General features: G+C 35.0%; 1 protein-coding gene across 1 annotated transcript; it reads right to left on the minus strand.

The window, feature by feature from the left end:
- Positions 1-20,372: 20,372 nt before the first annotated feature.
- On the minus strand, positions 20,373-35,045 carry LOC114266431 (homeobox protein knotted-1-like LET6). The gene is made up of 4 exons (XM_028207322.2): positions 34,048-35,045; positions 33,124-33,367; positions 21,259-21,503; positions 20,373-20,749 (listed from the first exon to the last, which is right to left on the minus strand). Exons 1-4 carry the CDS (start codon positions 34,468-34,470, stop codon positions 20,546-20,548), a joined length of 1,116 nt encoding a protein of 371 aa, XP_028063123.2. The 5' UTR covers positions 34,471-35,045; the 3' UTR covers positions 20,373-20,545.
- Between the last annotated feature and the right edge of the window lie 37,044 nt (positions 35,046-72,089).

Consider the following 72,089-nt stretch of genomic DNA (forward strand, 5'->3'; position numbering starts at 1 on the left):
TTCACCCACAGGCATTCAGGCAGTTTATATCACATAAGCACATAGACTCATGGTAAGCATGCTATTCATGGCAGTCACTCACACGCATGCAAGGATGCTAAAGCATAAAACTCACCGAGTACTCCAAGCCAAAGAAAGAAGCTAATTAGAAATCCATGCATGGTCCTAACTATACAGCAATGCCTAATGCAACACATGCAAAAATGCAACTATAGCAGGCTCGGCTATTCTAAACATGGCATATGAAATGCTACAGCTAACATGTATTCAATTTGGAATTGAAAATACAATGCAGTTAGTATGATGCGCCGACCCCGGTGCATGCGAAACAGATGAATGATGCAAACATGCTGTCATACTGTATGCTAATTGAAACATGCCCTAATCTAACCATCATAAGCGGATAAATAAAAGGGAAGAAAGACATGGGGTTGGAAGACATACAACACACACACACACGCTTATTACAGTTATGCCCTCGCGCAGAGGGTCCGAATAAATAGTACAGTCCAAATGATACAGTCCCAAATAATACAGTCCAAATAATACAAACTCTTAATTAATTTACAAATTAACTAAGAAAGCTATAAACTGGCATGCAAGCCAGGGACTGCCTTGACTCTTCTTTAGAGGATGGATGATGCATGTCTGGACTGCCTTGCGCGGAAATCCACTAGGATGCCCCAATTAGCCTCTGTTTTGCAATTATCCTTGGAAAGCGCGCCAAGCTCCGAAAGGTTGCTAATTCTTGATTTGCTGCAACAGAGAGCAGGAAAGGGGCATAGCAATGTATTTTCACAAATGTATGTATGTCTCGATCCTCGTGCCTCCAATCACGCATATCGATGCATGATGGCCGAGGAGTCGAATTGTGCAACTCAATATAGAATGAATGCACATGAAAACAACAAGACCTAACTCCATCATGGATAATCCGGAGTGTCGGTAACTGGGGAATTGAGACACGTTCCGTCACTCGGAGTACGAAACGTACCTCGTTTCCCGTGCTCAGGCTAACTCCTATCCCAAGCACAATGCAATATGCATGACATGCATGAATGCAACTAATATACAACCTAGCATGCACAATGCTATGAGATGGCATACACAATGCACGATGTAGCAAGGCATACACAATGCTCTAACATACAACCTAGCATACGCAATGCTATGAAATGAAATGACATACGCAATGCAATATGGACTTACACCAACATGAGTGGACCTCAGCCACACTCACATAGGAGGCCATCAGATGAAAACAAGACAACTCGAAATGCGTGCACGCGTGCACGCAAACCGAGGACCGACCCTCAGGCACCGAAATGCCACTCTAATGAGACATGGCAAAGACATGGAATGTGATATGCAAACATGCAAAAATCAGTAGCAAAATGAGGGGCAAAACAGCCCTGAAACAAGGCGAAATGACACCCGATGCATGGAATTTCTCTCGAAATGCAAAACTAGGTACATGAAATGACTTACAGCTATACAAAGCATGCATAATTGGTACATGGAATGAAAATACAGAAGCAAGGCAGCCCCAAAATAAGCATTTTTACAGTTCAAAGTATGGCCAAACAGTAAGCACAAGTGGGACTAAATTATCATACAAAAATGGCTCCGCAAGGGAGGCAATGAAGCAAGTGGTAGATGAAAAGCCCAAACAGAAAAAGACTCTTCTACAACACTGAAGAGGGACCAAAAATATGACTACTTGCAGTTTATGGCAACCCCCAAAACAATATACAAGTATGCTCAAAATGCCATGCAAGGTAGGGCCCAAAAGAGGTCAAAACACAAAGTATACAAAAAAATTCATCAAACAGCCAAAGACCCTTAATGAAACATGACAAGGGGGTCAAAATATGGCCACTTTCAGTTCGGACCAAGGTCCAAAAACAGAAGAAAAATAGGCTAAAAAAAAACATGCAAAATGAGGCAAAAACATGGATTTCAAAGCAAGTAGCACATGGGGTATCTAAACAGTGATGAGCCCTTCTTCAATGTTGAATAAGGGCTCAAAATAAGCTTACTTACAGTTTATGACATGCCCCAAAACAGATTACACATAGGCCAAAAATAACATGCAAGATTAGGGCCTAAAGGAGAGATAAAGAAGGAAGTGAAAGATGGGGACCTCTAATGACAAAATTCCCTTAATGAATCATGAAATAGAGCTCAAATAAAGGGTACTTTCAGTTTTGGTCGGAGCTCAAAACAGCAAGCAAAATAGCTAGAAAAATGTTGCAAAATTAAGCTCAAAAAGAGGGAATTGACATTTACCCTTGAAGACCAACCCTTGGTTGCTTCTTGGCTTGAGAAGTGATGCCTCCTAGCTGCTGGAAAGCTCCCCAAGCTGCTGGAAATGGAGTAGTGGTGGTGATGCTAGGTAGTGATGAAGGAATGGTGCAAGGAACTTGGATGCTTGAGCTTGAAAGAGAGAGATGGAGGGAGATGTGTATACAAGGCTTAAGGCCAATTTTTTTCAACCTCCAAGACAGAGCTGGAGGCTCTGTTATATAGACAAAAATAGGGGAGAAATGGAGGGAAAAAGTGGAGGGAAAACAAGCCAAGTTTCCCCCCAAAAGTTGTCCCCCCGGATACAGATTTTTGGGGGGAAAAAAGTATACAGCTGTAATGTACTCACCCTGAGGAGCAAGGCTGGCCAGGTTTTGGAGCTGCAGGTGGCCGGCCGGCCACCCCCCATGGCCGGCCGGCCAGGGGTCAGAAGGGCCAAGGTGAATTAATGGCCGGCCACTACAAATTGGTGTCCTCCCAGATGCCCTAAACACAGCCCTATGGTCAAAAATTGGCAACAGTGAACCAGGAGAGAGAACAAGCCATTTTTCAAAGGGGTTCAAAAGGTTCAGGTGGAATTACTGGCCGGCCACCAACTTTTGGTGTCCCCCCATGTGTGTACAACACAAATATGGGGGTTAGGATTGAAGAAAGTGACCCTAGGGTGGTCAACATTGGCTTGGAAGTGAGAAAAACGGGCGTCGGAGGGCGCCGGAGGAATATAACTGGTTGCTGAAACAATTGCTGGCCTCCCACCCTTCTACGGCCTTCCTGGTGATGAAACAAAGGTACCTGCCAAAAATGAACGAAAACCGATGCAAAACGAATGTTTGGGGGCCAGAACGCGCAGTTCGGGGCCCCGAAAACTGCCTGTTAAGCACCGAAAGTGGCATTCGACCATGAAGTGGATCTCTCAGACCTCAGTGTCCCTCAAAAGAGAGTAAATAAGATGCATGCCAAAAATCAGAGCAATCGGAGATAGTTAGGCGGTCCCGAACCGAGCCACATGGCCTGACGGCTTTGAAAAATCGGGAACCAGGCTCCGAAATGGGCAAAATGGCCTACAGCCACAAAATGTAGCCCACGGCCACTGAGAGATGGTCTACGGGACCTCTCCTTCCCTTTAGGAAAAGAAACAGAGAAAAACAAGCCTGGTTCGCAAACTGAGGCAAAGCGCAAAAGAGCTCGGAAGTCTGGAGGCAAAGCTCGCAGCCGAGACTTTGAAACTTCTGGACGAGCACAATATGCGGTATCACCGAGTGCTCAACTGGTGACGTCTGAGTCTCAAGGTCGGTCAAAAATGGGGTGTCTACAGCTACCTTTAACTAATTTACCAAATAAGGTATATCCCCGTATTGTACGATTATTTTATGTTCACTTGACAGCTGGTGACCAACAAAATGAACCGTTCAATCTGACCTCCTATGTGAAAGGGAAAACAATCACACTCATTCTCCGTGCTTTTGCACAAATTATTGGAGTTCAAACAGGAGATTTACAATGCTATTTTCAAAATGAGTCTGCCTTAGAACGAATGTTTGGTGATGTCACTCAGATCTAGACCACAATTTGTGACAACAAATTCAGCGGCACTAATTTACTAGCCAGACATTTAAAACCCCACCTTCGTATTCTTCATCAATGGATAGTTGAAAATGTCACTCCCAAAAAAGGCCATTATGATAGTGTTTCATGTTTTAATGTTTATTTGTTATACTGTTTTGAAACTGGACAGAAATAAAATTTATGCTTCGTATTACTCAAAGAAATGATGATTGCAAAACTCGATACTCTGTCTGGTCGGTCACTACCTTATGGAGCTTTGTTAACCACAATTTTCAAAGCGCATGATGTCAACCTTGAAGGGGAACAATATGTCAGAATCACTTCACCAATTTCTGAGTACATACTGACCCGAGGTGGTGGTGCTGACATTTTGATGAGCTCTATTAATATTGAAAATGAACCAATACCCGATGAGGAAGAACCCAATGACAATGCCATGCCACCAAATGAACAACCCCATTACTGGACTAATTATTTGGCTGTGGAACAAGAACGGTACAATCAGCACGTACAATGGGAACAACAAATGGCTAATCAGCTCAATACATTGGGTACTCGGTTCGATGAATTTGCCGCTGCTCAAAACTCACTAATTCAACAATTTAGCGAGTTTCATATAGACTCAGGGAGACATGATGAAGTGACAAGGAACCGCATTGATCAGATTGACCATCGAGTCACTCAGCTGTACCATCACTATTACCCTCCACCGCCAACACCACCTGATAATGATGCTTAACTTGTTCAAAAATCAGTTTAAATAGTGAAACAGATGTAGTGGCTACATGTTTTTTTTTTTAATTTTTTTTTGGTTATTTATTTTCTTATTTTGTTGTACTTCTTTTATTTTGTTACTTTGTTGTAAACTTTTGTATTCATGTCATGAATAACAAGTGGTTTTTTTTTAATCATTTTAAAACAAGTTACAATGTTCTGACAATATTTACGAAAAGATTTCGCAAACGGAAAAATTATGGGCGTAGAAAAATGAATATATGTGAACAAAATAAATGTCTAACAAATCATTCATTTCAATGAAATGAATAAAAATTAAACAAATAAAAAATAATTTGTCTGTATCAATTAATACAAAAAATGAAATTAATGTTGTAAAATGAAATAAAACAAGTTTCAAGTAAATAATAAACCTTTTTTTTTTAAAGTAAAAGGGAAAAAAAAAGTTAATATGAACAAAATTTTTAAAAAATAAGGTGTAAAAAGAAAAAAAAATTAAATTGAAAAACCGAATTAATAACAAAACTTTCAAATTGTTTACTATTTAACAAAAAGTCAAAACCACGAATATGTCGTGTACAAATATTTTTTCACAAAATTGAAAATAATAAATTGTAATTATTTTATTAATTTCAGTCATTATGAAACCTTTATTACATTACTTCACCCACCACCCAGGACCCACCACCACCCACCTACCACCCACCACCACCCACCTCCTACCACCCACCACCACTCACCATCCACCTACCACCACCACCCACCACCCACCACCACTCGCCACCACCCACCACCTACCACCCACCACCACTCACCACCACCCACCTCCTACCACCCACCACCACCTACCACCCACCACCACCCACCACCACTCACCACCACCCACCTGCCACCCACCACCACCTACCACCCACCACCACTCACCACCACCCACCTCCTACCACCTACCACCACCAACGACCCACCACATTACATAATGACTGAAAGTGATAAAATAATTACACATTTAAAACCAGTACTCAGTACGATATTGAGTTGCCTTGTTGACATTCCGTTTCTATCCGTGGCCAACATGATTTTGCCACATAACAGTAGCAATTGCACCGAACGTTCGATTGATACGTTAACCCATGTCACAACGTAGTCAGCTTGGTTTCCAACAAGCTCGTCTGCTTCTGCTTCTGCGGCCATTTCATTATCAGCTTCCATAAATAATGGGTCCATAGCTGCATGCAAACGGATCCAATTGTGCACTACACAACATGCAATCACGAGAGGCCCTTGTCTTGTAGACTTGTAATTTGGCATGGACCGCAATATTGGGAAGCGCTTCTTCAGAACACCAAATGTTCTTTCTATGACATTGCGTAATGACAAATGTCGATGGTTAAACAATTCCTTTGGTCCTGAATAATGAAAGCCACGAAACTCTTGCAAGTGATATCGTTGAGACCGAAATGGGGCAAGAAATCCAGGCATGTTTGTGAAACCAGCATCAACTAAATAGTACTTACCTACATGTAAATAATGAATATACAGTTCTGTCAATTAATATGTGCACAAAAAAAAAAAAGTGCACCATATGTTATTTGCGGACAGTTACCATTGGGTGGGTGTGGGAACTGTAGATCAGCTCGTGTAATAGAGTCAATCAAAATAGCGTTGTCATGAGCGCTACCTTCCCATCAGGAATTAATAAATGTGAACAACATATCGAAGTCGCAAGCTGCGAGTACGTTTTGCGATACCGTTGATTTCCGACCGCGGAATGTATTTTGTCTTGAAGCGGGGACCCATGCATCGACCAACATGCCATCAATAGCACCGACACAATCCTAATTGACAGATATTTATATGACATTAAAAGCAAAACAAACTTCGATATTACTTTTATAATTAAAAAGGAAATAATATTTATTTCACATACGTTATTGATATGTACAACTTACAGGATAGTCATATTGTTCATACCTTGAACCACGGAAAAAACCTCCTGTCATTTAAAAATTTTGCCGGTGTGTCGTCTTGGTTACGTGGCCTGATAACCGTTGATGCAAGCTTGCACAATGTCCGCATAATAATTTTTATATGCCAACAAATTGTTTCCGTGGAGTACTGAAATCTATCTGCCAATAGTCGATGACGATCATTTTGTGCAAAAGTGTATAAAAAAATTCCAAGCGATTCCTCGACACTTATATGCATATGCTCAATATCGATAAAGCCATTGTGGAGTAAAGTGTCTTTCAATAAAATGAATGTTTGTGCATCCATTCGCATAATGTTCATCATTGTTTCTGGATGGCCAGTTAATAGGCCGAAGATGTAATCATCACCTTTGAATGGACACGTTCGCTGCGGTCGGCGAATACTTGAGGCGTTGATTTGGTCATGCATGCAAGCAATCATCAAAAAATCCATAAAATCATAAGTAACCTCATCCTCGTCTGATGAGATCTCCATTGAATTATTTTCTCTGTCGGATGACATATGGTTTTGTCTACATCACAGTAAAACCATAATTATAAAATATGTCATTAATGCTATAACACATACCATTAATGGTGAAATAGAATTAAAAAGGAAGTATATGAATAGTCGGCCGTAGTTATTTTTCAGTGTACACTAAAATTCATAGAAGGACAAAATTTATTTAATACGTGCTCATATTGTCATAACACAACATAATAGATAAGAAACATAAATTACTTAAAAGTTCAAAAAAAAAAAAAAAAACATACGAAGATAGGAAAGGGAAGAGGATATCATGGAAGGAAAAAGAAAAAAAAAACCAAGTAAGGAATAATGAAATCATTTTTTAGTTCAGACAGGGAGATTTGATAACGCAATCAATGAAGAGCTTCTGACTTCACTGCAAAGCGAGGATCATGGGTAGGCGTAAATGGGTAGGAGTGCGCATAAAAAACCTTCGCCATTCCTTATTCTTGAACAGTGTCAGTGCCTTAATGTACTGCACTGGTGGTATGTCCCCAAGCTCTAGTAATGCATCTTAACATGCATCAAGAGAGTAATCATCACCACCTGCACTTACAGCCTCTGTCTCATTTTCTCGTGCACGTGAATGTCTTGTATTTGCTTGTACATAGGATGTGAAAACTGTGCACACATCATCAAACCCACTTGACCGTGACTTTTTAGAACGACCACTGTCAGTCTGGCTGGTTGTAGGGCCCCTCTTGTGACTTTTGCCCTTTGTTGGATCCATGTACTCATCCCCAAATAAGTCAACAGGAATTGCCTCAGCAGCGTTACTCCCACCAGCATTACTCCCACCAACATCAGGGTTCCAAAATTTATTTAACATGTCATCTTCTTCTTCTAAGTCAAGGGCTCCTTGTGTGGATGCACGAGATAAGGCCCCTATGGCACAACAATTTTCAACAATTTCTGTCATTTCTTGAAAATATTCAAATCCTTTTGTCCTAAACTTCTTCACATTTCTGTTGGTCTACAACAAATACAAATAAAGAATTAAGCACTGTATGTATCATGAAATCTTTAAATTAAAATTATTTAATAGTACAGATTAATGAACAACCTTATCCCAAAATTCATCAGGTGCAACAACAGTGCCTACAATTGGATCCCATCCCAGACCAGTCTGTGCCTGGAGCCGCTTAAATGTCTGATAATCAGCTTTCAATCGCTGATATTTTTGGCGCACCTGTGTTGCTGTATACCGAAATCCATGCAGATTGTGCAACTGATTTACATAATGATTCCAATGCCTAATTGTCCACGAAGTAGTACGGCCAGTTGTTTGATTTTTTCTAACCTCATCTCTCAACATATTTATTAATTTTGTTTCACTTCTGGCCGTCCACATTTTTGTTTCTTGGTTGTCATCAGAATTATTTTCATCCATCTATAAACATACAAATGAAATTTAAACTAGTCTGGGGTAGATATACAAGACAAACAGATCATAGCAGAGCAAAATGATTTCAAAGAGAACACAGATAAAAAAAAAACAGATGATATTATTTAAAGGAAAAAAATAGTGTAACAGATTACTTCAATTTAAATAGCAGAAATATAACCACAACTAATAAAAAAAAATCAGGTAAAAAAATCAGGTAACATTATCTTTGAATGGTAGGAGAAAACCAATAAAAAAGATGTAAGGAAAATGGGACGGGTAGAAAATAAAGTAGGAAAAAAACCAGTAAATAAACCAGTGAATGCAGTTGAAAAAGGGATGGGTAGGTCGACCGGCCGGATGACCCCGGGGACGACCAGCCGGGTGTCCAGGTACACCGACTCAAGTTGTTCACAAGTTCTTTTCTTGCAGAAGGTTCAAACAGCTCACAATTGAAAACAACAACCGATCTGAAATGAGAAATAGGCGTCCACAAATTATGAGAAACCATTTGGGAACTGATTTTAACTTCTCAAAAATTATTTATATATAACAGATTCAGATCGATTTAGCAGCTTACTACTATTTTTCTTCGCAAAAGGTGAAACAGTTCAGGAAAATAGAAAACATCTTAAAATAAAAAAAATAGTCCCTTACACTTCTTAGAAAATATTTGAGAACTGATTTCGACTCGTATAAAATCATTTGCAGTTGAAGGATATATTTACCAGATTAGTAGGAATTGAATAATTATCGCCAGTGATGGAATGTGTATACTGACTTAATGTAGCACTGTTTCTTCGTCGGATTCGACAATAAATTTCATAAATTTGACCTAAAAGAAAAATAAAATAAAATTATGGATGAATTTTTCAAATCATTTTCGTATAACAAAATATGTAAATAAATTTGTGAGTTCTTTTACGTCGCAGTCGTCATTGTTTCGTTGCCCGTAATAAGAATCTTCCACAACGCACAAATCGTAAGGAACTCGATTTGTGAAAGATGATACCAGTATAGAGCGGGTTGGGTGGATTCATTATTTATAAAATCAGTCTTCTCTGTGAAGCCCACCCGTGATGAATCTGAAGTACCCGTGATGAATCTGAAGTACTGATATTTGATAGAGAAGCCTACCCGTGATCAATATAAAGGACTGATGTTTGATACAGAGATGAGCTTCATGTGAATATTTCGGAGACGATGGAATATTTCAGAGACGATGGAGACGACATAGAAGGACATGGAAGAATGCACAAGCGTTGAAAGTAGAGATACAACCTGCCAAACAGGTTTTCATACTATAATTTGAATTCACACGCGGAAATGCATTTTGAGTGTTCTATCCAAACGTGAAGCGCGAGTTTACATGTTGAAAACTAATTTGAAAATACAACCAAACAGACCCTAAGTTTCTTAAGAGTAAAATCTGGCTCTAACTCCCAAACCAGGAATCCGATTCGAGTCCCTTCTTCTCCCATAAGTCTCTCGTGCCTAGGCGGTCGTGTGTGCCAATTTTCATGCTACTCTGACGCCGTTTGGTGATTTTTGAGCGTTAATACCTCGAATTCTAAGTTTCTTAAGAAACTAGTTTGCCTAGAGTGAAATCCGCCCCTAACTCTGAAATTGGGAACTCGATTCAAGTCCCGTCTTCTCCCACAAGTCTCTCATGCCTAGGCAGTCGTGTGTGCCAAGTTTCGTGCTACTTCAACGCCGTTTGGTGATTTTGGACCGTTAACACCTTGAATTCTAATTTTTTTAAGAAACTAGTTTGTCTAGAGTGAAATCCGGCTCTAACTCCCAAACCAGGAATCCGATTCGAGTCCCATTTTCTCCCACAAATCCCTTGTGCCAAATTTCTGCTACTCCGACGCCGTTTGGTGATTTTGGGGCATTAACACCTCAAATTCTAAGTTTCTTAAGAAACTAGTTTGTTTCTTAAGAGTGAAATCTGGCTCTAACTCCCAAATCGGGAATCCAATTCGAGTCCCTTCTTCTCCCACAAGTCTCTCATGCCTAGGCGGTCGTGTGTGCCAAGTTTCGTGCTACTCTAATGTTGTTTGGTGATTTTAGAGCGTTAATACCTCGAATTCTAAGTTTCTTAAGAGACTAGTTTGCCTAGAATGAAATCCGGCCCTAACTCTTAAATCGAGAACCCGATTCGAGTCTTGTCTTCTCCCACAAGTCTCTCGTGCCTAGGCGGTCATGTGTGCCAAGTTTCGTGCTAATCCGATGTCATTTGGTGATTTTGGGACTTCAACACCTCGAATTCTAAGTTTCTTTAAGGAACTATATTGCCTAGTCCAAAATCCGGCTCTAACTCCCAAACTAGGAACCCGATTCGAGTCCCGTCTTCTCCACAAGTCTCTCGTGCCTAAACGGTCGTGTGTGCCAAGTTTCGCGCTAATCCGACACCGTTTGGTGATTTTGAGGTGTCAACACCTCGAATTCTAAGTCTCTTAAGGAACTAGTTTGCCTAAATTGAAATCCGGCTCTAACTCCAAAACTGAGAAGCCGATTGGAGTCCCGTCTTCTCTCAAAAGTCTCTCATGTCTAAACGGTCATGTGTGCCAAGTTTCGTGCAAATCCCACACCGTTTGGTGATTTTGAGGCATCAACACATTGAATTCTAAGTTTCTTAAGGAACTAGTTTGCCTAGACCAAAATCCAACTCTAACTCCATAATCGGGAACTCGATTGGAGTCTCGTCATCTCCCACAAGTCTCTCATGCCTAAACGGTCGTGTGTGGCGTGCTAATCCAACGCCGTTTGGTGATTTTGGAGCGTCAACATCTAGAATTCTAAGTTTCTTGAATGCAATGACGTCTTAATTAAGATCAAGAGACGTTACAATCTCCAATGCAATTATGAATCTTAAATTTTAAATCCTTGAACTATTTCATATATAGCATATATAAGAAAATCTAGTAGAGACCCGCCTTCATGTATTGAGATAGGTCTTTTCTCCTTATAAACAACTTCATAATGTTTGTTCTGGATTCATAAAAATTATAACAGCAACACAATGTGCCAAGTGTTTCCAAAACATCTCTTACGCGCAAGATAAAGTCGTATTATGACCAGTCATGAAAAGTCATTCATTTTCAACGGCGTGCTATAACATGTCGTTAAAAACTTTTAATGGCACATCTTATACGTCATGTTTAATTTTTCTATGACAAAGAAGGTGGGTAAAGCATGTTTAACTTTTAATGGCGCATTTGTGTATGGGTAAAGCAGGTCAATCCAACTTTTGATGTATTTGTGAGTTACCGTAACAAAAATGTAAAGAGCACAGAAGTATATTATATAAAAAAAAATAGTGGTTGATGCATAATGATTAATCTTTTATACCTTGCTTCCTTCGGAGGATACAAAATGACAAAGAATGGAATATAAGTGAAAATAGATTTTTGTACTCGAATAACTAACCCATGCAAATTTATATAAAGATAAGTCTTATTACTGTTATGCAGCAAATGATGACAGTGGATTAATTTATACTTCTAAAAAAGATGTGTTTATTATGAGTATATTAAATACTTTTCAACATGTAGAAAACTGAAAATCTCGAAGTTTTTTTTTTTCCCCTTTTAATGATGTTATGTAATAAAAGATACTACAATAAGGAGCATATAGAAAAAGGAATGCAGAAAATAAATTTTGCTTCGTTTACTTACCTGTTCTCTGTGGCAACAGCATCCACCGACTTCGACCCAATTCCATAAAATTTTAGTGTTCCCAAAAACAAAAATACTCATTAGTGGATGTTTGTTTCAAAAAGAAAATTAAGCATATGCTAATAACATGTAAATTCTAATGGGTCTTTCTAATCAATTCTAGCTCCTTTTATATCTCAACAATTTCCTAATAGTCACCACCACCTAGAACTGATGGCTATACTACACCTTCTGAAAGCAGCCTTAGATTTCTTTTGTTTAAGCTTGGTAAGGTTCATTATTTGTTACTAGACCAAGAGTATAAATTTCTATTCCAAATTTTATAGCTTAATTTGGTGGTTGGCAGTTAGAATGCCTCTTTTTTCATGGTTGAGACACTAACAGATTTTATACTTTCTATTTTCAGAGGCATATTAGCAAACAGGTGGTGTGCATAATTTACACATAAATTAAATTAAAGAAAAAGAACTTGGAAATGAACAAATTGAATCAAAATCAAAATCACATAGGAGATAGACGACTTTGACCGACCCTAGCCTTAAAAAAATCACTTGTTAGGGTTTCAAAAATTAGAGTAAGAGGGAAAGGGACAAAGTGAGAGCAACAAACAAGTGAGAGAGAGAGAACTTAACAGATAGTCATAGTCATCGGTGGTAGTCGCACTCGCGGTGGTGGGCTTTGTCTTTGTGTTTAGAGTCTTCGTTCTCAGCGGGCTTGAAGGATGGAGGCTTGAATGCAGGGGGCTTCGGAGGGAGGTTTCCCATTTTTCTCTAAATATCGTCCCATTGAGTCGAAGCTCCTTCTACGTCCTTGTACACGAAGTGATAGTTCGCCATTTTTGAATCTCCGATAAACTCTCTCACACTCTCTCACTCTCCCTCTCCCTCTCCCTCCCTTCCTCCTTATAGTATCGTATTTTGGGGATTTTTTTCTTAGAGATTGGGGATTTGAGATCATGAGAAACAAAGGGGGGAAAGAAAATGGGGAATTAGAAAGAGCGGGAAAACGAAAAAAAAAAGAAAAGAAAAGAAGATGAGAGTTAGGATAATTTTTTTATTTTTTGTTAAAATAAATTTATTTTTTTTGTAGATAATGAATTTTTTTTCTTTTTTTTTTTAGTTACTAAGGTTGAAAATTTATTTTTTTTATTTTTATTTTAATGATGGTTATTAAAAATCAAGAACTAATTTTTTGTGATAGAGGAAAGGGAACGGCAATAGTGGTGAAGGTGGTAGATAAGAGGTGGTGGTGGTGGTGGCGGTGGCGAAAGAGATTAGTGGTGAAGTTGTGGTAGTGGTAGAGGAGATGGAGTGGCGGTGGTGGAGGAGAGGTAATGGTAGTAGTAGTAACAATAGTGGTAGTTGTGGTGGTGGTAGTAGAGTAGTGGTGATGGTGGTAGTAATGGTAGTCATAGAGGTAGAGTGACAATAATAGTAATGGTGGTGGTAGTGGAATGGCATTTGCAGTAGCGGTGAAGGCGGTAAAGGAGACGGGTGGTGAGAGAGAGAGAGAAATGAGTGAGAAACAGATAGAGAAGAGAGAGAGACAGTGATGAGCGAAAGAAAGACAAAGTGGTCACTAAAAGTGTATTTTCTTGTAGTGGATCGATAAATCGAGAGAAAGCTCGGTAAATAGAGAAGAGGGGAGTGAGAGAGTGAGTGAAAGTGAGAGTGAGCAAGGCAAACACAGTGGGAGAGAGGGAGAGAGAGAGAGAGAGAGAGAGAGAGAGAGAGAGAAAAAACAAGATATGAGCAAGAGATAGAGAAAGAGAGTGAAAAGAGATGAACGAGAGAGATACATAGAAAAAGAAAAGAGATTAGTGAAAGAAACAGAGAGAGATACAGAGAAAAGAGATAAGTGAGAGAGACAAAGAGAAGCAAGATGAGAGAAAAATAGAGAGAAAAGAGATGAGCGAGAGAGACAGAGAGAGAAGAGAGACAGAGAGATGAGAGATGAGCGAGAGACACACAAAGAGAGACAAACAGACAGACAGACAGATAGACAGAGAGAGAAGAGAGATGAGTAAGAGAGAGAAAGAGAAGAAACAGAGACATGAATATGAAAAAATGGATGAAAAGAGACATGTTATATCAAAAGAGTACGATAACATCGTTTTTTTTAATTTTTTTTACGACAGAAAAATACCGTTTCATTTATTCAAACCATTTTATGACTGTATATAGGGATGGACTTGTGGAGAGACCATGAGGGCCATGGCCCCTCCGCCTGTCTGGAGAGTGCCACTGCTATGACTAGTTGTTTGAAAGTTGAATACAATTTTCTTAAATGTGGCCTATCTGCTTTGAATGGATATGGTTCCATCCTTTTTTGATTGCCCACGTCATTCTATTTACAAGGAAACAATTATGTATTTGAATTTTTTATCTATTTGTTTCTTACAAGATTCATAATATAATTTATACTGAGCATATTTTTAGGTTGTATTTGGTTTATAAATTTGAAAAGAAAAAGAGAAAATTTGTGTACAATGTAAGTGAAATATAATTATATTTCATTTATTTATCTATTTTTTTTATTTCTCTTTCCAAATCAATGAACTAAACATAAGGATATAAAAAGAGAAATGTTATTCCACACTATGTGGATGCATGTGTAAATTATTACATGAAAAATTAGATAACTCACATTACACATACGAAAAAGAGAAATACTCAAATAAGTGCATGTTGTGCATTATGATTTGGAATAACCAAAAGGAAGAGTACTAGTCTCATTTAAATGACAAATTTTTCAACGGCTTGACATCTCACAAATAAATTTGAGTCATTCTTTTCATGACATTGCCTATTATGACCATGAATATTATTGTTATACAAAAAATGTAGAACAAAATAGATGATGATTTTTTTAACAAATTGTATTCTTTTGTTCAAATAGAAACTTATTTTGTTTTTTACGTATTAATTTAGTATTAAATATTAATTTATTTTTCATTCTTTAATTGAAATAGAATTGTTTATATCAATTGATATAAAATTTAAATAAAAAAAAATATTCTGGTTCTCCCCCCCCCCGAAAAAGAAATCCTGGTTCCAACCCTGACTGTATATATATGAAGCCATCTCAAAGCCACAATATTTTTTTTTTTGCAATGGTACCTATCACAGTCGCAAAAAACTCATTTTTTTTTTGTGACGACAACTAGTGCCGTCACAAAAACTCTATTTTTTCACGACAATAATCTCTGCCATCGCAAAAACTCTTTTTTTCGCGACAACAATCTCTACCGTCGCAAATACTCTCTTTTTTTGCGACCGCAATTTCTGCTGTTGCAAATACTCTATTTTCCGCGACAGCAAATTATGCCGTCGCAAAAACTCATCTTTTTAGCGACAAGAAATTGTGCCGTCGCAAAAACTCACCTTTTTCGCGCCAACAAGTTATGCTGTAGCAAAAAGTCACTTATTGAGACGGCAAGTGTGCCGTCGCAAATACTTCTTTCTTTTAAACCCACTTTTCTGATAGTGTTAATTAATTATTGTGAGAAAAGAAAGGGACATAGAATCAATAAAACCATCCACAACTTTGTGAGAGTTCTGTGATTGAAACCCCTAAGGCCCCGTTTGTTTGGAGTTATAGGAAGGGGATTGGGACTACTAATACTTTGGTATTACCAATACCTTGTTTGTTTTGAGAGATGGCCTTAGGACTACTAATACCTTAGTATTACTAATACCCTTAGAAGGGGGATTCATAGTGAGAAGATAGAGATGGTATTAGAAAACAACAATGATTCATCCCCCCTTTTCTCCCACCCCCTTTGACCCCCTCTTTCTCTCATTAGTTACATTTTCTTTTTCTTTTTCTTTTTTTTCCTGCTCCTCCAATCACCACCCGCCACGTGGCAAAGGGGGGGTGAGGGGGTGACCCCCAAAAGGGGATTAGAATTTTTTTTTTTTTATATATTGGGAATTTTTTTTAAATATTAATATTTAATTTTTATATTTTTTTTATTTGTTTTATTATTTTATATAAAAATAATTTAACAATTTCTCACTATTAATCCTCTCACTATCAATCTCCTCACTATCAATCTCCTTACTATCAATCTCCTCCATTCTATCTCTAAAAACAACCAGGACCTAAAGAACTTACTCTAATAAAAAATAAAAAATAAAAAATAAAAAATTTTGCTTGGGTTGGGTTGGGGTTTTAACTTTTTGTTACTTTTTGGTAGGAAAAGTAATTCTTAGTTAGGGAAAGCAAAACCCCAAAAAGTTATCCACCCCAATTAAGGGTATAGGATTCTCCTCAATATCTTCTTTCAATAATTAAGATTATTATAAAAATAATTGTGTTTTGAAACGAAGTTGTGTACCAGACATCTAGCACATTCAGAACACCGTGAGAAAATTTTACAATTGGCACTACAATTTATAAGAATTTTAGGATTTTTTTATTTTTTTATTTTTTAAGAAGTGAAAATTCTATTATAAAAAGTATTTAGGGTTGCAAAAATAGTCGTTAAAAGATCATTTTGAAAAATCAAAAAAAGATATTTTAGTGACAAAATTTTAAAAATGCCGCTAATAAATGTACCAAACAAAATAATTTGATTCCAAAAAAGTTTATATTTTTAGATAAAAATTTGGATGTGAAAAAGGATAATAATTTATCAATAAATGTCTACTTTCGTTATTAAAAATATAATAATAACATTTTTGATAATAAAATATTTCATTTCTTAAGAGTTATTTTATTCTTAAATATTCGTTTTTAAAATTTTAATTTATTGTAATGTGGTATCCCAATGACCAAAGTTAAGTGTCATGGGTCTCAAAAAAAAAAAAGGATTTGGAGCATCTCTAAAAAAACCCATATATATATATATATATAAAGCCCAAAATTGATAATGCAAAAAATGCAGAGAAAAGAAAAGGCCCATAAATAGACAGGTGGGCCTTCATTAGTCTCATTAAAATGTAGCCACTATGCACTTTGGTTTAGTTCAATAAGGATGAGGCCCAATGGCCTTGAGCCCACTAAAATGGGAGAAAAGATTCGTCCACGTCTTTTCTACAATCGAAAATGATGTAGGAGTGGTATATGTGGGAAAAACTAAAAAATAAGATTAATGTTAGGATTCTCAAATGTTTTATTAATATTTTTATTAAATATTTTATATTAATATGAAGAGTCTCATATTTATATGAGATATTTTGTAAAAATATTGATAAAATATTTGAAATCTTTAATATTTTTCAAAAAAATAAATAGTCATGTAAAATTCTCATAAATAATTTTACAAAAGTATCTCTTTGTATACTCTTACCGGTAAGAGTCTATTCACTTACTCTATAATGCTAAACTCTTATCGGTAAGAAGGAGTACTTTTGTGAGAATTTTTGTGGATTTGGATAATTTTCCAAAAATAAAATTAGAATTAGAATTAGAATTTGACTGTTATAATAAAAATAAATTTTAAAATTTTAATTTGTTTTCAATTTAAATGATTAATCTATTTCTTTTAAATAACATTGAAAAAAAATAATATTTTAATTATTAAATTCAATGAAAAAAAATATTTTACACATTTGATTTTGGATAAATTACATTTGTCCATTTATGTTTGGTCACTTTCTTACTTTGGTCCTTAAAATTTATTTTTTCCCACTTCGACCCTTTATGTTTTAAGTTTTTCTCAGTTTATTCCTAAAAAAATTTCAATAAATTACAAATACACTCCTTGAGATTTGATTAAAATACGAATCACCCCCTTTGATTTTGAAAATTACATTCCACCCCCTGAGGTTTCTAATTTCATAACAAATCGCCACTTTTATTAATAAATCATTAAATCAATTAACAATTTTTAATGATGTTAAAAATATATTTCAATTAATAAATTAGGTAATTTTATTATTGTATAAGAGAGTAATTATGAATTTTATTTTTTTAGTTAATTCTGTTAAATAAAAAATTCTAATAAGTGGATATTTGTAATTTTTCAAATCACATGGAACAATCTGTATTTTAAGTAAATCTCATGGGATGTATTTATAATTTACCCAAAATTTTTTGTAAAAAATTAGACAAAAAATAAAATATTAATAGTCACGTGATATAAAAGTATTTTATTATATACAACTCACATATCTAATATAAACTTAAACTTGAACGTAATAATATATTTTTTGTGTTATATGACAGTTATTATGACATTTTCTATTTAATTTTGAACAGAAATTAACTTTAAAAGTAAACTAGGAAAAACTTGAAATATAAAAGAACCAAAATGAGAAAAAATAAATTCTAAGGGCAAAAGTAAGAAAGTGGTCAAATATAAAGGAGGACTTATATGTAGATTCTAATATGTGAATTTATAGTCCAATAGATCATATGATAACTCATGGTATTTTCATATCTCCTAAAAAACATCACTAATTGTTAATTTTCAACGTCAATTAAAAAATTGTTATAAAACTGTCACTAATTATAAGTTTTAGCGACAGTTTGCAAAATTCATCAAAAAAAATCACTAATTATAAAGTTTAGGGACAATTTATAAAATCTATAATAAAAAGTCACTAATTGTCAATTTTTAACATATAAAAAATCATCACAAAAAATTATTTTTAATGACGATTTTATTAAGACTTATTTTCAATAAGACTTTATGAAAATTAAATCTAACTATTAAGACCTATTGATAATTTATCCAAATATGAAAAGGGTAAAGTGCAATTTACCTTTTATTTAACCCATTTGATTCTTTAAACATTACAAAGTATGTGATTCATAATACATATTTTGTAATAAAAGTTCGGAAGATATAGTGTAACCCCACTGCCACACTTTTTTCATTGGAAAATGTTTGGTAGCTCAAATTTTTGTGGCTCAAATGGCTCAAATCTATCAAAATGACGTCGTTTTACACTCAAAATCTGTCAAAACGACGTCGTTTTGACAGATTTGAGCCATTTGAGCCACAAAAATTTGAGCTACCTAGCATTGTCGTTTTTCATTTATTGCCCGCCCATGTGATAGTTTAAGATATATCATATCAATGGTTCTTTAATTTGATTGAAATTTTATATTATTCTTTTGTAATTTTAATTTAAATAATTTAATTTTATATTTTTAATTTTGTTTCAATATAACCCCTTCATCAAGTGTCGTTAACATTTTAAAAAAAGATCATGTATAAATCTAGAAAAACCAAAGTGAAATTAATTAAAAAAAATAAAAACTACAACAATTACTGGAGTCCTTATTTGAAATTTTACTTTGATCCTTCTACTTCCATTCAAACTTTTAACAATAAGTAACAAATTAACCACATTGTAATAAAATTAAAAATATAAAGTTCAAATTAAAATTACAAAAATTAAAATAACATTTCACTTAAATTATAAGAACTATGTGTATCATTTACCTAAATTTGTATAGAACACTCAAACCACTTGTGAATCTCTTTTCCACAAAATCAAAAACTAAAAGCTTCAGATAAAAAAAAGGTTGAAAATTAAATAGTAATAGTCATTTTCAATTGCTCGACCAACAAAACTAAAATCAATTAAACCAAGAACAACTTATGTATAGGTCATAATAAATATATTTATTATCTAATAAATTCTATAATAATTAATAATATTTTTCATCTAATACTATTAAAAAAATCACTAATTATTAATTTTCAACGACAGCCTAAAAATTATCACATAAATATAACTAAACTTTAAATTTTGACGACAAATTAAAAAATCATCATAAAGAAACGTTATTAATTTTTAATTTTTAACGATAATTTAAAACTTCAGTACAAAAAAATTACTAATCGTAAATTGCGACGATAATTTATAAACGTCGGGAAAAAAAAAAACAAAACAAAACAAAAAAACAAAAAACTAAATTGTCAATTTATGCACGCATAGGAAAATTTGTCCTCTCAACATTAATAGATACAAACGACAATTTTTTTAAAAAAAAAAAATAAGTCCTTAAAAACAGACGTGCAATCAATTTTACTTTGGGCAAGTAGTATACAAAAATAATTATTTCAAAAGAACCAAAATATATCCAGCAAATACATGACTCCTGAAAAGAGAGTTCAAGAATTGGCACTAAAGAAATCATTATATTACCAACAAATTAGTTTTTGAAATTGAAATACTTTTCTACTACAAAAATGAACGGCAAGAAAATTCAGAACCAGATTTACCTCAAAAACAATAACAAAAAACCCATACAAAAAAGGGAAATTTAGCATTTAATGGTCTCAGATTCATATTTAGATTGCATCTACATTGATACTACTATTACACAACATAACTTGACATCATTCAATGTTGAATGACAATGGTTTGATCAAGAATTCAGTTGAATTCAACAATATATATAGCCACCGTCATCAGAGTCTTCAGAGGAGCGTAGGCGAGATATCCATGGGAAAGGGATTACCGAGAACATTGTCCATGTAATAGTGGGGATGTGTAGCGTCCATGACAACAAACTGCATGTCTTCCGAAGGCTTCCAGTGCCGTTTCCTTTGGTTGATGAACCAGTTGTTTATTTGCTTTTGATCAAGGCCGGTAGATTCAGCAAGTGCCAGCTTCTGCGATTCCTGTTGACACATTAAGTTACATATACTTGCCATTAGTTTCACGCAACTAAGACCATAATTCTATTTGAAATTAGTAATGATAGGAAAAGCTAGTTCTCAAATGGAATTTCGGGCACACTTGCAAGGTAACAAAACTACCGTAATACGCTTATTACAATTTGTGCATGGTGAAGTGTACAGTACTAATCAGACTCTACAAGCCCAACCAAAAATACTCAAAGCTGAGATTTAAATCACAGTAAGGGCAACCAAGAACATTTAGACTATAGCAGCACCACTTCAAGAAATATTTAAGTCTTATCACTAGAAGTTCAATTGAGAGGCTCAACTATTCAGCTAAGCATTTGGTGTTTAACCCAAGTCAATTGAGGGACAAATAGTCGATGAAGCGTAAATGCAAAATTGAGAGGCTCAATTATCAACTAAAGCATTAATGTGTATCTGACTTTAGTAAATTATAAAATAGTAATTTTGCTAATGGGCATTGAAGGTGAAGGCTGGAGAGATACCGATGGGTATGGCCACTTGTAATGTCTACTCCACCAGTCTAGCAATTGTTGCCGGGCCTCTTTAGGCAACTTCCCTTTCTTTCTCTTCTTCATGAACTCCTGCTTCAGACTGCCTAAATACCCGCTGTACCTCCGCAAAAGCTGACCTTTCAATTCCCTGTCTTCTGCTTGAGGATCGATGAAATTGTTATTCCCATCAGCCTCTTCTTCAGACGATCCATTTCTGTCCAAACTGTCTCCACAAGCTGAAGACAAAGTGAGTAGGTTAGCACTTTCAACATGTAGACAAGTTTGCAAGTTACAAGTTTCTATTATCAGAAACATGCTCATGTTGATATTGGCCATTGCACATTATCATATATTTCTTCAGTATTAGCCAAGAAAGATCCACAAAATTCCCTAACCAAGCCTTACTGTAATTTTTAAGCTACCAATGCAACAACTCAGATATTCACATCTCCCAACTTGTAGTCAAGAGATGTTTATACAAGAGCACAAGCATGATCTTCAACAATCCATTTCTTTTATTCCTATGATCTCCTCTCTTTCCCTTTCTCTTTTTATTTACAAAAGGAGGTGAATATAAACTTTAATTTCAACAAACTGATCTCTTGACACTTAAAAGGCACAATATCATAATCTCATTCCTTGATAGCAGAGTTTATCTACCTTTTACAAGGATCACGTGCAGCACAAACCTCAGGTATTAAGTTAAAGAGAGAATAAGAGTGACAACATGACTGTCTAAATATTGCTTGATTATTGCTTCTAGACATGCACAAAAAAAAAAAAAAAGTTTTATTTAACTTGCAATAAAGGTAGAGTACCACAAATTCTTTTTTGAAAATAAATTTATATAAATGTATCATGAAAGATTTACTCCAAGCAACTGAACATACATGCAAACTTATGTGGATCAAAATAGATTTGTATGCATTTTATGTACACCAGAGCTACAGACAAGAAAAGGCCATCAACATGCTTAGAACATCATGGAAATGGGATGTACAGGCCGATAAGCCTAAAGAGAACGCTGATTCACCACAAAATCATCTGAAATTCAAGAACAAGGCGAAAGACTTTCGTGGGAGGTAATTGCCAACACGGGTCCTAAATCAGACTGCGTGGACTGAGCAGGACTAGTGGTGGACAATTCATAGTCAAAGGGTTGAATGTATCATTGAAAGGATTCAACCTCCTATTTAGATAACAATCGACCTATCTAATTATTTGAAGGTTATTAATAGTGAAACCTTCACCAACCACAAGAGGAAATAATAGTGTAACAGTGACACCATCCTACATGGCATCACTAGCCAATAAAAACCACAAAGTCCATTAGATGGGTAAAGTTTGTCTCCCACTAAACCAACCAAATTATTGTCCATACCGCAAAGTAAGATTACTCATTGGATAGTGATACCACCACGTGGTATCACTGTTGCACCCAATATTTACTCCCAGGATAGGGAATACTTGTCCCACAAGCCTGTTCCTAAGTTGAGTCATACTCCTACCAAAAGGGGGTACTTAGTCAACACTATACATACCAACACCCTTAAGGGATCAAGTACATAATCATACACACTCAAGCCATCATTCAACTACTATTCTCTCCCAACTCATCTCTAACCTAAGCATCGGAGAACCCTCTACCTGAACACCCCGTTCAGGCAGCGCTAACGGTTCTCCATTTTGCAAAAGTAGATCTACACTACTGGATTTGTACTCATCTCCTCCACACATCCATCAACCAATGTGGACCAAAATTTCCACCACACCTCTTTCACAACACCAGCCACAGATCACTTCCAGTTAGTTCTCGCACACACTGATCTCCAAGGAATGTGTATCAACATGCAATTAAGAGTGGAAATAGCAAAAGACCTAGCAACCTGGTTAAAGGGTTGGGACTCATTATCTAAGATTATAGTATTATGCTCGAAGTTCTGTGTAGCTAATATCAATTTAGTCAAATGCATTTTTTAACATTCATTCCCTTCACAGGAGAAATTGTCAGTGTACCAAAAATATCCTTATTCTGATCGTAAATGGATTTGTAGAGGGTATGTTCCAAGAAAACAATGGCATGACAACAATTCGTTCTTTGTTTGAACTTCAAGCAGAATTGCAATGATCCACGTAGTAGGCCAGCAAATAATCTAGTGATTTTATCCAATACATCTAGATGCAGTCTTCACCTTATGATCAAATGATTTAACCTACAAACATAACTTAAGACCGAAATAATTAACCAAACATAACTTAAGATCGAAATGATTTAACCTTGGCTGGATTCCAGAAATAAAAAAACAATTTAGTGATCTTATCAGTGTTGAAAATGAAACCTCAATTCACAAACCAAGAGTTACCGGAATGATGAAGAATGATGAAGAAGCATGAAGAAGGAATGAGAAGCTCTATGGAAGCCCTCCATTGTTGACTGTCCAAAGCTTCACCATGAAGCAAAGAAGAAAAACGTGCAAATTGAGTTGGTTGCAGTTCACCACCATCAGGTATTCACACCTAAGGATTTGCCTATAAATAGATTACATTAATTGTTGTATTTAATCAATTCAATTTGTAAAAGAGATACTACATGTATCCAAATTCATTTCAGAAATACAGAGTGTTTGTTCTTCAATTAAATTCTCAAAAAATACATTGAGATCCCATTCCCATATCCCATCAATGGTATCAGAGCCATCGGAGTCGAGGTAGCCTGAAATTACAAAATTTCTACAAAAGACAAGAAGAACAGAGTAATTTTCAGAATTGCCCAAAAATCAAAGTTGTCGAAATCAACTTTTGATCAAACCAATGTGTAGGCCTTGTCGAGACGGTCACACAGGAAAAAACCGCATTCGAAACCTAACTCCAAGGAGCCCTTACGCGCCTCCACAAGCCTTATGTCGTTCCCACGCGCCCGCCACTCTCAGTACGCGCCGCAAGCGCAACCCAGGGAAGAAGGCGCATGAATTGTTGACCAGAATAATTATCTAGTGCTTCGCGGCATAAGTTTGTACCAGATATAAATCATTCAAATTATTTTGGCTAAAACTAAGTCATCCGGAGTCCAATCACAACGATCCACTAGTGATTTCCAGCTCTTTGGAGCATTTCGGACTCGTCCGTACAGTCAGAGTTTCAACATTCATTTTCGAAAAATTTCAAATTCCAAATTAAAGATAAAGAGTCATCATGGCGTATTCAAATTCAACCTCCTCAATCCCGAGGCCAACCAAAGAAAACTATGATAATTGGTGCATCAAAATGAAGGCTATTAGGAGCCAAAGGGGTATATGGGTTCGTAGAAGAAGGCTATACAGAGCCACCATCAAAAAAAGAAGACAATTTGACAATTGCTGAAAAGACCCTCGACAATTTACGAAAAAACAATTCAACCGCAAGAGAAGCAATCCATGCAGGACTCGACGAACCAACGTTCGAGATCATTCCAAAAGCAAAAATAGCGAAAGAAATTTGGAACCTCCTCTGCCAAACCTATAAAGGTGCAGAAAAAGTCATGAAAATTCAACTTCAAACTCTATGAGGTGAGTTCAAATTAATTCAAATGAAACCATCGAAGTCAATTTTTGATTACCATACTAGACTTATGGTAATTGTAAATCAACTTAGACGGAATTAAGAGACAAATGTTTGTGCAATGCTAGACCCAAAATTTGACTATATTGTCGTCACCATTGAAGAATCCAAAGACTTGGAAGAATTAATAGTCGTAGAGCTCGCAGGTTCCCTGCAAGCCCATGAACAAAAATTGGCAAGACGAGATGGAGAAAAACCACTTGAACAAGTTCTCCAGACAAAGCTAAATTTTAAATCAAAAGCATCCAACCAAGGCCAATTTCAACCAGGCCGTGGATGAGGAAGATTTCAGCAAAATAATCAACACCAACCCCAAGACAACAGAAAAGGATCTTGGCAGAACTCCCAAAGAGGTCGAGAAAAAGAAAAAGTCACCCAAACCAAATCAACAATCTAGAAGACCTCAAGTACAGTGCCAAATATGTGGAATTTTTGGACTCTACGCAAAGGACTGTTGGCATCGAAATACCAACACTAAAGAAAAGAAAATCCATTCTATCAAAGAAGGGGACACAAGATCCACCAATTTGCTTGCATACAAAGACAACGAGGCACAACAAGATAGCTTATGGTATCTAGACTCTGGAGGAAGCAACCATATAAGTAGAAGAAAAGAGTTGTTCGTACAACTGGATGAAAATTACAAAGTGTTACCTTCGAAAATTCACAAAGCGACTCATAGAAGGCGATGGAAAGATTGGCATTAAATTAAACAATGGAGACTATCAATTTATCTCCAATGTTTATTATGTGCTTGACATGAAAAGCAATATTTTGAGCATGGGTCAATTAATTGAGAAAGGCTTCTCAATTCAGATAAAGGATTCAAGCCTCTCACTGTGGGATCAACATAACAAATTAGTCACAAATGTCAACATGACAAGAAATCCCATGTTTCCATAAATTTTCCGAGTAAATCAACATGCCCATTCTAGATGCGTTAAAGCAAAAATTGAAGATAATTCAACTTTATGGCAACTTAGATTTGGACATTTGAATTTTCAAGGATTACAAAACATGTCAAAAGGAAACAGTGTAATAGGAATACCATGGCTAAAGCCCCCTAAGAGAGTTTGCGAAGGATGCCTCACTGGAAGATAACACAAAAAAAGCTTCAAAGGCAAGCTAACAAGAAGATCAACTCAACTGCTACAACTAATCCATTCAGACGTTTGTGGCCCAATTGTTCCTATTTCTCTTGGAGGGGTCAAATACTTTCTTACTTTCACATATGATTACAACAGTACATTATTAAAGAGAAAAATGAAGTTTTTCACAAGTTCAAGGAGTTCAAAAATCTCATCGAAAAACAAAGTAGTTGTTTCATCAAAAAGCAATCCGTTCAGATTGTGGAGGAGAACACTCTTCCAAAGAATTTTAAGTTTTGCAAAGCTTATGGAATAGTTCATCAATACACTATTCCTTGTACTCCCCAGCAAAATGGTGTTTTTAATCATAAAAACATAACCATCCTGAATCTAGTTCGGTGCATGCTCAAGGAGAAACATACACCCCTAGAATTTTGGGGTGAAACAGTTTCTACTGCAGTATACCTACTCAACAAATTTCCATCACAAAGATTGTTCAACAAGACACCAGAAGAAGCCTAGAGCAACAAACCAACGGTCAACCATTTGCAAATTTTTGGTTGCATAGCATATGCCAAAGTGCCAGAAGCTAGTAGAACAAAGAGAGAAATGTGTCTTTATAGGCTATGGTGGAGCGGCATATAAACCATATAAACACAATACAAAGAACAATTTTCTCAAGAGATGTTGAGTTTGAAGAAGAATCAAGCTGGGATTGGCAACAAAATGCTCAAACAAGTAGCCTGCCTTTAGACGACAGCCAAGAAAAGGAGCCACCAGACATGGAGACCATAATAACCCCACACTCACCCCAAGGGGGGACAAGCAACTTCAAGTGAAGAATCATCACCAAGAAATGTCAAAACAAGGCCAAACCAAGATATTTATGACGTAACCAAACGCACGAATGAAGACTTTGAATTATTTTGCCTTTTCATAGGCAGTGTGATCCAATTAAATTTGAAGAAGCTCAACAAGAAGCCACATAGCAAAAAGCCATGGATGAAGAAATAAACACCATTGAAAAGAACAACGCATGACAGCTTACAACACTTCCAAAAAGCCACAAGCCTATTGGTGTAAAATGGATCTACAAAACAAAGAGAAATGCCAAAGGAAAAGTTGACTAGTATAAAGCAAGACTAAGGACTACAAACAAAGTTATGGAATTGATTATGAAGAACTTTTCGCTCCAGTTGCTCGAATGGAGACAGTCTGACTTTTCATCTCCTTAACCGCACAACAAAGGTGGCCAATTTATCAAATGGATGTGAAATCAACATTTCTAAATGGCTATCTAGACGAAGAAGTCTATGTCGATCAACCACTTGGCTATGTAAAGCAAGGACGAGAAGACAAGGTCTACAAATTGAAGAGAGCCCTCTATGGACTCAAGCAAGCCCGGAATACCAAAACTGACAAATATTTTGTCACCAATGGGTATATCAAATGCGCATATGAACATGCCTTAATACATCAAGACAGCGAAGGAGGGAGATGAGTTATTTGTTTGTCTTTGTATTGATGATTTAATTTTTGCTGGCAACAATCTCAACATGATAAACGACTTCAAAGCATCTATGATTCAAGAGTTCGAAATGACAGATATCGGACTTATGGCATATTATCTTGGCATTGAAGTCAAACAAAGTTATGAAGGCATATTCATCTCACAAGCCCGCTATATCAAAGAAATCTTAGCAAAGTTTGGAATGGAAAATAGTCATCCCGTTAACACTTCAATCAAAGGCGGAAGTAAGCTATCAAAATACGATGAAGGCGAAAATATTAATCCAACTTATTTCAAAAGTTTAGTCAGAAGCCTCCGATATCTCACAACTACATGCCCAGATATTTTATATAGGGTTGGTCTAATCAATCGCTTCATGGAAGAGCCCAAGACAACTCATCTAAAAACAGCCAAGAGAATTCTTCGTTACTTGAAAAGAACACTAGAACATGGATTATTTTATCCATCTACAAATAACCACTGCCTTATCGGATACAGCGACAGTGATTGGACCGGTGATGTAGATGATCAGAAAAGTACCACAGGTTTTGCTTTCTTTCTAGGGGAGACATCATTCACCTGGTCGTCAAAGAAACAATCCATTGTGACTTTATCAACATATGAAGTCGAGTACGTCACAGTTAACTCAGCAGTATGTCATGGAATATGGCCCAGAAATGTATTGAAGCATTTAGGTGTTGAACAAGAACCAACAGAGATTCATATTGATAATCAATAAACAATAGCACTAGCGAAGAATTCAGTGTTCCACGAACAAAGCAAACACATTGACACAGGTTACCACTACATCCGAGAGCAAGTGAAGGATAAAGAAGTGGAATTAATCCCTTGCAAGTCTCAAGACCAAATAGTAGATATCTTCACAAAACTGTCGGCATATTAAGTGTTCAAAAGACTAAAGATACTACTTGGAATGAAGAAACTCAGCGAATTGGGTTTGAGGGGGGGCATTGAAAATCAAACCCCAATTCACAAACTAGGAGTTACTGGAATGATCAAGAATGATGAGAAGCATGATGAACAAGGAAGGAGAAGCTTCATGGAAACCCTCCATTGTTGATTGCCCAAAGCTTCACCATGAAGCAAAGAAGAAAAACATGGGGAAATTGAGCTAGTTAATGCTCACCACAATCAAGTATTCACACTTGAGGATTTGCCTATAACTAGATTACATTAGTAGTTGTATTTAATTAATTCAATTTGTAAAAAAGATACTACATGTATCCAAATTCATTTCAGAAATAAAAAACAGTGTTTGTTCTTCAATTAAATTCTATCAATCAGTTGGTACACTGTGTTTGTTGTTTGTCTTTGGAAAATTTGGAAAAACAAAAATTTAAAATTTTTTGATCAATTGGTGATTAGTAGCCATGATAGTGTGAAGTTTATCTTGACTTATTATACTAATGACATTAACCAAGCTTTTAATGTGGCCATTGTTAATGCTAGACCGGCTTTCAAACTGATTAAGTGGTGTCTTCCCCCTGCAGGTAGAATTAAATTAAACACATATGGCTACAAGAAGCTAGGAGGAGATGGAGGCTTTAGAGAACTATTCAGAGATGAAGCTCGAACATGGTTGTGTGGTTACTATGGCGGATTATACAATGGGACAAGCCTTGAAGCTGAGCTATCGGCTATTTATGGAACAAAGTAATTATTGAGACCGACGCTATGCAAGCTGTGAAGTTATTGGAAGAGGAGACAGAAACAAAGGGCTTGTTTGGTTTGTTTTTGGAAGAGTTGTTTTTGAAATTTTTTTTCAAAATTTTGTTTGGTTTGTGTTTTTCTCAAAAAATTTCCAAAATCTCTCTCTTACACATCAATCAATCACTTTTTCTCTCTCCTCTCTCCTTCTCAATCACTTTTTCTCTCACATACATCTACTCAATTACAACAAAATATCAAATCATCCCAAACTCCCAAACTACTTTCAAAATATACAACCAAACAAACTAAAAAAATTTCTAAACTCACTCACCAAATTTTTTTTCAAAAACAACTCTCCCAAAAACAAACCAAACAAGATGCCAAGATCATCATGTGAGGATGTGAGTGTACTGCGCAACATGTGTTCAAGGAGGGCAATCTTTGTGCTGATGCACTCGCAAAGTTTGGAGCTAAGTAGCCAGAGGATATTTTGGTGGTGAATGAGCCACCAACCGAGATTTAAGAATCAGCTTGTTACAGACATCGTTAGTAGATCTAAGAAATGGGCTTAGGCCTTTGTTTTTGTTGTTTTTCCGATGTTCCTTAAAAAAAAAAAACAAACAAACAATTGAATTGGTGATTTAAAAATAATAGATGGTCCCTTACCAAATGTATGTATTATTTATAGAATATTATTTGACTATACAAATTCCAATTTGCTTCTAGAGAAATAATTTTTTTTAAGTTGAAAATAATCAAATTTTATAATTTAATTTACTATGTTAAGAAAAAGTGTGAATAGAATAATAGTGCTAACAATCAAAATATTCAAAATTTATCTCAATAATTATGATTTACATCAATAATTGTGTACCATATTCAACAAATTTATAATTATGTGTACCATATGCACCCCACAACTCCATTGGCATTACCGCTACCATTACGATAACCGCCACCGTTATTTAAAACTTTGTGTATGAGAGTTGGGGCCCCATCTTTTAAGTCCACCTTAGGCCCCAAAAAGTTAGGGGTGGCCGTGGTCAAGTTGCTTGCAAGTGCCATAATTGATAATTTTATCACAAAAAGTCAAGGAAAACAAAATTCAAGACCTAAACATTTTTAGAAATTTAGATCTTGTATGTACCATAACCGCTCATAACTGGATCTATAGAACACATTATTGTATTGACTATCAAAGAAGGAAGAGAAAAAAAAAAAAAAAAAGAGGACAAAAGAACAACACTACCAAAAACAAGGAAAATAATATATTTTATCGGTTCAAATTTACACAATCCAATGCTTAAATTATGCAAGAGGATGCTAGACTGCATGAGCTTCTTATTCACCATAATTAGTAAACACTAAAGTTTGTAATGAGTCAATAAAAAAGGTTTTAGTAGAATCTTTGGAAAGACAAAATAGTGAATTGATCTTCATATCAAGTTAAGAGATATCATAGTTCTCAACTCTTCCTTTTCCTGGATTGCAGGGACACACAAGCTCAATACCATTTTAAGGGCCAGTACCAGTTCTATTCTACATATTGGACAAATAGAACATCATTAATCCCATACATTATTGCACGCCACCCAACCGTAAAACCAGCAAAGTTCATAAAAATGTTACGTGTCTTGAACAGGATAAATTCATAAATGCACTATATATACTTGGCAAAAGAGTAATTCATGTATGATGTACGATTAAAATTCTGTGAACAATCAGACTAACACACTACAAGACAAAGACATTAATGAACTTTAAACTACAATATTTACCCTTGCAGACAAAAACAGTAGGAAACTGAAAATGTGCAGAAATCCAGTATATTGACTTGCAAGTTGCAACGTAACATATATGTCTACATGTACTCTTCTAAATTTATAACGTTCCTGTGTTGAACACAGGCCTCTCGGACACAGGCCTCGCTCCTCACTCTGGAACCTTGCTCCTGATCCTGCCCCCTCTCCTGCTCACAACCTCAAACCCGTCTATAGGGTCCTCGCTCCCCCACTCCTGCTTCATGCAACTATGGATCAGATAAGGATATTGAATATAAGTCTGAAATGCCTAGATAGACATGCATCCCCTTGGAAAAAGTAATCCACAATTTTTAAGAACATTATGTTGGGTGGTACATTCATCTTAGAAAGATACAAAGAAACTATTTAATAGGTTGTTGCATAGAAATATGAAATGGTTATCTAGGGGACTGTGATTCAAGTAATTAGATTTTCCATGGAACCCTATTAAAAGGACATGATAGGGGGAGGTGGAGTGGGTGATTCATGTAACCAAAAACAAAACAAAAAAAATTATTCACACCAACACCCATGCTCAAGTCCATTTAACAATGGTGTTCACCTATTTACTTTTTAGTGCCAATACTGAAACACACAGGAACACCTGTACAAAGTCTGCAGATACATGAAACAGAGAAAACACTGGTAAATAGAACCATGGAAAATTATACAGACAAGCAAGGACAAAGGAGTAACACGTTGCATAGCTATCCCTTAGAATGTGGAAGATACTGCATTGTTTTTTTTTTTTTTTTTTTTTTTTTTTTTTTAATAGAGCTGTGTTTAGTAATTTATCAAACTCATTTTGTCTTTACTCAAGGATCATGTTGGCATCTGCAGTATGCTTCTATGTTTAAATTCCATCTAAAATAAACAAAAAATTGCTCATATGATCTAATTTACTCAAAATAAGATGTTTCAATTAGTCCCCTTATATATCTACCAACCTCTCTCTCTCTCTCTCTCTCATTTGCATTCAAACTTTCTGAGAGCTGCTGGTTAGTATGCAATGTGTAAACCCTATATGAGAAGATAATCAAACCTAGGAGTATCAGGATTCCTTAAATTTGTTGCTTGACGTTTTTGCTTCAACTTTTGGGTAGTACACATACTTGCCTTGACATTAATCAGATATAATGACAAGGCAGAAATATCAAAACTTATCAACAGCCCCCCCCCCCCCAAAGAAAAAATTTCTTTAGTAAAAACAGTAGAGTTTGAGTTTGATGCACATGTATGGAATTAACACAAGAAACAAAAACAACCATGAACAATTTGATATAGAGAAATCGCTCTGTAATTGACTAATAATTCAATAAAAGATTATTTGTCCCAATATTTGCATAGCTATTTATGTTAAAATTATTGGTAATCAATAATATTTAAAAAAAAGAAAATATTAATTCTTGCTTAGTCAAGAATATCTAAAAAGAAAAAGAAAAACAACCATCTAGCTACTTTATGAAAACAAACATCAAACTAATAAGAAAGTCAAGAATATTTAATAAAATATATATATATATTAATTCTTGCTTAGTCAAGAATATCCAAAAAGAACAAGAAAAAGAAAAACAACCATCTAACTTCATTATGAAATCAAACATCAAGCTAATAAGAAAGAAAATAATGAAAATCCAAGTCATCTAGCTTCATTATGAAAGCAGACATCAAACTAATAAGAAAGAAAATAATGAAAATCCAAGTTCTTCTAGTACTAAAAGCTGCAGAAATGTAATCCAAAATATTATACCAAGAACAAGAAAAAGAAGAATGTTTGGCAACAGGAAAAGCCAAGAGCGCAAGACCTAACACACAGAGAAGAGAATCAAAGCAAGGGTACATACCCTACAAACCCTACATGTGCCACATACAACAAATTGTCACCACACATATTCTAGTCCCTTCATAACAGCTTGATATATATATATATATATATATATATATATATGTATAATACTAGAGAGGAATAAAGAAAGAGAACAAAAAGAAAAAAATAAACTAAACTGACAAAAAATAAAAAAATAAAAATTAAACTGATCCTTTGGGAACAAGAAGATTTTAAATGTGAATTATATGTGTTCTTGGAAATATACACAAGCATGAGTTATTATTATAAGACAAAAACAAATCCAATCAACAAACAAACCACAGAGACATTCAAGATCTAGGAAAGAGGAAGGGTTACTACCAGAGTCTGAGGAAGCAATTGTGAGGGCTTTGAACTGGCACTCAATTCTTGAGAGGAAAAGCATGGCTTCTTGGAAGGGTTTTGAGAGTTCTTGCTCATACTTGCTCAGCATCTCACAGTAGGCCTCCATGAACTGATCCAATGCCGGATCTTCGCCGATACATCCCGTGCCGGTGTGGCCGACCGCGGAGGAAGACGCGCAGGCTTCCTCCAGTCTTGCCACTACTTCCGGCGGTGCTCCGATCTGTGCATACATATATATCATAAGAATTCATGTTTTAAAAGAGATCTAACCGAAATTTTTACTTGCTGTCAGGCTAACTAACACATTACCTTCCTCCTTGGTATGGTTTGTGATTTAAATATATATACATGTAAAATAATGAACTCTTCCTTAGTAGGGCTTGTGATTTACAACATATATAAGGTACATGTAAAATAATTTTCTCTCGTTAGTATATGGCTTGTGATTTACAGCAGAAAGCATAAGAACTGTCTGTCCCTATCATTTTAGTAAAAAGGGTTTCTAGTTATAGACCAGTTTCATTAAAGAAAGTTCTTTAAAAATTGGGAGAACAACAGAAGATAAAAGAACACCCCTCTGCCACACTCAGATTTCCATTCTAGAACCCAGAAATTTTCTCTCTCTCTCTCTCTCTCTCTTGTTCTAAATTCGTCAATCTTCCACTTGGAAGAGGAAAAGATTTGTGGGTTTTTTATGGCCTCCAAGAATATTATAGCTATGTATATATATATGCACACAAACAAAAACCCTCTGCCACATTTAGATTGCCATTTCAGAACCCAGAAATTTGCAGCAGCTCTTCTTGTCTGAATTTATGAATCTTCCACTTGGGAGACGAAGAGGTTTCTGAGTTTTTGATATATCATCAAGAGAGAGAGAGAGAAGTTTTGGTTCTTCACCTTCTGACAATTGACATAAGCAGCCAAGAGGCGGTGATAGTGAGGATGAGCCATGATCTTATCCTTGACAGAAGACGAACAAGAACCACCACCATCGTTGTGATCGTTGCTATGATTCTCCATGAAATAACAGGCTGTGTTCGTGGTGAGATTGTGATTGTTGTTGTTGTGATCTTGGAGCATCATATAAGAAGAGCCAGTAGTACTACCATGGCGGTTTAGGTCATGATGGTTGTTGTTGGTGAGAGGAAGAGGGAGAAATAGGGTATTGTTGTTGTTGTCGTCTACTACTACAACATTAGGGTGATGAGAGGGAGAAGTAGTCACTTGAGGCATCATCATCATCATTGGACATAGTCCATTACTATTGTCTCCAAAAGCCATCAAACATGAAGTGCTACTAGAACCACCACCTCCCTCCATTCTCTCTCTCTCTCTCTCTCTCTCTCTCTACAATAACTTTTCTTTGATCTCCTTATTTTTACTATATAACCCTAAACCATAACAATCTCTCTCTATCTCTCTATCCTTTTCTCCCGGGAATTAAGCTTACTCTTTTCAGGCTTTTTACAGAAAATCCTAAATAGTTGTGTGTGGGTGTGTGTAAGAGAGAGTCAGTTTTGTGAAAGATGTTTTCCTCATGGATGGGTTCTGAGAAAGCCTGTTCAGATATTTCCTTTGGAAATGGGTGTTAACCTTTCTGGTCATTAACAACAGGCATTAAAACACTCTCTAATCTCTCCTGTTCGATCGTGAGAAAGAAGAGTGTGAAAGTTTAGATAGAAAAAAGAGAGATTTGCAGAGAAGGGAGAGTGTGAATCTTTGAGGCTTGCTGTGGTGTGCAAAGCTTATTACCTTCCCGATGAAAACTCTCAACCTCTTTTCATTCACTGCCAGTAGTGCACTGCCAAAACTGGCAAGGATGGAAGGAGAGAGAAAGTGTAGAGAGAAAAGAGAAAGTGAGAGAGAGTGTGGAGAGAGAGAGGAACGATCAAATCGAGGTGTTGTGTAGCGTAAGTGATGGATGATGGAGGGAAAGGTGGGGCACGGAATCACAACTCGACTGTAGTGTGGTGTACTGGAACTGGTTAGATAGCTATTTGTCCACTCATTTTAATATTCTCTCATTTATTGTCCTCTTCTTTATTTTTTTTTATTTTTTTTTTTGAGAATTAAATAAAAAATTAAGAAGTAAAAAAAAAACAGTAAATAGATAAATTTTAAAAATAATTATGGTAGAGGTTAATAGATAAAAATTAGAGTAAGGAATGGTTTTGAATGATCTTAATAAATGTATTTTTTAACTTTTTATGAAATATGGATTGAGTTTGGGTTGAGTTTGAAGTGATGTGTTAGAGAGATGATATAACTTAAATAAGATAATGTGACTTAAATAGGACAGTAGACTTTTTTACTTTTTTACTTTTTTTTAAACATGTCAAACTAAGCCTAAATTATACTTTAATCTCATGTGATTTAAGATTATTTTGGGAAGTGAGTTAAAAATCACTTCTCAATTTCTAACTCACTTCTCAATTTCTAACCCACTTCTCTCTCTTATAAAAAAGTTAAAAAATAATTTTTAACCATCTTTTCAAAACACCTCTTACTCAAAAAAATACGAAATCCTATTTACTGTGTTTGGTTTGAGTTTTCTGGATTAAGTTTTTTGAAAACTGAGTTTTTTGATTTTCGCGTTTTTTTGTTTTTAGTGAATATTTTTAAAATTTTAAACATTTTTTTTACTTTTTTAGATGCACCTTATTTACATGTGTCTAAAAAGTAAAAAAATTGTGAAAAAATATTTTAAAAAATTAAGAAATACATAAAAATATAAAAAATATACTAAATTCTTGTATTTTTTTGTATTTTTGGTATTTAGTGAATTTTTAAAAGATTTTTTTATAATTTTTTTACTTTTTAGGTGTATTTATGTTAGGTGTGTCTAAAAAATAAAAAATTTGCCTAAAATATTAAAAAAATTCAGTAAAAACAAAAAAACACGAAAAATAAAGAGTGTAGAATTTTCTGAAAACTGTTTTTAAAAAATAGGAACCAAGCAAAGTGATTATAATTTCATTTGTAATACTTAAACTCCTTGAATTTCATACTAAAGTGCAATTTTGAACGGAATCGTTTGTTTCAACAGGGTAGAGCATGTGTTGCACGACTATAAAACTAAAATTTTCCTTCCTCAACCACACTGGATAATTCCTTACATTCTTCTTCTTCCTAGATTTTTTGAAAACCATAGATGTTAGTTCTCTCTCTAAAATGCTTCTCTCTCTAGCTTATTTCCCTAATTTCTTCATCTTTCCATTTCATTTTTGTTTCATTATTCTTCTAAAATCTATGTCTATCATTCTCTTAACTCAAATAAAATTAACCAAAAAATTAAAATCTATGTCTATCATTCTCTACCATGGCAATCACTATTATCCTTCATCTTCTCTTTATCACTATAAACACGCATACATTATATACATAGGCATACTCAATTAACCAAGCCAAGACCCAAATTATAGTGGTGGCTACTACCATGGGTGCCGTGAAAGGGGAAGGTGGTGGGTGTTGGTTGAGTAGAGGAGATGGGATGAGCTTGGTAGGTGTTTGTAACTATGGACTATTTGTTTGGGTCTAAATTCTAGAGAGAGAGAGAGAGAGAGAGATGAGTGTTTGTTTGTGTAACGACCCGGACATGCATTTGATTAATTAGTCATCTAATTGCATTTTTATGTGTTAATAGATCGTGTGATTGATATGAAAATTGCACGTCTAATGGTGTAAATTATAAGGATTTGTATTTGTATCTGTTGTTCATATGAAGACTTGTTGAAATTACAACTTTAAACTAAAATTGAGGGTTTCAGAGGCGTCAAAAACCAAAACTAAGTAAATATTTGTGATCAACATAATTTTTAGTGCCAAATGAGAGGTTTGGTAAAAATTTGATTCAGAATTAATTAAATTCAATCCTTAGTTATATATATATATATGAGCCTTAGTGGAATTTGCAGAGAGAGTTATAGAAAGAGAGAAAGAGAGAGCTCAAGAAAGGCAAGAAAGAAAGAAGAAGAACAAGAGAGAGATTTGAAGGGATCTTCTTAAATCATCTACTCTAAGTATGAATTTCTCCCTCATTTAGAATTTAAGTCATTTTCACTCATAATCCTTTAAGATTGAGGCCTAAATTGAATGAACTCATGGTTAATTAGGGATTTGTTGTTGTAAAGAAATTAGTTTAAAATGTCAATATATATAGCATGTTTTCATGGAATTTTTGTCCATATACATGATCTATTGCATGAGCCTTGAAGATAAATGAAGAAACTCTGTAGATTTTGAGAATTAGAACTCCAAATATGTATGCTTCATGATTTTGTGTTCAAAGTCTAAGTTTTGATCTTTTTACATGGAAATTGGATTTGTTTTGAAGTCATGGTTTAGCTTAAAGTTAGAAATTGTTCATTCAACGTGTTTTTGTGAGTTTTGGGTTGTGAATTGCATGAAGATAAAGAGGAGTTTGCAAAAGTTGAGCTCCAAATTTGAAGTAGATTTTCGGACTACAACTCCATCCAGAACGCTCGAGCGCGCCCAGGCCACCGCACATGCGGTCAGCAGGGCAAGCTCAGTTTTGTTCTCTTTCCATTTCTCTAACTTCCGGACCTCCATTTGTATGGTTTTCAAGTGTTTTTATTTGCATTTGCATTGCATGAACACAAGAGAAATTAAAGAAAGAATAAGAAGAACAGAGGGAATAAGTAATGAATGAACTAACTGAACGAAGTGAATGAAATGTGTTTTGTTGTGCTTGGTTATGTTTCTACAGGTTGAGTCGTTAAGGAGTATCATCTGACCAAGCAACGTAAGTAACATTACTGTAAAGACATGTTTATATGAATTATATTTGAAATGATATTTGATAAGTTATGTGTTCTGAACTGTTATTTTGTTTAAGTGAACGAATGTCCTATTATGATCTATAGAAAGTTCAAAGTCATGGGAGGGCAGCATTTTAATGTGGGTCCATGACAAATGTAAGATCTCGTTAGCCACTTGACCAAGTGGTGCTATGGTTAATAATCGGTGTTCGGGACCGATTACTCTAGTCGAAAGACGTTATGATATGTTTTATTGGATGTACCATTATTATGTTAAGATATGAGTATGATTATGTTATGACCTGTTTTAGGGTTATAATATGTACGGAATTCGTTCACTAACCTCTTTACCTTAATGTTATTCACTGGGCTTTAGCTCACTATGTGTATGCATATATGTATAAGTAAGCGACATGAAGAGCAAACCCAAAAGAAATCTTTTAGTCAAGCCACCATCTGAAGCCCTCATGAGATTTTGGTGCCTCCGAGTTGAAGCTAGGTCTAAAAGACTGTTGTCAAGTTGGTGATCTTGCTGTTGAGTTTTGATATATGTATATAAATGCTTTATAAGATGTTATGTACATGATACAATGTGGGTAAATTAACGTTTTGTGCATGTGTTATTTCATATAGATTCACAACTTATTGTATATAATTTTATTGTCATGACCCGAACCCGCCCCTGTGGGTTAAGGACATAACCGGCCAGTAATCATGAGATTACCTAAGGCCTCTAACCAAAACAAATGTATTTTAACAGAGTTAATGGGGGCCAAACAAAAACAGTTCAAAACTTTGTCCATAGAGCTGTGCTTACATGGCACATCCAAACAACCAAACATATATGCATTAATAACTCACAACAGAAATACAGTAACATAAGTTCTGTACAAACAGAATCATCCAAAGACTAAGTCAACCCATGAAAACTATATACAGACATATGCAAAGTCCTCGCCAACATGACAAAAATAACATAGCATAGCAGAAAGGCGAAGACGAGTCTCGTGCGTGAGACACTAGGGCTGACTCTCCAAAACTCGGTTGTTCCACACAGACTTCACTAGGGCTGGGTCTGGACCTCTCTTGGCTCACCTACAAACACATGAATGAGTGTAAGCAATAACCTAGCGAATAATATCAAATAAGAAGATACAAACGATATGTAGAACAACATACTCCGAACGGCCTTGGGCCCAATTCACATTTTTATTTAACATTTATATACACAATTTAAGTCAAGTGACTGTGGTTTCAAACATACTAGCCTTTGGCCCATTTATCTTTCGTTCCTGTCAAAACGGCCTCTGCCCATTCATTCTTATCAGGCATCTGTCCACAATTCAAACTAGCAAAGCATAAGGCATAAGGCTTATAGGAAAATAAGCAATTGGACAAATGACAAGCTTCCAAATATCGATATTACTCACAGTGATCGGTTGGTTGGTTTGCCCTAGAGGTCGACCCTACACAGTCCATGAACATAAAAGGGTCACCAACAATTCAATCCGTTCTTAAATTCACATTTTCCTCTTTAGGCTTTATTCTTATCTCTTTAACTCAATTATAATGCTCAATGCATGCCTAAGAGTACTTAGAAGTGAAGGAGAACAGAAAACGAAATACAGAACGCATAAATAAAATTTCAAAAAATAGGGTCCCCGCTCGAGCGTGGACTTCCCCGTTCGAGCGGACCCAATTGGTCTGCAAAAGTGCTGGTTACATCAAATTCACGCTAGAGTGTGAACTCGGGCACTCAAGCGAAAGGTTTGTCTACATAGCTCCCCGCTCGAGCGTGGACTTCTCCGCTTGAGCGGACCCATGCCTACAAAAAAAAATACTGGAAGCATAAATTCCCCGCTCGAGCAAACATCATAAATTCTGGGTTTTCCAGAATGGTTTTTTGAGTTCAATTTCGACATTTCAACCACATTTCTTGCATATTATGGCTCCAATTTCACACATACATATACCCACATGATACAAACACCAAATCATAACACAATGAAGCTTCATTTCTTGAATTACTTACATGCATGCCTGAAATTAACCCAGACTCATCACCGATACATCAAATTCAAACATGCAAAGCTCATACCTCCATGATCTACTCTTGCATGTGAGAAATATTCATTCATATCAACTTAATTGGTGAAGAGATGATCAAATACATGGATTTCAAACAAGATTCAACGTAGATTATACACATTGTGTTCAAATATGGAAATTCATAGTAATTTCCCACATGCATGCATCTATTGACTTTAAATTCAACACATACAACTCAAATTATGTCAATTCTCACTCTTGATTACCCAACTAGCTTGAATACACAAAATCACAAGTCCAAACTTATGAATCAAGGGATGATTACTCACCTAGGAGCTTAATCCTTACAATCTATGGTAAATTCTTGAGTGTGCCTTCAAGATCACCGAGCTTTGAGGCCAAGACTTCAATTTTCCTTCACCCTCTCTCCCTCTAGCCGACCCTCTCCTTCTTAGTGTTTATGATCAGCCAAGATGCAATAAAGGAGGAGAATTGAGGGTGTAGTGCCCTTATACAACAAATCCCACTAATTCAATTTAATAATAATAAATAATTGGGCACTAATTCAACAATTTAATCAATTTAATCTGGTCCGAATCCATTTTTCAATTAAATTTCACCGTAGGCTCTAAAAATTATGCCAATCACAATGGCGTAATCAATTTCGGGTTCTGTGGCCGATAAGGCCTTCAATTTAATTTCCAAAGCAGACAATTAAACAGATATTCCTACGGTGAACAGATAGGAATTCAAAACCACATATTTTTACCTAATGGCACACGAAATCATATCAAAATACGTAATCACATTCGTATTAAGGACCAATTAACATAATAAGGGACAGGGTTATCACAGTCTTCCCCCCTTTAGGAAGTTTGGTCCTCCAAACTTATTTTACCTTCGTCGGGAAACAGATGTGGATAACGTGGGAAACAGATATGGATAGCGTAGTCGCATTTCCTCCTCTTTTTCCCATGTAGCATCCATCTCATAGTGTTTTTTCCATTTGACTTTTACCATTGGAATGGACTTGTTTCTCAGTTGTTTCACTTGCCGGTCAATAACTCGTTCCGGCCATTCAGCGTACTTCATATTTTCATCCAAAGCTACCCGGTGATAATCAATCACATGAAACGGGTCTCGGAGATAACCCCTCAACATTGACACATGAAACACATTGTGGATTTGTTCAAATCCCGATGGCAAAGCAACTCTATAGGCCACCGGGCCAAGCCTTTCTAGAATCTGAAACGGCCCAATGTAACAGGGGCGACAACTTGCCCTTCTTTCCAAACCTGACTTGGCCTTTCATCGGAGAAACACAGATGAACACATGGTCACCAACCTCATACTCAAGAGGTCTTCTCCGAATATCTGCATAATTCTTTTGTCGGTCCTGAGCTGTTTTAAGCCTTTATCGAATAGTCTTGATTTTCTCAGAAGTGTCTTGCACAATTTCAAGCCCAAGTAAAGCCATATTCTCGCCTTCTGTCCAACAATTTGGTGATCTACACCTTCTGCCATACAAAGCCTCGTATGGTACCATACCGATGCTGGAGTGGAAGTTATTATTATAAGCAAATTCTACAAGTGGCAAGTAGTCTTCCCAACTCCCCTGGAAATCCAAAGCACACATCTACAGCATATCCTTTAGAGTCTGTATTGTTCATTATGATTGCCCATCTGTCTGTGGGTGGAATGCAGTACTGAACCTTAGTTCTGTCCCCATAACTTCCTGCAAACTCTTCCACAATCTAGATACAAATTTCGAATCTCTCTCCAACACAATAAATACCGGAACTCCGTGTAAACGGACAATCTCATCAGCATAAATAATAGCCAATCTATAAGCATTAAACGTAGTTCTAACAGGTAGGAAATGTGAAGATTTAGTCAGTCTATCAACTACTACCCAAATAGAATCCATACCTCGATGAGTCCGAGGTAGGCCAACAACAAAATCCATAGTCACATGCTCCCACTTCCATTCAGGAATATGGAGAGGTTGCAGTAGACCGCCTGGTTTCTGATGTTCAGCTTTAACTTGCTGACACTGAAGACACTTGGGCACATATTCTGTAATTTCCTTCTTCATTTTAGGCCACCAATAAGTTTGTTTCAAATCCCGATACATTTTATTGTTGCCCGAATGCATAGCGAATACGGATCTGTGGGTTTCATCTAAAACCCTCTTCTTTAGTTTCGAAATATCTGGCACACACATTCTGTTCTGAAACCTCAACACTTCATTCTCAATGCTAAACTCTGCTTTCGGACTTGCCTCAAATTCACCATTTACTTTCTGGAGGAATTTATCATCATTTTGTTTCTATTTGATTTCATCAATGACTGCCAGCTCAGCTGTAATAGCAGTTACCAATCCGCCCTGTTCACATATTACCACTTCAATTTCAGATTTCTCAAAATCTTGCAAGATCTCTCTTTGTTCAGTAAGCAAACAAGCCATACTCCCCGTTGATTTCCTGCTCAAGACATCAGCAACTGTATTAGCTTTCCCGGGGTGATACTGAATCTCTAGATCATAATCCTTTATCAGTTCGAGCCATCTCCTCTGTCGCATATTTAACTCCTTCTGCGTAAAGAAGTATTTCAGACTTTTGTGATCCGTGTAGACTTCACACTTTGCCCCATACAGATAATGCCGCCAGATTTTCAAAGCAAAAACGACTGCGGCCAATTCTAAGTCATGTGTTGGGTAGTTTTTTTCGTGCAGTTTCAACTGTCGGGAGGCATAAACAATAACCTTTCCGTTTTGCACTAACACACAACCCAAACCTTTATAAGACGCATCATTGAAAATTACAAATTTTCTGTACCTGACGATAGTGTCAACACTGGTGCAGTGGTTAATCTCGTTTTCAATTCATAAAAGGCAGCTTCTCTTTCGTCATTCCATTCAAATAATTGCCCCTTGCAAGTCAACTGGGTAAGAGGTACAGCTATCTTGGAAAAAATTTTCACAAACCTCCTGTAATACCCGGCTAAGCCCATGAAACTGCGGACCTCTATTACATTTGTCGGTGTAGGCCAATTCACAATCGCCTCTCTTTTCTGCGGGTCCACTGAAATTTCTACCTTGTTGATCACATACCCTAAGAAAACAACTTCATCCAACCAAAATTCACATTTCTTTAGTTTAGCAAATAATTTTCTTTCCCGAAGTATTTGTAGGACAGTTCTCAAATGATGTTCATGTTCAAGTCTATCTTTAGAATATATCAAAATGTCGTCAATAAAAACCACAACAAATTCGTCAAGGTAGGTTTTAAAAATTCAGTTCATTAGGTCCATAAATGCTGCCGGAGCATTAGTCACTCCAAATGGCATAACAATAAACTTAGAATGTCCATACCTCGTTCTGAATGCGATTTTCTCAACATCTTCTGCCTCAACTTTCAACTGATGATACCTGAACCTCAAATCAATCTTAGAAAACACCTGTGATCCCTGCAACTGGTCAAATAAGTCATCAATACGGGGTAGGGGATATTTGCTCTTTATTGTTACCTTGTTCAATTCCCGATAATCGATGCACATGCGTAGGGTTCCATCTTTCTTTTTCACAAACAGTACCGGTGTACCCCAAGGTGAAGTGCTAGGTCGGATAAACCCCTTGTTAAGCAGGTCTTGCAACTGTTCTTTCAGTTCTTTCATTTCAGCAGTAGCCATTCTATAAGGAGTTTTAGAAATGGGCTGGGTGCCTGGCACAGTCTCAATAGTGAACTCTATCTCCCTATCTACCAATTCCCCTAGTAATTCGTTTGGAAACACATCTGGAAACTCTCTAACAATAGGGATATCATTCAATTCAACATTCACAGATTGTTCAGACAACACATAGCACAAATAACCCTGGCACCCCTTCTTGATCAGTTTACATGCTTTCATTGCAGATATCAAATAAGGTGGAGGCACTACCCCATTACTCATAAACACAATCTCTTTATGTTCTGGTGGTTCAAATACAACTCGTTTTGTCACACAATCAATGGTGGCACAATACTTGGTCAACCAATCGATGCCCAAAATTATATCAAAATGCCTAAAGTTCAAGGGTAGCAAATCTACATATAAGATAGCATCCTCAACACGCATATCACAAAACCGGTATATAGATTCACACAATACAGATTCCCCAGATGGAGCCGACACACATAGCAGATATGGCAGTAATTCTAAAGGTCTATTCAGTCTAGATGCAAATGCATATGTCACAAAAAAGTGTGTGGATCTGGAATCAATTAATACAAAAGCATCCTGATTACATATAGAAATAGTACCTGAGACAACTGCGTTGGCATTCCATGTATCGCTCGGAACAAGCGCAAAAACTCTTCTCTATCTCACGGTATCCCCGGTGGTAGCGGATCTCAAACAATTTCCCGGTTTCGGGATCGATGCAGTGGAACTAGTAGCTATCTTTCCCCCATTCTGATTATAATCTCGGGCCAGATACCCTTGTTTCCTACATTTGAAATAGGCTCCTGACACACGGTAACAAACTCTACGGTGTTTTTTGCTACAAATATTGCACATGGGAGCTATGTCTCGGGAAGGAGTTGAAGTATTCGAGGAGCCTGTGTTTTGCTTCTTTGAAAACTTCTTCTTTGAAAAGAAGCCCTGCCTTTTGTTGCCTTTCCATTCTGTCGTTGGCTTAGCTTGTCTAGCTATGTTAGCCTCTGATATGATGGCCCTGTCTAGCACCCCAGTGTAGGTTCCTAGCTTCAAAACATTCACTCTTTCTAAAATGTCGCTTCGAACCCACCTTCAAAATGCCTCGCCTTCTTATAGTTCGTATCAATCACGTGTGGTGCAAACCTGGCCAATTCAGTAAATTTGGCCTCATACTCAGCTACAGTCATACTGTCTGACTTAAGTTTCATGAACTCTGCTACTTTCCTATCCCGGACACACTGCGGGAAGTACTTGTCATAGAAAATTTCCAGAAATTTTGCCCAATCAGCATTTTTGTAATTCTCACGCATTAACATCCACCATCTTCTTGCTTCGTCTTCTAGCATAAAGGTGGCTAGAAGCACTTTCTGTGTATCCAAACACGGAAACACTTCAAACAGTTTTTCAATGTCGGGGACCCAAGCTTCAGCTTTCAAAGGATCTAATCCACCATGTAACTGTGGTGGTTTCATTTTCTTGAACTCTTTGATGAGAGCTATGATTCGGTCATCATTCTGATTATCTAGCATAGGAGGTGCCGGAGGTAGAGGTGGAGGTGGCGGGTGTGGTTGCTGCCACTGTTGTTGCCACTCCTGTTGTTGTCTCAAAGCTTCTGTCATTTCTTGTATCAGTCTTTCCATTCGGTCTATTCTGGTAGTAGAGGATTCCTCTATCTCATCACCTCTTGTTCTCACCATCTGATTAAACTCACATTATACTTTGTATAAAAGATTCACAAGTATGCATATATTAAAGAGCATACATATTCAAATAATTTGCAAAGCAAGTAAATCACAAACTTATAACATATAGTTATTCACATTGAAACATTTAGATGCATTCTCGATACTATCAAAGTCATACTTATCACATGAATGCATCCTATATCTTTTCTAGACGCTTATTGCTCTTTTGGACAAGTGTATGAGTTATTAACTCGTGCTCTGATACCACTCTGTCATGACCCGAACCCGCCCCCGTGGGTTAAGGACATAAGCAGCTAGTAATCATGAGATTACCTAAGGCCTCTAACCAAAACAAAAGTATTTTAACAGAGTTAATGGGGGCCAAACGGAAGCAGTTCAAAACTTTATCCATAGAGCTGTGCTTACATGGCACATCCAAACAACCAAACATATATACATTAATAACTCACAACAGAAATACAGTAGCATAAGTTCTGTACAAATAGGATCATCCAAAGACTAATTCAACCCATGAAAACTATATACAGACATATGCAAAGTCCTCGCCAATATGACAAAAATAACATAGCATAGCAGAAAGGCGAAGACGAGTCTCGTGCGTGAGACACTAGGGCTGACTCTCCAAAACTCGGTTGTTCCACACAGACTTCACTGGGGCTGGGTCTGGACCTCTCTTGGCTCACCTACAAATATATGAATGAGCGTGAGCAATAGCCCAGCGAATAATATCAAATAAGAAGATACAAATGATATGTAGAACAACATACTCCGAACGGCCTTGGGCCCAATTCACATTTTTATTTAACATTTATATACACAATTTAAGTCAAGTGACTGTGGTTTCAAACATACTGGCCTTTGGCCCATTTATCTTTCGTTCCTGTCAAAACGGCCTCTGGCCCATTCATTCTTATCAGACATCTATCCACAATTTAAACTAACAAAGCATAAGGCATAAGGCTTATAAGAAAATAAGCAATTGGACAAATGACAAGCTTCCAAATATCGATATTACTCACAGTGATCGGTTGGTTGGTTTGCCTGGAGGTCGACCTTACACAGTCCATGAACACAAAAGGGTCACCAACAATTCAATCCGTTCTTAAATTCACATTTTCCTCTTTAGGCTTTATTCTTATTTCTTTAACTCAATTATAATGCTCAATGCATGCCTAAGAGTACTTAGAAGTGAAGGAGAACGGAAAACGAAACACAGAACGCATAAAAAAATTTTCAGAAAACAGGGTTTCCGTTCGAGCGTGGACTTCCCCGCTCGAGCGGACCCAATTGGTCTGCAAAAGTGCTGGTTGCATCAAATTCACGCTAAAGCGTGAACTCAGGCGCTCGAGCGGAAGGTCTGTCTGCATAGCTCCCCGCTCGAGCGTGGACTTCCCCGCTTGAGCGGACCCATGCCTGCAAAAAAAAATACTGGGAGCATGAATTCCCCGCTCGAGCGTCAGTTCCCCCGCTCGAGCGGACATCATAAATTCTGGGTTTTCCAGAATGGTTTCTTGAGTTCAATTTCAACATTTTAACCATATTTCTTGCATATTATGGCTCCAAATTCACACATACATATACCCACATGATACCAACACCAAATCATAACACAATGAAGCTCCATTTCTTGAATTACTTACATGCATGCCTCAAATTAACCCAGACTCATCACCGATACATCAAATTCAAACATGCAAAGCTCATACCTCTACGATCTACTCTTGCATGTGAGAAATATTCATTCATATCAACTTAATTGGTGAAGAGATGATCAAATACATGGATTTCAAACAAGATTCAACATAGATTATACATATTGTGTTCAAATATGGAAATTCATAGTAATTTCCTACATGCATGCATCTATTGACTTTAAATTCAACACATACAACTCAAATTATGTCAATTCTCACTCTTGATTACCCAACTAGCTTGAATACACAAAATCACAAGTCCAAACTTATGAATCAAGGGATGATTACTCACCTAGGAGCTTAATCCTTACAATCTATGGTAAATTCTTGAGTGTGCCTTCAAGATCACTAAGCTTTGAAGCCAAGACTTCAATTTTCCTTCACCCTCTCTCCCTCTAGCCGACCCTCTTCTTTCTTAGTGTTTATGATCAGCCAAGATGCAATAAAGGAAGAGAATTCAGGGTGTAGTGCCCTTATACAACAAATCCCACTAATTCAATTTAATAATAATAAATAATTGGGCACTAATTCAACAATTTAATCAATTTAATCTGGTCCGAATCCATTTTTTAATTAAACTTCACCGTAGGCTCTAAAAATTATGCCAATCACAATGGCGCAATCAATTCCGGATTCTGTGGTCGATAAGGCCTTCAATTTAATTTCCAAAGCAGACAATTAAACAGATATTCCTACGGTGAACAGATAGAAATTCAAAACCACATATTTTCACCTAATGGCACACGAAATCATATCAAAACACGTAATCACATTCGTATTAAGGACCAATTAACATAATAAGGGACAGGGTTATCATATTTATATTTAGTTTCCATTATCCCCGATTATTTTGATTTGTACAGGAAAGCTTTTGGTAATCTCGGATTACTGGCCGGTTGTGACGCTAAACTTATAGAGACAGGTTTGAGTCGTAATAGTTTGGGTCTAAATTCTAGATTTTAGAGAGAGAGAGAGAGAGATAGAGATGCGTGTTTGTTTGGATCTAAATTCTAGAGAGAGAGAGATATACATATACATATTTAATGATAGTATAAGAGGTGTGTGGTTTGTCATGGAAAAAGAAAGAAATTAGAGAAAAAGAAGAAGAGAAAAAGAATACATAAAAATTAAAGAAAAATTGGAGAGAATTTCTAGTTTGTAATGGCATTAAGAAGAAAACAAGAGAAAGAAATAAAGGTAATTTACACTTTTTACAATTTCTGTTATGTCTGTCCGAAATTACACTTTGGTAAGAACTTCAGCGGGTTTAAGTGTTATAAATGAAATTATAGAGAAACTTTGTATCTTTTGGATAAACCACAGGAAGTTAACGTGTAGTTTATCCCAAAAATTAATTACAAAAATATGAATAAAATTACTAATTTCTCTCTCATTTTTGTAATTCATATATTTTCTCTCTCATCTTCTTTCCTTGCCAGCCTTTTCAAAGGCCAACCACCTTACTCTCATTATTCTCAATAATCGCGAGTCTTTTTTTGTGCACCACAACCTTCTCTTACCTTACCACTGGCACATTACTATACCTCTTTGCCCACCTCCTTCCCTACCTTAACCCATTTGTCATTACACCATTGTCACAACCCCGAAACTATTATAACTTCCCCAACGACCACCCACAACACCCCAAAGACCACCACAACTATAATGCCCAGCTTTGAGACCACTACGACACCCCATCGCTATCAATTCTCATCTCCATTTCTATTTATATATTTTAAGGTTTTGATTTAGGTTTTGAGATTTAATCCAAATTTGAAATTTGAGGGGGTTGTGAAAGGGGGCTGAGGTAAGAGATGGTTGGGTATGGCAGTAGTATGACAAGGAAGGATTGGAAAATGCATAGAAAGATTGAAGAGGGCAACCAAGGGTGGAGATAAGGTTAGTAGTAGAAGGTGGAGAAAAGTAGGTGGTGGTTGGAGAAGGTAATAAGAAAGAAAGAAAAATGGGACAGAGGACAAAATAGTAAGAGTAGAAGTTTTGATAATTGGCTTGGTAGTTTCTATCTCTTTGCAATTATTTTTTGTCTACTTTCCAGTTTCATTTTTCATTTGTTCAACTTCTTATTTTTCTTTAACTCATATTCTTTTTGCATTATATATATGGAGAAATGCTAACCAAAGAGGGATTAATGTTGCTACATGTATAAAATATATATTGAAATACATATAGTGTAAGATATGATGATCATATTTATTTCATGTGACATCCATAGACTTAGGCCTCGTTTGGCAACAGGCCGGTTTAGCCAAAAAGTCAAAAAATTACTAAAAAAGTTGAAAAGCCAACAATCCATACCAAAAAGTCAAAGATTCTCTTTTCTCTTTACTTTTTGCACATCTTTTCTTAAAAAGCCAAAAAGTCATCCCAAATATACTAGTTTTTTTTAGCTCATATTTTAGCCAAATAGTCAAAAAGTTACTAAATTAGCCTGTTCCCAAATGAGGCCTTAGTGGATATAATGAGTCCACATAATTGTCATCAATATTCAAAAGTGTAAACCAAGATGGTAAACAACACACAATAAGAATATTTGTTAATTTATTTTAACTTCATAAATATTATTTTGGTGTTAAGTGAGTTATTATTAACAAACTTAATGGATATAGGGTTGTTTAGGAAAATTGGTTAAAAATTGATTTTTGATTTTTTTTGAATTTTATTTAATATATATATATATATATATATAGAAAGATAATGTGACTAAAAATAGGTTAAAAGCCAAAAATTAACTTTTAATTATGTTACCAAATTGACCGATAATGAGTCCACATAATTGTCATCAATATTCAAAATTGTAAACCAAGATGGTAAACAATACGCAATAAGAATAGTTGTTCATTTATTTTAACTTTATAGATATTATTTTGATCATTAGAGCATCTTCAATGGTATTTACAATAATACCATTGTTATTACTATAATTTGGCAATGAATAGTACTAATTTGTCAAATTATATCAATGATGCTCTAATGGTACACATGCTCTTTAGGCAAATCTCAACCAAATTTCTGTCCAAGTTCGTAGGTGGTGTTTGGATATAAATTTTTTAGTATTTTTTTTTTTTTGTTTATGTTTTGTCTTTTGTAACCTTTTTAAAACTTTTTTTAAAAAAAAATTAAATTTTTACATTGCACCCAACAAGACAAATATAAAAAATTTAAAAAATTGAAAAAATCATTTTTATTTATTTATTTATATAATTCATGTGCAATACAAAGGGACAAAAGAGTACCGTTGGATTATTTAATCCAACGGTCCAGATGAACCATCTGGAAGCATCTTCATGTCTGTCTCTCTTTCTATCTATCTCTCTGTCCTCTGGTCTTCAGATGAACTCCCTATTTCATAGCTTCTTCATCAGAGAGAGAGAGAGAGAGAGAGAGAAATCGATGAGAATCGAAGAACTTCAGCTTTAGATCGCAGATCGCAGATCACGAACTTTGGATCATAGATCATCTTCTCTCGTTCACCCCCCGCTTTCTCTCACTTACACTCGCTAATTCTTTTTCTCTCCCATTGACTCCACTCCAAAGTCGACTCTCTCTCTTTAGAACCACCACCAGATCATCCATCTATCTCTATTCCTTGAAGCTCTAACCTACTCATCCACCTATCCTTTGAAGCCCTAACTCCCATCTTCAACCCTCTTCTCCGACCCTCAATGTCCTAACCACTAGTCGACTGTGTCTTTGTCTTCGAGTTTCAAACCTTAACCCCAAACTCCAATGGTCACATTCTTTCAAATAGGCTTTCTGATGGAGAAGATGAATATTTGAGAAATTTGTATAAATTCGGCTTTCAAATCCAGCTATTTATCTTCTAAAATTCATTTGAGATTGCTTCAGAAATTTATATAAATTTGTGAAATTTGTATTGGTGAAATTTGTTGAAATTTGTTTCAAAGATATAAATTCGTGAAATTTGTGTTTGGGAAAGGCACAAATTGGTGAATTTGATAAAAATTTTTTTTTTAGACACACCTTAAAGTAACAAATTGGTGAATTCTGTTTTTAAAAAAATGGTGAATTTCATTTTTTTTTTTAAAAAAAAAAAAAAACTTCAAACATTTTTGGGAGGTGTTTCTGGGAAAGGCCCAACTGAAAGGGAAAGAAGAAAGCAGTTGGTTTTTAGGTGACTTGACAGCTTTGACAACTATCAAAGCTGGTGCCAAATTTGGCAACAAATTTGGCCGTTGCTATAGCATGCCATTAGAGAAGCCATTTTTGCCTAAGCTGCCATATTATGGCTTTGGCAACTGTTTTTGCAATGTCTTGGAGATGCTCTTAACAAACGTTAAGTGAGTTATTATTAACAAATTTTTTAAAAAAGATAAATGTTAATAAATGACCCAAAACATTGTTTTATATTGCGATTTGTATAAAAAATGATTTGAAAATTATAAAAAAGTAATATCAATCACTCCTCGAGTACTACATGGTGCTTCCAATCAACAATACAACAACAATTTTTATAATTAGATCTTTAATTGAAAAACAAATGATAACCACTTAGTATATTTTACGATTCTTTATTTAGCAAGAACATCATATAGATAACATCATATATAATAATCTAAAACTAATTATTTTTCCTGTTTGGCTATATTTAGGCCTCGTTTGTCATAACTTAAAAAAGTCAAAAAGTCATTATCTTATTTAAGTCACATCATCTTATTTAAGTCACATCACCTCTCTATCACATCACTTCAAACTCAACCCATACTCAATCCATATTTCATAAAAAATTAAAAAGTACACTTATTTAGAACATCCCAAATAACCCCTTATAAAATATGATAAACAAATGTCCAATTCCATGCTAACAAGGGATGGTTTAGGTATAACTTATTTTTTGATTTTTTTTTATTACAAAAACAGATACATAATGTGACGGAAATAAGTCAATAAGTCAATAAACAACTTCTTTGGCTTATTGCCAAAACAGTTCTGAATTAGTTTAGAAACACTTTCCTTTACTAATATATTTATTTATTTTGTTACAGTGAAATTTTTAATGTTTTGATTATACTACTTTAAAAGTAACTTATTATTTTGGAGGGATTGTGGTTGCTGTTGCGCGCTATGTGTATATTCCACCATAGATAAATAGAACATTTTCTCTCTTACTTATCTAGATGAGCATTAGTTTCTGAGTTTTTTATTTCTTAATTTTTTTTTTAAGATTGATAAATTGTGATCATTAACATAATTTGATTTTTAGTAATTTTTGATTTTTTGTAATCTTTATAATTTTTTATCGTTTCAAAATTGCTAATCGCAAAAGTAGTGAACTTTGGTACGGAAAATGCTGGGTTTAATAAAAAATCTGATGTGATAAAATAATAATAATAATATAGATAGATAATTTCTTTACGACCACTCATCTCCCTCTCCTCTTTCAATGTATAATATATATATATTTTTTAACTAACCATAAATATATTTATTTTTGTTTTAAAAAATATGTACAAAATATAATTTTATATTTGGTAAAATTAGTCTAAGGTCCCTCTCCCACTTTTAATAATGGAAGAGATCCACAATATTATTTTATAATGTCTAAAGTCCTTCAATCCCAAACTCATATATCATGGAGAAATTTAAGAAGAAACGAAAGGGCTTTAAAAACTGAGTTTGGTCTCTCTCTTCTCCCTCTCTGCTCTCTCTCTCTCTCCTACATCAACCCCAAACCCTAGCTTCTTCCTTCATCCTCGTGAGCTTTCTCAGAGCTATCAGACCTTGTTCTTACTCAAACACGTCCAAACTCTTAAGCTTCACAACAAACTCTATGTCCTCAGAGATCGAATTAGGGTTTAGCATTTCATCAGCAGCGATCTCTGATAAAATTTTGGCTCAAATTCCAAGTTGAATGGAAGCAGCCGCAGCAGCTGCCACCTGCTGCTGGTTTATGGGGAAGATAAAAGCAGCTGGTCCATGTGCATATGTATATATTTTTCAAATCCGACACTGTAGAGAGAGAAAGATTTGATCAGAAGCTTGCTGCCATGGTTGCACGTGGTGTTGAGGTTGGTGTTGGTCGATACTTCGCAATGGTGCTGGCTCGGTGCAGAGGGAGAGAGAGTTGTTTGTCCATAGCTTCCGATGGTACAGATAAATTTTGGCTCAAATTCCAGGTTGAACGGAAGCAACTGCAGTAGCTGCCACCTGCTGTAGGGTTCATGGAGAAGATAAAAGCAGCTGGTCCATGCATATGTATATATTTTTCAAATCCGACACTACAGAGAGAGAGAGAGTTGATCAGAAGCTTGCTGCCATGGTTGTGCATGGTGTTGGGGTTGGTGTTGGTCGATGCTTCGCAGTGTTACCGGCTCGGTGCAGAGGGAGAGAGAGTTATTAGTCTATAGCTTCCAATGGTACAGATGTTTTTGCTGGTGCTGCTGGATATTCTTCTCTGTGATGCTGGTAATGAGGATCATCTCTTGTGGCATCCTGATTGCAACACAAACAACATATATATCACAAGTGATCAGGATCTTATAATTTCCTACCGCAAAGTTGATTCAGATGATCTATTATTAGAAAGAAATGGTAAATCGCGATCACCTGAACCGAATTTTCTCTGGATTGAAACAAGAGAAATTCTCTGGTTTTTTAACTGAATTTTCTCTAGGTTGGTCCGGAGAAATTCTTTGGTTTCGAGCTAAAACCTGGAATGCTTAATTTGTATAAAACCCAATGTTTGTGAAATCAAATTTTAAAACCGTCTTGTTAAGAAGGAGAGCAATATTGATGTTGTTCGATTTCATCTCTCATTCTCTCCGAATTTCTCTGGATGAGAATTTCTCTGGAAAATGCCAGAGACATTCCCATAATTTGCTTGACACCAAGAGTGAAGGCAAGCAAAGCAGCAAATCACAGAGTTATTTGTGAGAAAATTAAAGAAAATTCAACCCTAGAGAAATTTCAAAACATAGAAAATCAAAAAAATTGAACAAACCAGAGAAATTCAAATTTCTCTGGTTTGAAATTTCTCTGGATGGAAATTTCTCTGGACAGAATTTATCTGGACCAGAATTTCTCTGGAGCAGTATTTCTCTAGATCAAATTGAGGGACCTTAGACATTATGAAAATATTAGATATCCTTTATACTATAAAGTCTTCATACTAGGGACCCTAAAAAAAAAACCCCTTTTATTTTTACAACAACCATAAAAAAAAATAAAAATAAAAACCCAAATATATAGGTTCATCAAAGAGATACGATTCCATTTTTTTGTCTTGACAAGTAGACAGAGTTGTCTCCAATTCAACTTGCACTTTGAGAATATCATTTTTCAAAACAATAATCTACTCATTTGGAATTGATTATATAACCAATTACATAAAATATAAATAAATTTATTTAAATAAAATTAAAATTTTTATAATGAATTCCATTAAGAAAAAATTATTTATAAGTCCCATTTAGAAGTATTCTTATATTCTACCTAATTTCATATATTTGAATTTATATTTTAATAGATCATTTTTCTCATATTAGAAGTATTATGTGAACTATTTTATCCTTATAAACTTTTATTATACTATATCTCTAGGAGAGAAAATAATTTATTAGATATATCTTATTTATGATATATATATAAATATAGAATATTATTATTTTCAGTGTTTTCTTTGCCTCAATATAAGGATTCATTTTATCAAAGATCTTCCTTCACCATTATTATAATAAGGTCCTATTATGGAAGAATATTTGGAAAAGAAAGTTAATTGTACATATAAACCAATGATAAAGATAATGATGGACTTGCAACAAAGATAATGATAAACTGGCGACGGATGATCATTTTTTGCCATTGTTATACATAAACCACGGTCGGTATGTGTAGTCATCAATATTGTGTAATTTATTCACCGGTACTTTGTTAGAGTTGATTATATATAGATTTTTCTAAAAATGTGTGTCAATATATATGAACTATTTGATGATTTTTTATATATTTTTTGATGATTTGTGTTAATCATGTAGTTTAATTTCGATGATATCTAAAATATTATGGGATAAATTATGATTTTTTAATATACATATTTTATATTCTTTGATACAAAATATTTTCTATTAAAATATATGTTGCATAATGTATTTGTTATAAATATTATTTAAATAGAATTTACTACGCATGTTTGAATTCCGTGAAAGTTATTGTGTTTAGATAATAAATTGGACAAACTTCACTTTACCTCCTTGTGGTTTGTGCTGGGTGTGGTTTACCCTCTTGACATTTGAAAATCACCACATAACCCCCATGTGGTTTGTGGACTGAAACGCACTGTTAGCTTTTCTGTCTAAGATAGCAGAATGTGAAAGTCATGCGCCTCTATAGAGAGTGAGTCGGTTTTTATGACGAAAATATCCTTTCTACCTCTTCGAATTTATAAAAGATGCCATTATTTTCTTATTTCTATTTTTCAACCATTAACAGCTCTGCTCTTCCTTCCTTCTTTTACTTCACCTCTTCTCTCTCTCTCTCTCTCTTCTCCCCTCAAGCCACCACTCACATCCATTGCACCACCACCGCAGCCCCTCCCCTCACATGCCATCCTTAAACCTCTTCCTACATCAAATTGACTCATCTCCAAAATTATATTTTACACACACACACACACATACACACACATGTGTGTGTACAATGAAGAAAGAACATGGTTATACAAACATATATATGTTCATATACATATACCTCAGATATTTATTTTTCTAGAATCATATACATCATTAAATATATATATATATATATATATATGTTTTTTTGGAATCAACATCATGTTTTTGGCTTCATAAACCATGGAGTTTATGAATTGGTGTACAATCAAAGAGCAAAAACCATGATTTTTTGGGTTTTTGTGGGTTTTTATTTTTGATTTGGGGAAAAAAGAGAACTTTTCATGGCTCTTGTTCTCAATCTTGCTTCAGAAAGCTTCATTAATTTGTAAACCCAATTCCATATATATATATGTGTGTGTGTATGTGTGTGTTGAACTGATGTTCAATTTCAGGATCTTTCCTTTTCACAAATCCAATTCCAATTATTTTTTTTGCTACTTGTTTCTTTCATGTCAATTTACATCTTCAGTTAACAGAAGTTAGTGCACTTCAATTTAGTAACCACATGGAGGTTATGTGGTGATTTTCAAATGTCAGGGGGGTAAACCGCACCCAGCCTAAACCACAGGGGGGTAAAGTGAAGTTTTCCCTTATATATTTTTATATTCATGTTTTGAAAAAATCTGTTGGTCATTTATTATTTGACAAATTTGATAATGGTGGGCAGTTTTCTTTTGACAAATTTGATACATTCACGTGGGATGATGGGTTATTTTCATTAGAGTGTATCCAAAATCTCTACAAAGATTATAAAAGGGGTACATATTTTTAGATTTGTTATAAATGTTATTTAAATAGATTTTACTATACATACAAATATTTTAATAAAGAAGTCACTGTGCATTCAAATATTTTAATAGAAAAATTACTGTGCAAAATCTGATTTTATGTGATTGTTTTGAAAATTTTACTATCACTATTCATTGAAAGCGGCCTAGTGAATATTTTCATATGCAACGGCTGTTCTGCGTGCTCGAAGAAAAAAATCAAAATAGAAGCATCTTGCGCTTTGTCTCCTCATTATCAGGAGCATCTTCTCTTCCAACGGGTAGTTTTTTTGGTATAAATAGAAATATTTTGGTTGGAGAAAAATATGTATTGAAAAATCTGTGACATTAAAATATTCTCAAATATTGTATTGTGTTTCATTGAGTTATATTTTCTACAAGAAAATTTGTTGAGATTTTGAGAAAAATTGTAAAAGGGTTTTTATCCTTTATTCTTATTATTCTTGTAAAAGATAAGTTTTGTGAGTGATTTTTGGGATAAAATCACTTGGTTAGGTGTGACTATGCACCGGATTCTAAATTAGTCGGAGTGATCGGAATTGGTTACTTATTGTAAATGTTCACCAGCACCCGTGAAGTTAGTGGTGTATTACTATTTGAAAAATAGTGAAAAAATTCCCAAGGAGGATACTTGGGGAGTGGACGCAGGCCCAGCGTGCCGAACCACTATAAATTGCTGTGTTTGATTTTTTTTTCCCTATCTTTTTTACTTATATATTGATTATTATTGTTCTGTTTTTTATTTGTTAAAATTTGAATATTTTTATTATTATATTTAATATTGTGAAATTATTTTTAATAACCCAATTCACCCCCTCTTGAGTTTCGTACCTAGGATAACAATTTGTTATATATTGTTTGTTATTATGCTTGTTGGCTGAACAATCATTTTTAGTACCATTGAACAATCAAAATAGTCGATTTTCACTTTTTTCAATTTCGTTTTGTGCTTTCACATTGCTGTGTGAATATTCACATTAGTATGAGTTTAGTTTTTTTAAGGCTAATTCTATATTAATTATAAACTGCGAATATTCACATTGTATTTTGGTATAAATTTTATTTTTTTGAAAGTTAGTTGTATGTTTATTGTTTTTATTACTATGCTTATTTTTTGATCAATCATTTTTTGTTATCATTGAATAATCGAAATAGTCGATTTTTACTTTCTTTTTATTTTATTTTATTTTATTTTGTGTTTTCACGTTGTAGTGTGAATGTTCAAATTGGTATGAGTTTAGTTTTTTAAACGGTAGTTGTATGTTAATTGTAAATTGTGAATATTCATATTGTATTTTGGTATGAGTTTTATTTTTTTGAATATTAATCCTATGTTTATTGTTTATTGTGAGCATTCACATTGTACTTCGGTATGTATTTTTTCTTTCAAAGGTTAGTTGTATATTTATTATTTAATTTGAACATTCACATTGTATTTCGGTTTGGAGGGATTTGGTCAAAGCCCCTCATCATAAAAGTTTAATGCATTAAGGACAAGCACAAAAAAAAATTCTTGAAAAATCTAGCATATATCACTGTCACCAAAATATCCTTAATGAGTAATTTAATATTTTAAATTTTAAAATAATATAACTTTTGATCAAGATATCAATTTTTAATAAAATTAGTATTTTTAGAATTCTCTCATCAAGATCTATCAAATAAAATCGAGATTGACTATGAAATTCTTTATAAAAAAAATTACCGTCAAATTTGACATAAATAGTAACGTTTTATTATGATTCACAGTAACATTTTACATTGTTGCATAGTAACATTTTATTATGATTCACAATAACATTTTACTTTGATTCACAGTAAAGTTTTACTGTCAATAAATTAGGAAACATATATTCACTACGAGTTCACAAAACAAATCACATAACCAGGGTAACATGTTTGTCACAACCCAAACGCTCCCCTATAGGTTTAGCGTCGTAACCAACTAGTAATCCTTGGATTACCAAAGGCCTTTGAACAGAATAACATGTAATTAAGGGGCTAGCGGAAGCAGATATAGAATATACATAGTCTAATGAGCTGTGTAGACATACATGTGACAGAAATTTCAAAACTTATATACATACACGTAATGTCATAATTACAGTAGTCTTACGCCACATTCATGACAGATATAACCAAAAGAGGACTAAGCTCAAAATACAAATAAACAGAAAACTTGTTCATATTCCAAAAAGAAACAAAGTAATATACGTTCTCAAAACATGACTACATGAGTTTTGGAACCTCTTCAAGGGACACAAGGGTTAGCCGACACAAACGAATCTTCAGCTTGCCACTACTGAGCCTGGTCATGCACCAAATCACCTACATACATAAAATAATAGAGTGAGCGGGAGCCCAATAAATAACAACGGAGTAAAGGGTTTAATTGAATGATGTCCCATATCAGATCCAGAAAACAGATTCTATATTAGAAATAGATTCATATGCTAACACATAAATCAGAGTTAATGCTTAATCATACATAGTACATCATTAGCGTTAACAGAAGAGATACAAATAGATATAGACAGATACTGAACAAATGGTGGTTATGTATAACCAGTTCGATAAAGGAACCTCCGGATCTGGGTAACAGATAACAGATATGCTGAGCTCTATGATGGAGCCTCCAGTATGGGTAACAGATAACAGATATACTAAGTTCCATGATGGAACCTTCGATACCGGGAAACAGCTAACATATATGCTAAAGATGCCACGAATACTTGTCAGAAATTGGACAATCATTCATTGTACAGAACATAACATTTTAGAAAACAGATCTTTTTTCATCATATAAAAAATAAATAAAGTTGAACATAGGTTTATTAAGTTATTACTCACAAATGGCTCCAAAGCAGACAGACAAAGCAGACAAATCAGATAAATTGTGGCGCATGACCTACACAAGCATAACAAATCCACACATATTGAAACACACACTTGGATAACACTTAACTTAGTTATTTCTTATCTTGGCGTGTTTCTAGTCCTTATCCTCATTATTATGTCTTAATCATGGCCTTGGAATGCCTAGGATACAATGAAGATGCCAAAACATGATGTTCAACACTTAGTCAAATTTGTTGAAAACATGGTCCTCGCTTGAGCGCAACTTTCTTCGCTCGAGTGGAGGTTTAAAATAAACGTGGTCGCTCGAGCACAACCTTGGTCGCTCGAGCGGTCTGTAAACTCTGCAAAAGTATTAGTTATGTGAATTTTCTGCTCTACGACCGCTCGAGCGTGAGAGTGAGATCTTTTCTCGAGTGTAACTCTAGTTGCTCAAGCGGTTTGCAAAATGTGTAAACTTCTGAGAGTATGCATCTTACGCTTGAGCCAACTATCACGACCCAAACCCGCCCCTATAGGTTTAGTACCGTAACTGGCCAGTAATCCAAGATTACCGAAGGCCTGCAACAGTAAAACAGTAATACAGAGTACAGGGGCTAGCGGAAGCCAAAACAGTAATTAAAAGATGTTCAATGAACTGTGACACTCTGTATGCAAAAGACTTTTTTTTTTTTTAAACATATTCACATTCAGAACAAAACAGTACTACACATACATATACAAACATTCGGGTTAGGGACCAAATCCCTACCATAACAGTACAGTACAGTACGAGTCTATACAGTTTATACAATACAGAGACAGAAAGGGGGAAATCTAAAATGCCCCGAAGCAGCCTTGGCTTGGCGGTACATGGAACCTCGCAGTGAGGCACAGTGGTTGGCTTGACAAAAAGGGAGTTTAATCCAACGCCCCTAGCTCCGATTCGGTGCCTGGACACGTACATATATATATATAAACAGTGAGCTAAAGCCCAGTGAATAACATATGCGTAAAGAGGTTAAGAATGAATGTCCTTTCAGTATTGAAAACAGTCATTTATCAGTATATCAGTCATTCAGTTTGTGGCTCATATTTCATGCCATAACAGTCATTCAGAAACTATAGTAGTCATATGTGGTACATCCAATAGCAAAATAGTACAATAGGTCTTAACAAACCGAACAATCAGTTGATGGTCATCATACCAGTAAATAGTAGTGGTTCCAAACATGGAAACCGACAGAGATCTCTGTAACAATAGCAGTAATAGTTCAGTAACAGTAAATTGCTATGGATGCTATGAATATAGTTCACAAATAGGACAAATACTCATTAAGTAAACAGTGTCATTTCATAAAGCAGTACAGTCATTTATTCAGAAAATAATCTCAATTGAACATATCTTTATAACATAGTTACTCACAGAGCACTGGGCTATAAGCAGCTAGAGCGTCCTCAGATGCCAACCCTACAGTTACAGAATGAACACACACTAAGCTACACAGTTGGAAAATAATAACTAAATCCCTAATTTGTCTCGGTGTGGTTCTACATCAATATCCTCACTAAGATGCCTTAAACTAGGCCTAGGAGTGCCTAGGATGGAATGAGGATGCAAAAATGCACTTTAAAACACTTTTCAGAATTTTCAGAAAACAGTGGTCTCGCTCGAGCGTGGGTTTCTCCACTCGAGCGGACATGCAGACAAAAAGGCTCCGCTCGAGCATGGATTCCTCCACTCGAGCGGACTGTAAACTATAGTATAAGTACTGGAAGTACAAATTTCACACTCGATGGGCGCTCAATACCAGCTCGAGCGTGAGACACAAGTCCTCGCTCGAGTGTGCACTCCCCCGCTCGAGCGGACTGTAAACACATGCAAAGTACTAGATACACGCATTTCCCGCTCGAGCGTCATTTTCCCCGCTCGAGCGGACTGTATGAACACAGGTTGTATGCTCGAGCGTGGAGTTCCCCGCTCGAGCGTGAGTCCAAATTCTGGAAATTCCAGATTGAATCTCAAGCTCAAAACTCAACTTTAAATGCATCAAATTCGATCCTTTTGGGCCAATTTTCTGGAAAACACTTGTAAATTCATAGTATAACATGATTCAAAGCTCAATTTGTAAAATCAAGGCCCAAAGGTGAGTCAATTAAACCCATTTTCAAACAAAACTTCAAGAACATGAAGTGTATGCAACATGCAAGAATTTAAACAACTTTAAAGCTTTAAATACTTGTTCAAAAGAGTCAATTTCCTCAAGAACATGATGAATTCATGAATTATACTCAAGATATGAACATGCATGTAACAATCTCTCTTGAAAACAACCTCAAAATGTTAGAGCATGTACATGCATGCAAGAATTCCTACTCAATTCAACATTTTTAGACCAAAACTTGACTTAGATCACTAAACTCCCATGAACCATGCAAGACAATACATAAATACATCAATGAGAGGTTGAATTCTCTACCTTCAACCTTGTATTTCAAGTGTAGAAGCTTAACTATGCAATTTGCCTTCAAATCTCTTAATCTCCAAGCCAAAACAAGATGAAATCACTCTATTTCTTATCTCTCTCTCTCCAGTCGGCTAGCTCTAGATGGAAAAAGGGTGAGATGGTGTTTGTAATGCAATAATTGAGTCCAAGTCAAAGTTGTAGGAAATGGCCACTTAATGGCAAAAGGGTAAATAAGCCAACTAATGTAATTTATCAATAATTAATCTAATTTACTCATACCAAATCACATTTCAATTAAACATGCCATAAAATCACATAAATTCTAATTAGCACAAAACAGTAATCAATTTCTGGTTCAGCTGCTGATAAGGCTTTCAATTTGCAGTTTAAAACATAAAACATGAACAGATAGTTTAGCAGTAATTAGTGGTGTTATCAGTAAACAGTAATGAGGGTTGTCACACCAACTTTTTCTCACTTGAGCAGAAATGCAAAACAAAGGGTGGTCGCTCCAGTGCAGGATTTGTCGCTCAAGCGGAGGAGTAGAATTCTAAAATTTCCAGATTTGCTCCCAAACTTAAAACTCAAATTCAAAGTCACAAATCATGTTCTTTTGGGCCAAAATCTTAAAAAAACATGTGTAAACTTTCAAAACATCATGAATTCAAAATCATTTCGCAAATTCAAAGCCTAAAAGTACGCCAATTAAACCAAACCAAACTTAAAATGGTGAAAACATAACATGCATGTAGTAATACATGTTCTACACTTTGAAAACATGATCAACTAATGTCAAATGATGTGAAATGAGACCAAATGTCAAAAACATTCTATAATGAATACGTGCATGTATAAATTTCTTGGAAAGAACCTCAAAACATGATAAAATGAGTATGCAAGCATAAACGATGTTCAATTCTATCATCTAAATTCAATTCTCTTATATTCATGCCTAAATTAACTTAAACTCATAGAGTGCGAGTTTCCTCTTGATTATTTGGAATTCACTGAAGGGTGGTTTTGTGAGACCATTTGTGTCTCGTTTGTAATCATTTGAAAACTCTTTGGTTGATAGTGGAATCTGATTTCGATCCCGTGGACGTACCTCACATTGAAGAAACCACGTAAAAATTCTTGTGTTGTTGTTGATTTAATTTTTTCGCATTAGTTTTTATTTCCATTGATTGATTTACTTGTGGAAAATCATATATTTTCCCTAACAACTGGTATCAGAGCTTACGGTTTATTTGGGTTTATTTATTTGTGTAAATCAGTGGAAGAGAATGTAGGTCGCATGTCTAGCTTCAATGGAAGCAATTGGGTAACTTGGAAAACTAAAATGGAAGAACTATTATTTTGTAAAGATTTGTATGGGCCTATTGAGGGTGATAGCGGCAAATCTGATGGTATGAAAGATGATGAATGGAATAGGTCTAATCGAAAAGCTGTTGGTGTTATCCGTCAATGGATTGATGACAGTGTGTTTCATCATATTGCTACTGAAACTTCGGCACATGATTTATGAAAAAAAAATTAGAAGGTCTTTATGACAGAAAATCAGCCACAAATAAAGCCTTTCTATTTTGAAAGTTGGTTAATTTAAAATATAAAGATGACAGCCCTATTCCGGAACATTTGAATGAAATAAAGAGTATTGTTAACCAACCTGCTTCTATGAAAATTATTTTTGATGATGAGTTGCAGGCTTTGATGCTACTTAGTTTTTTGCCCGAAAGTTGGGAGACTTTGGTTGTGACAATTAGTAATTCGGCGACCGATGGAGTTGTCATAATAAGGCAAGTCACTAGTAGCTTGTTGAATGAAGAAACTAGAAGAAAATTAGCGGGTTCTTCTCATTCGGAGGCATTTGTTGTGAGAGGCTGAAGCAAAACAAGGGTGAGGAGTAAGACTCCTTATGGTTGTGATTAAAGCCGTGACAAATCAAGAGATGGTTCTTTTTCAAAGAAAGACATTGAGTGTTATTATTGCCATGAAAAAGGACACATGAAGCGAGAATGCCGAAAGCTCAAGAACAAGGAGAAAATGCGTAACAAAAATGTGTATAAGAAGCAAGAAGACACAACAACGGTTACTACCGATGATCTCATGGTCGTTTGTGAAGATGATTATATCAATTTTGTGGGCCAAGAGAGCAATTGGGTGATTGATTTTGGTGCTTCTTTTCATGTGACTTCTCGAGTTGATTTCTTCACTACCTACACCAAAAGAGATTATGGTTCTGTTCGAATGGGTAATGAAGCTTTGTCGAAAATTATTGGCATGGGTGATGTTTGCTTGGAAACAAATTTGGGTTACAAGTTGTTGCTTAAAGATGTGAGGCATGTTCCTGACATTCGCCTCAATTTGATCTCTACCGGGATGCTAGATGATGAAGGCTATAACAACAAATTTGGTGATGGAATATGGAAGCTCACAAAGGGTTCTTTAGTGGTAGCTAAGTGCAAAAAGACTCATACACTTTATTTGATGTCAAGAAAAATTTACAAAGGTGTTGTCAATGCACTTAAAGATGATACTTCTACCGAATTGTAGCACAAGCGGCTTGGGCACATGAGTGAAAATAGGCTACAAGTTTTGTTCAAGAAAGAGCTTCTATCCGGTTTGAAAGGTATACATCTTAAAACTTGTGTTCATTGTTTGGCAGGTAAACAACATAGAGTTTCTTTTCATAAAAATGTTACTTCTAGAAAAGAAAATGTTTTGGAATTGATTCATTCGGATGTTTGTGGTCCTTTGAAAGTTAGAACACATAGTGGTACACTTTATTTTGTTACTTTCATTGATGATTATACAAGGAAAGTTTGGGCTTTTATACTAAAAACTAAAGATCAAGTTCTAGATGTATTTAAGCATTTTCCGGCCATGGTTGAAAGAAAAACAAGGCGGAAATTAAAGTGCATCCGATCAGACAATGATGGTGAATACTTTAGGCCATTTGATGAGTATTGTCACAACCAAGGTATTTGACACCAAAAGACAGTTAAGAAGACTCCTCAACAAAATGGTATTGCTAAGAGAATGAACCGCACCATTGTGGAAAGAACAACGTGTTTGTTTTCACATGCTAAATTGCCAAGATCTTTTTGTGGTGAGGCAATGAGGACAGTGGTTGACGTGATTAATTTGTCTCATTCCTATCCTTTGAATGGTGATATTCCAGAAAGAGTTTGTACCAACAAAGATATGTCTTATAAGCATTTGAGAGTGTTTGCTTGCCGAACCTTTGTTCACATTCCAAAAGATAAGAGGTCTATGCTTGATAGCAAGTCAAGACAATGTATTTTTCTTGGCTATGGATGTGATGAATTTGGTTATAGATTGTGGGATCCGATTGACAAGAAAGTTATTCGAAGCTGTGATGTTGTGTTTCTTGAAGACCAAACAATTAAAGACTTTGGCAAAGGTGATCAACCGGAGTCAAAAAATAGTGATCTCATTTATATGGATATATCTTATTCATCTTCAGTTGATGATGAAAATGAGGGAGATATGCAGCCACCTATTGAAGATGTGGAGGATGATGCTAATCCTAATGAAGTTGAGCCAAAAATTGAGGAAGAGCATCTAACTCAAGAACCATCACCACAACTTGAGTTGAAGAAATCTACAAGGGACCGACAGCCTTCGAGAAGGTATCCTCCTAATGAATTTGTATTGATATCTGATCAAAGGGAGCCCGAGAGCTACCAAGAAGCAATTGAGTATATAAAGAAAGGTGACTGGAAAAAGGCCATGGAAGAGGAATTGAATTTCTTACTTGAAAATCACACTTATGATTTAATGAAGTTGCCTAAGGAGAGGAAAATTCTAAAAAATAAGTGGGTTTTCAAATTGAAGAATGATGGCAAAAGTCTAAGGTACAAAGCACATCTTGTTGTGAAAAGCTTTGGGCAAAAGAAAGGTATTGACTTTGATGAGATTTTCTCACTAGTTATGAAGATATCTTCTATTCGGGTTGTACTTGGCATGGTTGCAAGTATGAACCTTCAAGTTGAGCAACTTGATGTGAAGACTGCATTTCTTCATGGTGACCTTGAAGAAGAAATTTACATGGAGCAACTGAAAGGTTTTGTAGAGAGAAGGAAAGAGAAATTTGTTTGCAAATTGAAGAAAAGTTTATATTGCCTCAAACAAGCCCTGCGGTAATGGTACAAAAAAATTGACTCTTTCATGATGAATAATGGTTTTTCTAAAACCACTTCGGACCATTACGTGTTTGTGAAAAAAATTTCGGATAGTAAATTTATTATTCTTTTGCTTTATGTTGATGACATATTAATTGTGGGTCAAGATTACACTATGATTAACAGGTTGAAGTTGGAGTTGAGCAAGTCTTTTGCTATGAAATATTTGGGGTCAGCAAACCAAATACTTGGTATGAAAATTGTTTGTGATCGTAAAAGGGGGTTGATTTGGTTGTCTTAAGAAAGGTACATCGAAAAAGTTCTTGAGAGGTTCAACATGGATAAAGCAAAGTCGGTTGGTTGTCCACATGCGGGTCACTTCAAACTTAGTTCGAATTAATGTCCTACAAATAAGAAAGACAAGAAAGAGATACAGAAAATTTCTTATGCTTTAGGGGTTGGTTCTTTGATGTATGCCATGGTTTGTACAAGGCCGGATATTGCTTACGTTGTTGGTGTGGTGAGTCGTTTTCTCTCTAATCCAGGTAAAGAACATTGGGTAGCACTGAAGTGGATTCTAAGATATCTTCGAAGGACTTCGAAAGTATGTTTGTGTTTTGGGGATAGTAAGTCGATGCTTGATGGGTTCACAGATTCTGACATGGCCGTTGATGTTGATTATAAGAAATCTACTTTGGGGTATATGATGACATTTACAGGAGGAGTTGTGGCATGACAATCTAAATTACAAAAATGTGTTACTCTCTCAACTATGGAAGCTGAATTTATTGCCATTACGGAAGCTTGTAAAGAAGAGGTATGGTTGAAGAAATTTTTGCAAGAGTTGGGTTTTAAGCAAGAAAGGTATATGCTTTATTGTGATCGTCAAAGTGCTATTCATTTGAGTAAACATTTCACTTTTCATTCGTGATTGAAACACATTGATGTGAGGTACTATTGGATTCGTGATATGTTAGATTTGAAATTGTTGCAACTCCAAAAGGTTTACACAGATGATAATATTTCGGATATGTTGACTAAGATTTTGTCGAGAGACAAACATTTAAAGTGCCAAACTTTGGCGGGTATGGTTGATGTCTCCATCTAAGTCAGTCGGGGGAGAATTGTTGGGTATACCTCCTTATGGGAGTATAGGACCCAATTGGTTTATTAAAATATTTAGTTTGGTTTGGTGTTGGTTATAATATATTTTTAATATATTATATCTAACTTTTGGAGGCCCAATGGGTATTTAATAATTTGTTTGGTAGCAACTAGGGCTTTGATAAAAAGCCCAAGAAATATTATTTAATAGATCAGAGGCACAGCGGCAGCAACTAATTGTTTTTCGGCGAGATAGTGCTCGGGAAAAATATCACTTTTTTGGGTCAAAGAGTGCTACTTTTTGACTGCTGGTTTGCTTCGTTTATTGGCTACTTTGAAGCATTGCTTGCGTAGATATTCGGCTGATTTTGGTCTATTATTCTGGGTCTTCTACAACTCTATTTCGAAGATTTTTGTTCGTTTATTTGGTGAGGTCTTTCCTCTTGATTATTTGTGATTATTTGAAATTCACCTAAGGGTGGTTTTGTGAGACCATTCGTATCTCGTTTATAATCGTTTGGAAACTCTTTGGTTGATAGTGGAATCAGATTTTGATCTCGTGGACATACCTCACATTGAGGGAACAGCGTCAAAATTCTTGTGTCGTTCTTGATTTAATTTTCCACATTAGTTTTTATTCTCATTGATTGATTTACTTGTGTGAAATCATATATTTTCCCTAACAGATTCCTTACCTAAAGTCCACAATTCCCTTAAGTTCTAGCTAGGCTTGACCAACTATCACCAATTCCTTCAAATTCTTGATCAATCTTAGCAATTCTCCCTTAATTCTCTTGAATTTGATCTCTTTCTTTGATCTCTCTTTCTCTTTTTCGTTTTAATCTTCAAAGATGAGGGGTTGAGAGTATAAAGTGTAGAAAAGGTGTTGGGAGTGGCCTTATATAGGCCCATTAATGAATCTTAATTAAGCTTAGCTTAAGTTCAATAATTGACATTATTTAATTCTAATTCATTCGTTCCGAATCGAATTTAAATTGGACCTACCATAAATTCTAAAAAATTCCAAATAACACATATACCAAGTCAATTTTGTGATTAGATGCCGATAAGGCCTTCAATTCGCAGAACAAAACAGAAACACAAATAGATATGCCTACAGCGGACAGATATAAACACAAATAATATATCACACATGCAATTAATTAAGAGTTTTATCTTAATTACTCATTAAGCATTCTTAATCATGGTTTAGTGGCTAATCATAATTCGGGGTTATTACAATGTTACTATCATATGACCAGGATATTTAAAAAAAAAAAAAAAAAAAAAACAACAACAACACAGTACATGATTGAATTAACAACAATCAAACAAAAAATTAATCAAAAATTTAACATATATGATCGAACTCAAATAACAATCAAATAATGATTGGATGAAACTTCAATTCTAACATGAACAGTAATCAAATGAAGAACAATGATCATTGAACACTGATTCTTAATTAGTTCAAGATTGCAATGATTGTAGAATGAATGATGATTGAAGAACAATGAACACAGATTACTAAAGAACAATGAACAATCAAGAATAGTTGTTAACCATATGGTTCAATTTTGATGATGTCTAAAATATTAGGGGATAATTTGTGATTTTTTAATATAAATATTTTACATTCTTTGACACAAAATATTATCTGTTAAAATATATGGTGTATGATTTGTTATAAATATTATTTAAATGGAAGTTACTGTGCAAGATCTAATTTTATTATTCACGTTTTTAAAAATCCAGTAGACCACTATTCATTTTTTGATAAAATTGATATTGATTAATTGTATTGTTTTAACAAATGTGATATTGATGAGTTGTTTTCTATTGATAAAATTTGATATACCCACATAGATGGTTGATTATTTTTATTAGAGTGTATCTAAAAATCTCTACAAAGGGTATATATTTTCATATCTAATATAAATATTATTTAAAGAGATTTTACTATACATACAAATATTTTAATAGAGATTTTACTATTTATTGAAAGCGACGTTTGGCGCCAATTGTTTCAAACTTGGCATGTTCTCTACGTCAATCCGAGCCGCAATCTGAAACATCACCACAGTCAGAGCAGGAGCGTGCCTTTCCAACAGATATACTCTTGATGAATATATAAGATGTTCTATGGTTGAAGAAGTGAAACGATAGATCAACTGAAGTGAAATATTGAAGATAAAATTTTGTTATATTGAGAAAATATTCTCGTGTTCTTCATTGAGTTATATATTTTTGTGAGATAATTTAAGCAAAAATTGTAAAAGGGTTTTCACACCCTTCTTATTATTCTTGTAAAAAAAAAAAAAAAAGATGAAAGTTTTTGTGAGTGATTTTTTAGGATAAAATCACTTGGGTTAGGTGTGACTAGGCACTGGATTCAAAACTAGTTGGAATATTTTTGTGAGTGATTTTTTAGAGAAAATTACTTGGGTTAAATGTGACTAGGCACCGGATTATAAACTAGTCGAAGTGATCGGGATTGGTCACTTGTTTTAAAAGTTCACTAACACCCATGAAGCTAGTGGTGTAATTACTATTTGAAGAATAATGGAGAAATTCCCAAGAAAGATACATGGGGAGTATACGTAGGCCCGGCATGCGGAATTACTATAAATTGCTGAGTTTGCTTTCTCTTCCCTTTACTCATTTTAATTTCATTACTCTATTAGATATTGTTAAGCATATTTATTTATTTATTCTTTGAGTTCATTTTTAGTTTGGCAATTTATTTAGAGATTATTGTTGGTTTATTTAAAATTCAAATATTTTGATTATTATTTTTTAATATTGTGAAATTATTTTTAACAACCCAATTCACCACTCTCTTGGGTTGCCTATCTAAGATAACAATTAGTATCAGAGTAAGGACTCTAGTATTTTTTGACTTAACAGTCTTAGAGTTGATCTATGGTAACCATTATAGGAACACAAATTATTGATGGCCACTTACCTTCCAACCCTCTATATTTCACTAGTAGTAATTATAATTATTAGAAAAATAAAATGATGATATATATTCAAGGGATAGACTACAAGGTATGAAATATTATTAAAAATGGTTTAATTATTCCCTCCAAAACATAAGATATAAAGAAAGTCCCTAAAACAGAAAATGAATGGAATGAGAATGACCTTAGAAAAATTCAAGCAAATGCTAAAGCAAAACATATATTATAGTGTGCACTTGATCCTAATGAATATGATAGAATTTTTGCTTGTGAGACAACAAGAGAGATTTGGGAAAAACTAGAAGTCACACACAAAGGCACGACTCAAGAAAATTGAATCACAGAAGAAGTAAAATTTCCATATGATGATGATGATGAAGAATGTTATCCGAATGAAGAAACTAACGACAAGGAAGTGGCAAATATTTGCTTCATGGGAGTTGAAGTTGATGAGGTAAATACAAATTCTCCTACATATGATGAATTATTAGATTGTATTGAGGAGCTACATGATGATTTTCAAAAGATGAAAATGAAAGTTTGAAAAATAAAAATGAAATCTTAAAAAATGAAAATGAAAATTTGAAAAATAAAAATGATTTCTTAAAAACTTCTTCAAATGATTTGAAAATTGAAAATAATTCTTTAAAAGAAAAAAATTAGGATTTAAATAAAATAATTTTCAAGTTTACACAAGGGAAAGAAAATTTAAATAAATTATTTGAAAATCAAATATGCATTTTTGACAAAGCGGGTATCGAGTATAAACCCCACAAGAAACAATTTTTTTATAAAAATTTCTTTATTAAAGCATCATCATTTAGTAATCATAATATTGTAATGCATTATTGTAATAGGAATAGACACTCAGTTTTATCATGTCAATTTAAAAAGAGATTACATGGAACAAAAATAAAATAGATTCCAAAATCAAGTAATCTTAAAACTAGCAGTCATGGACCCAAAAGATTTGGGTATCAAAATTCAAAACTTGATTTTTTTTTTTTTTTTTTTTTTTTTGTAGGTGTGCTTCAAGGTGAAATCTAGTAAGAGAAAATGGTAATTGGACAGTGGATGTTCATAACGCATAATCAAAGACAATGTTCACCACATCTTCTCGGATAAACAGTAATCACACAATATTCAAAAACAACAATAAATAATTGGTATAAGTAGCTTTGGTAAAAATTGATTTTCTAAATATGAAAATATTTCATTTGATGATATTGTTCTCATACTTACTTGTAATCATTATTGATTTGCATATATGAACATATTATTACATACATAATTATCATGACATGCCATACCATACATACATGAATACATCATGAATAAATATAACACCATGCATGCTAGTACAGAATGGAGTAGAATAATACTATTACATGGTTCATGCCTCAAAATGAATATTGTATAAAAATAATCAACTGTTATGTCGTATTTTGTGCTCAATTTTTAATATTTATGTTTGAAGGAATGTGATTTTTGTTATTACTTAGATTATCTTTATTGAATCACAATTGATTTCGATGATGTACTATATTGACTAAATGTAATATTTTTCATGTCACTTTATATGTGGTGCATTTTGAAATGAAGAGATTGCATAAACTTATTTTTTAAATCTTATGGTGCAATTTATATATTTAAAAATTCTCTAGAGGAGAAATATTTTTTTAAAGGGAAAGCATCATCCTGTGGGGAGTTTTATGAAAAAATATATTCTTATTATACACATAATCTCAGGGGGAGTTTTTCTAAAAATATATTCTGAAATTATTCTAAATTTCTTTTCTCCTAATCTGCACAAATGTTTTTATTATGCCAAAGGGGGAGAAGTTATAACAATTTCATATGATTTTAGTAAAGATGTTTTAAAGAGAGAGAAAATAAATGCATGCCTTATTATTGATGAATATTTTTTATTGCATTTATTTCAAAAATTAATTTTGCTTGCCTATATTAACCTTTTATTTTGATGATGTCAAAGGGGGAGACGAAATATGATTTATATATAAATTATTTGACAATGAATTTGTTAGTAAAGGGGGAGAAAACATAA

The sequence above is a fragment of the Camellia sinensis genome, chromosome 9 (assembly GCF_055761805.1).
Source record: "Camellia sinensis isolate YWXY chromosome 9, ASM5576180v1, whole genome shotgun sequence".
NCBI lineage: Eukaryota > Viridiplantae > Streptophyta > Magnoliopsida > Ericales > Theaceae > Camellia > Camellia sinensis.

Excerpts from the sequence above, each read along its gene's own strand:
- LOC114266431 (XM_028207322.2), bottom strand. The coding sequence starts at position 34,470 with ATGGAGGGAGGTGGTGGTTCTAGTAGCACTTCATGTTTGATGGCTTTT. Across the intron at positions 33,368-34,047 it reads CTTATGTCAATTGTCAGAAG|ATCGGAGCACCGCCGGAAGT; the intron begins GTGAAGAACCAA and ends ATGTATGCACAG. Across the intron at positions 21,504-33,123 it reads AATTGCTTCCTCAGACTCTG|CTTGTGGAGACAGTTTGGAC; the intron begins GTAGTAACCCTT and ends CTTTGTCTTCAG.